The sequence below is a fragment of the Cuculus canorus genome, unplaced genomic scaffold (genome assembly GCF_017976375.1).
Source record: "Cuculus canorus isolate bCucCan1 unplaced genomic scaffold, bCucCan1.pri scaffold_82_arrow_ctg1, whole genome shotgun sequence".
In the NCBI taxonomy this organism is placed as follows: domain Eukaryota; kingdom Metazoa; phylum Chordata; class Aves; order Cuculiformes; family Cuculidae; genus Cuculus; species Cuculus canorus.
In genome coordinates this window covers 71,117-140,777 of record NW_026527853.1, presented here as the reverse complement: position 1 = coordinate 140,777, position 69,661 = coordinate 71,117, and the positions used below count along the sequence as shown (strand labels likewise).

At 49.9% G+C, this 69,661-nt stretch overlaps 2 protein-coding genes and 1 long non-coding RNA gene across 4 annotated transcripts; 1 reads left to right on the top strand and 2 right to left on the bottom strand.

The window, feature by feature from the left end:
* Positions 1 to 14,863: 14,863 nt before the first annotated feature.
* Positions 14,864 to 29,372, top strand: LOC128850805 (hydrocephalus-inducing protein homolog). The gene is made up of 13 exons (XM_054055821.1): positions 14,864 to 14,919; positions 15,216 to 15,414; positions 15,736 to 15,835; positions 16,472 to 16,568; positions 17,049 to 17,217; positions 17,502 to 17,722; positions 18,043 to 18,157; positions 18,748 to 18,952; positions 19,321 to 19,556; positions 28,524 to 28,625; positions 28,712 to 28,811; positions 28,900 to 28,985; positions 29,151 to 29,372. Exons 1-13 carry the CDS (start codon positions 14,864 to 14,866, stop codon positions 29,370 to 29,372), a joined length of 1,908 nt encoding a protein of 635 aa, XP_053911796.1.
* A 4,405-nt stretch (positions 29,373 to 33,777) lies between these two features.
* Positions 33,778 to 57,662, bottom strand: LOC128850804 (hydrocephalus-inducing protein homolog). The gene is made up of 13 exons (XM_054055819.1): positions 57,606 to 57,662; positions 56,637 to 56,774; positions 54,653 to 54,811; positions 51,500 to 51,816; positions 50,744 to 50,999; positions 49,820 to 49,963; positions 48,012 to 48,155; positions 46,734 to 47,047; positions 44,523 to 44,715; positions 43,699 to 43,803; positions 42,734 to 42,986; positions 35,258 to 35,649; positions 33,778 to 33,966 (listed from the first exon to the last, which is right to left on the bottom strand). Exons 1-13 carry the CDS (start codon positions 57,660 to 57,662, stop codon positions 33,778 to 33,780), a joined length of 2,661 nt encoding a protein of 886 aa, XP_053911794.1.
* Positions 57,663 to 57,690: 28 nt separating this feature from the next.
* Positions 57,691 to 60,567, bottom strand: LOC128850811 (uncharacterized). Of its 2 annotated transcripts, none has more exons than XR_008448083.1 (3): positions 60,254 to 60,567; positions 58,533 to 58,649; positions 57,691 to 57,816 (listed from the first exon to the last, which is right to left on the bottom strand). It is a non-coding gene; the product is annotated as an uncharacterized LOC128850811 (long non-coding RNA). The 2 variants fall into 2 exon arrangements; XR_008448084.1 differs by lacking the exon at positions 60,254 to 60,567 and adding an exon at positions 59,630 to 59,673.
* Positions 60,568 to 69,661: the final 9,094 nt, after the last annotated feature.

Genomic DNA, 69,661 nt, shown 5'->3' with positions numbered 1-69,661 from the left:
GTGTTACTGTGCAACTTAAATTTCTCCTACTGCTTGGCATTTGCTTACCCTGAGTGTGTTTCAGAGAATGGTTTGTCATCGTGGTGACATTTTTGTCTTTAATAAACATGGGTGTGTTAAATGCAAATATCTGTATTAATGTGACATTATTGCTGAAATTTACACACATCAAGTCAGGAAATTCAGAACGATGATTCCTACAACTATCGTAACTTGTCCCCTTTCTTACGTGAGGTGTACTGTCTCCTGTTACCCTATGGAAGCAGTTGTGTCTACACTGAATGTTTTTTCTCTGATTGGACCACTGAGTTTCTCACATACAGCTTTGGATTTTTGCTAAGGTTGTAATTGTGCTAAAATTTCCTAAGCAGTAGGTTAATGTCAGTGAGAGAAATGTGGTGAGAAACCAATACCCTGCAGTCTGAAATCTCTCTCTTTCCTCACAGATGATTTTAACCTGGGTGGGGAAAGTGTCAGGTACTGAAATTGCGCAGAAATCCTGGCTAAGGGAGGGCCGATAATCAGACCTTCAGGGCAGATCAAGCAGAATGAAGCAATTTTAGGTGTTTTTTTTCACGCCCAGGGCATGTTTTGACTTGATATAGTTCACCTTTACATAATTATAAAGTATCTCTGCTATAGCTGTTCTGGAGCTTCACAGTGTTAGGTTGTTGCAGCACATTCCAGTAATGGCTTTTCAGGTGGCACAAGGACTATTTTTTTTAGGTGAGATCAATTAACACAACATGCAAATGCTCTAGAGTGAACTTAGTAGAATCTAAATGAACAGTTATGACACTTCATCTAAATACTGAGGCTATGGGAATTTTCCTGGAGGTAATTTTGAGTGGTTATTAGTTGATTGAAGTAGTTTTCTGTGTCCTGAATCGGCCTTATAAGTGTCGGAGTCAGAGTTTATCATGCGGATGGATATCGGTGTACATTGAGTGTTTTTCACATAAGTTGGAATGAACAGTTTTGTAATCCCCTTTTTACAAGCTGTAACAAAATCCCTTAGAGTAGCTCTGCAAACACGTCCATCTAATGTAGTTGCATTAAGCAGCTAAAAGTTAAATACCCTTTTCAGCTTCTTTTATAAGATAGACCGTCATGTGTTTCAAATCTGTTGTGTGTGATACAAACTCATTTAAATATAAATAAGCATTCGCTGATAATGAAATTTTAAATCTGTCAAAAGTGTAACGTGACTGAGTTGGATATTCATCCTATTTACTATAAAGGGAAGAACTGGTTGTCACAAATACTAAGTTATTTTGAATTTAGCTGTACTGAAATCAGAAGTATGTTTCGCGTTTAAACCTATAATCCCAGCACTAATGAGCTCCTGTGCCCTGCTTCCCGTATGTAGTGCTTGGATTTGTAGCAGAAGACAGGGCTGGCTGTTACTTTCTGCCAGCGTTGCCTTTTCTTGAAGGAGCTCTTCCACTAGATCATCGGGATGGTTTGCTCTGAAAGGTAAGGCTTCAACCCTTCACTAAATTTGACTGCCATTTCTGAAAAGATAGATACCTATTTTGTTCCAAATGAAATGGATTTACTATTTTAAAACAAAACTAGAAAGATATTAGTTTCATATGAGTACAGGAAGGTGCTTTCAGTTCAGAAAGAAATAAAAAATAATTTTTTGTCCTCACTGTACTTTTGTAAAGTTTGTGACATTTTGATGAAGTAATTAATTTAAGTAAAAGAAGAATCTCATTTGCAAATTATGTACGAAAATGGTTTTTAAATTTCAGGACTGTGCATAGAGTAGGAATTCTAATTCCCAGGTGTTTCTCTTAAGATTTCTTTTATGAACAGTTGCCATTAATTTAGAGTCTGCAAAAGGAACTGTGTAGCAATCACATTTCCATCTCATTAATTTACCTACATGCTTAACTGCCAGTTCTTATTTAGTTAGATTAATTGAGACTTTCATACACTTTGGTGTAGTTCAGCTAACACGTAATTTGGATCATTCACAAGTTTTAATCTTGGAAATCTGGTAATTGGAAGGGCACGTCAGGAGATAGTTCTATTAGTGTATAACCACAAGGATCTACCACTTGCAAAGAAAATGAAGAGGCTTCTGGATCTCTGGCACGTCACTAGGACAAGACCTAGTATAGGAGGGGGTCTTGTCTCTGAATCCCTACATGAGGCAGGAGAGCCAGCAGGGCTTCCCGAGGCCGGCCTTCTGGCGTGTTGACTTGGACTCGTGTGCATATCCCATGCCATGGTGTAGAGAGGGAGATTTCTGGAAAACCATCGCTGGCTACTCCCTCCTCCTGGTATTTCCCATTTTCTGGCTCTTTTCAAATGAAGAAGTGTGATCACCAATCCTATTCATAGTGGCCTTCTTCAGGGTAGCCTCAATATTTTTTAAATATTTTTTTTAATAGATCAGAACTAACACATTTCCATGCCCTCATTTTTCCAACTTATTAGTTTTGACTTTCTTCAAATTCCTGTTTGGCATTATTTCTCCAGGCCTCTGTATGTTTCAGGTAACTGTATTGAAACTCCTTAGATATGCACTTAAGATTCTGCATCTCATGTAAGCATGAAAAATTATACCATTTAGTTCTTCCACTGTTCTTGTTGAGTAATACAGAATTCTTTATTTTTATGTCATGTTAGAGGTTGCATAATTCTGTCTTTTTATTTTTCCTGTCTCTCTTCACGGGATGTTTTGTCATTTGTACCGTCTGTCGCTCTTAGGATTTTCTTACCCTGAAGTTTCTGTGGGAGTGAGTAGCAGGAAGGCGATTCAGGTTTTTGTGTTGGTGTTGACCATATATTTGTTGCACATTCAATGAATTTTAATTTCCCATTTTCATATTTTCAGTTTTATATGTTTACACGTGAATGATCTTCGCTGGTTTTGATAGAGGGAGAGGAAAATCTGTAACTCTAGTCCTGAACGTTTCAGAAGTAGCACTCCTGGTTTTAGATTTAGAGCTCTGTGTGTGTCCAAGCTCTTACCAATAAGCAGTTGATCGGAAGTTGGTGGGGAGAGGAGGACTCCTAAGAGGCTATAAACCCTTTTATCAGGCATTTATAATTTTTGATAGATTTCAGTACATTGGTTAGTAAAAAATGACAAACCAGATTCATGGCATTCGTTCTGTATTTCTGTGGTGAATTGTCCTCCAGCTTGTATTGTAGATCTGAATCTTCTACTGCCTAAAACTTTTAATAGCTGTATCTTGTTCAGTGAATAGTGGGGAAAACTGAGACTTCTGAATGCATTGATTTATAGATATCCAAACTGAATTTCCAAAGCTGAATTTATTTTAAAGGAGAGTTAAACATTCCGTTCTTTCTGGAATTAAGATATTGCAGTAATAGCTACCTTAGAAGATCTTTTTTTCTATGTAATGGGCAATTACATAAATTAGACAAGGGAAGGAAATGTGGGGAACAGAGATGTATTTACTGGTTAAAATGCATAGCGGTTAAAATGCATAGTGGTTAAAACTTAAATTTTCATGTATTCACAAACTCACATCTGTGTTTTCCTCTCCTTTCTTTTCTATCCCCTGCACATTCCCTGCATTATGAGTTCGAATACAGTGCTGTTGTGTGGGTTTGTTTGGGTTTTTTTTTCTTTTTCAATGAATCATGTTTATATATGAAGAAAGCAAGTATTCCTTTGCATTCTTGATTGGCAAATGGTGATGGAGACATACAGAGAGAGAGACATATTTTAGAGGAGACTGATCCAAGGAGGTGACGTTGAAGCAGCTGTGCTTTACAGCTGTGCCGGTTCTGCTTCGTGCCAGCTTTGGGGTTACTCACTGCTGAAGGATGTCATTCTGAATCTTTGAGATCGTGATTATTTGAAACAGGATTAGGAAGAGGAAGAGAAGGGTCAAACTGAGAACAACATCAATTTCTGTAGCTCAGTTCTTAAAATAAGATAAATGAAGCATGAAATCTTATTGTGTGCAGGAGTAATATTTATTTCTGTTCTGGCAGCATTGCTTTCCCCTCAGAGCAGTAATTTGCAGTGGCTGTTGCATGCCCACACTTGCCAGTTTCGTGTGGAGAAGGGAACTGGATACAGCCTTCTTCTCAGGCATAAAGGGGGCGATCTCAACATTGCCTTGAAAATTCAACAAGTTGAATAAGTGATTGTATTGGTTAGGCACGCAAGAGCGAAGCTGCTTTAATAAACCGGCTCTTTTTTCTCTTCTTCATCCTGACTCCCTGGTATGTTTTAGGATAAAGAGAGTAAATGCCATTCAGTTGATGTGGAACTGTCACAGTTGTGAGGTAATACCGCTGGCTCTTAAGTATGTTTTCTAAGCGAGGAAGTATTGTACATGGAGATGAGCTTTACCTACCTGTATCACTCAAGTGGTGTGTGAGTGAAGAAGAATGTAGTTCATTTAGCAATGATTTAACAATCAATCAATCAATAAATAAATGGAGAAGGAAATTACTTTGATTTTGTATTGGTTCATTCTCTTTAGTGTTACCAGCCTAATTTCAGTTTTTCTTTTCTCTGAGTGTGCAGTTTTTTGCTGTAAAACAATCTATTGGGAAGTTACTCAATGCAGTTGTACCTCTAGGAAACTGAGGTGCTGAAGACTTTATTTTAAAATAGAACTTTTAAAAATCTTTCAGCAAGATGTTAAAAGATTTGATGTGATTCATTTTTATGTACTAGACTCACATTTAGATGTTTCCGTTCTGAAGCTGTAGAAGCTTATCACAAAAAATCTGTCTTGGTGTTGTCCACACAAGACAATCTTCCCATCTGCCCTCCTGATTTGCCAGTACGTATGAAGTCTGAAAATGTTTCCATACAGAATACTTGCTGCTGTTGATATTTTGTAAGATGGTAAATTTGAGTTGTTGGCCAGAGAAAGAGTGAATGCCTAACAGGTTATTCTTGCAAGTTGTTGTGACAATCTTACTGTACTCTCCTCGCCCCAAGCCCTGAGGAAACCTGGAGAAAGAATTACAAAGATTAATCCTTCATTTGTTTTTCTATGGACATAATATTAGATCAGTGTACCATGAGCATAGTATTGGACTACTCTCTTGCAAACATTCGGTGACATTTGTCTACCAAACTGAGGGATTTGCTTATTCTTTTTTTTTTTCTTTTTAAAAAGAAGATCCCCAGAAACCCTCAGTCCAACCGAACTCCGAATACCTTGTTTTTCCTTATCTCTCTATGTACACTACTTAGACTCGCAGATCTCAGGGAATTCATAAATAATTCATCCTTTGTTCTTTACTCGTTGTTTCAGCTGAACTTGTGTAAAACAGGATGATACGACAGATACTAATTAATTTGGTTTTTATCATAAACCTGCAAAGACAGAGTAACTGCTTCTTCCTAGCTCCTCCTCTAATCTAGTAATGGACAGTCCCAGTCATATTGGATTCAGTACTCTGGTGAGGAGAAGATGATTTATTCATGTGCTGCAATATGTTCCTCTGTCAGATTTTCTCTGCGCTCCCTCTTCTGCTGTGCAACATGTGCCAGTCCAGGTCAACTTCAGTTCATAGAATTTACAGCGTAGGTGCTGCACGGCTGATGAGTTAAAGCATCTATTATATGAAGTCCAGCATGGATGTGTGTTGTAAGCCAGACTTTTGCTAATTAATTCCTGTGAAAGTGCACTGCATTGATTTTTTCATAGTTTTCCTCCTCAGATTCAGAATGTGAAATAATATTTTGAAATCTCAGGCTTTCTATGGGCTGGAAATTCCATTGCAAGTCCGGCCTCAGGTAAGCCAAAACCCAAACCGACTTCAGTTTCCAATTCTTTATCTGTCATGTAAACTATGCATAGAACTTTGAAATTTCTGGGCAAGGATACAGATAGTTCCGATACGTGGATATGGCCCCAAAAATCTACAAGGATGCAAAAAATAATAAAAAATGTTATATTTCAAAACAATAAACCAGTAATTCAGCTGTCTATTTAAATTCAACCTTAATCACCAGTTCTCACTTTCACGTGCTTTTGTAGGGTACAGACATGGTCCAGGGTTATGGCACAGGGCACTGTAAAGCACAGTGGAGAAAAAGGAACTCTCCGTGGCTGATGTGCAGCAGCCCACAATACCCGTCACTCTCGTGTTTTGCATTGACTTTTTTGTTGTTGTTCTCTCTTTTCTGTGTTTTCATCTCATCCTGCTGCTGGAGTTGTCGTGCTGAGATTTTATGCTTTTCAATACCTTCATCGCTGCTAACGGTCTGTGTATAATTTCTGTACCCAGCTGTGGTGAAAGCACGTGCTGTTAAGATATAGAGGAAAAGTGAGGCTTCCTTGCTGGGGCAAACCCTTGAAAAAATAGAAACATTATAGAAAAAGAAATACCATTTTGCAGTCATTAACAACATTTTAGGTAGGTAGGTTTTCTTTATTTGACCTTCACTGTCAAATTTATCCTCCTTTAGGAGTCTGTTTCAGCATCACAATCCTAAGAAAGGAGGCGTAAGTGACCCTGAGCGGGAAGAGAAATAGAAAATGCTCTTAAACTGTGATGTGAGGAATTCCTACAAATATATTCTCTGTCCCCAGAGAAAGGCAAGATACTCTTTCTCAGCAGATGCCAAAACCTGTGTTTCTTACTTGACTATGGTTTAGCCTTTCATCTCAGAATGGTACACTTTCAGAGAGCACCATTCTTTTCGCGTGCTATTACACGTTCAGTTTGTGATCTGTTGTAAATTCTTTATTTTGAAACATCAGCCTAAGCAGTTTTCCCCCTTCTTGTATTTGTGTGGGTGATGATTTCCATTCCTCTCTTGTGGGATCTTCTTAACAGGGCTTTTCTTCTTGTTAATTGAATTTTGAATTTAATGTTTACCTCTGATGTGCCTTCCATCCTTTTTTGCTTGATGTAATCTACCAGTTTAATCAGTTCATACTGCATTCTGTTCTCCAGTTGTTAATGGAACTAATGAATATTATTGGACAGAGAACACATCACAGCAAAGCTTGCTAACTCTTCTTTCTTATTTGGAGAAATCATTGACAGTTACAATTTCGTCACTGTTTTCTCATAACTTTAGCATTAATCTCATAGATGTTTCATGTACAGTACTTTTTTTTCCCAGAATTTACCTGGGAAAAATAAAGGAAAATAGTGTCAAATGACTTCGAGTCAAGAGTTAGTGTCTGCATTTCAGAGCTCAGCCTTTGCCAATTTTTTCATAGTTTTTCAGTGAGCGAACGAGCATTTTGTTGTGCTCTTACTAACGGAGTTCTCAAATCAAGGCACAGATTCTGGATTGTTGTAATGTTATGAACATTACTAATGATATTTTCACTGTATAAATATTCTATCCACACAGACTGAGGCTGATTAAAGCTTATTTGTGCCTCCTCCTGGCAGAGCACATCACGACGGGGAATTCCCCACGGGTCTGGCTATTTTCTTTCAAACCTGCCTCACTTGTTGGTGTGTGGTTATGCTGAAGATTCTCCAGGGCAAAGTGTTGGCTCAGCTCAGCTCGGCAATCCTTTCTGAGACTTGAGGGTTTGAAGCAAGTGATGTAAGCATTGTAAACAGTCTGGTACCAGTATGTAAACTGATCTGAGCACATCCGCACTGCATACCTGTAAGTGTTCGTTGTGCCTGGACCGGCTTTCTGAGCTGGAAATGATTCCTTGCCTCAGACTAGGACCTGTTCCACAAAGCCCTGTCCAGTCATAGGCTCCGTAGTCTGCTGACTATGTGCTATGGGACCAAACTGCTGTTTCCAAAGTCCTCGTTAGAATGTCCCACTGTAGAAACTCAGGCTGCAAAGAATGCTAGGTTATTCCTTTCTTTCCAGTTTTTAATTTTTAGATGGGAATTAGGTCAATTATTAAAACAATGAGCAGTGTTTCTTTAACTGGAGATATTTGTTCAGTATCTGGCACCGTAACTCTTCCCTTCTTTTCTGGCTGTTTCTCTTTTTCTTCGTTTCTTTTCTGTTCTTCTCTTTTTATGAGATTCTGCAAAAGACGGTATACTTTTATGCTTAGTATTTAAATTTTTCCTTGCCAAGCAAGTTCACAGGAAGCAGTACAGTTTCCTGTAAGATAAAGGTGAGATATTGAGTCAAAACCCTATGATTGCTGCATTTTGTTAGGTAAATTGCAGAAATCGCATGAATACAGGAACATACCATTGGGTACGGCTCTGGAGAAGCGTGGACCACAGCAGCAAGCATTTGAGTGTTCTCTACTCCAAATATTACCTGACTTTATGAATACTCTGCTGAAATAGGTGTGCCATACTGCTTCCTATACTTACAGGTTGAATGTTGTCCACGTTGTCGAAGGAACACCTTAAACACCTTGCTTTGTTCTGAAAAGTCCATGTATGAATGCAGTAGGTATGCAGATTACTGAAAACTCCCTTTTAATGGTCAAAAAGAAACAGAAGGTATTAAAATCTGGCTTGTTAGAAGTTTTGTCCAAAATCATGTATCAATATGTAGTTCCTTCAAATAAAACAACAGACATTGAAATCACCATGTTTCCTAAATATCCACTTTCTTCTGTTAAATATTATTTTTGTGATCTGTAACAAACGCCACTAATAACAAAGCCTTTTTTTCTGACATGCCTTTAATTTCCTTGTTGACAAGCGGCATGCACGAGATCGTGTATGTGAACAATAACGATATTGTTTCAAGTTGTGGACATCACTTTTCTTCTCATATCTTAAACCATTTATTCTGCAGACATTAAAAAAAGATCGAGATACTGCACGATTTAATTATGATATATTTTTACGTGTGGAAGGCTACTGCCAGGCACTTGCCTGTATTTTAAAACAAGCAATTGCATTTTTCCTGCTTAACTTCCGCTTGTAGTTTTTTGAAAGACTGTCCACTTTCTTACTGTATGTGTTAGTTCTTGGCTTTCCTTTCTACGTATTAATGGATGTGAAAATTCCTCAGTACATGCTGTCATTGGAACTAGGACAGGATTGCATGCTGCCTGTTGAAAACCTTCTCCACAAATGTAAACGAAGGAAACTAGGAAATTGTGGTAAATCAAAATCACTCTACAATTAAGAACAGGGCTGAAGAAGCAGCTTCTTTTTCTGATGTAGAGCTAACTGCCCGTGAGAGACATGAAGTTATTTACATGCTAATGTTTTTTTTCTTTTTATCCTGACCAAGTTGTAGCGAGCATAAAAATTGCCAGAGGTTGACATTCAGAAGAGTTTTTAAATTACTGACTGGAAAATCAAAGAGAAATTGCTTTAAAGTACAGTGGATATTTAATTAAACGTTACATGCAATCAGTTTCCCCAAAAAGGTATGGAGTGTAACACACTTCAGAAAGCTGCCTCTGGCCTGGACAGGCGCACACTCTCCTGGGTGGAAAACTGGTTGGGTGGTTGGGCCCAAGCAGTGGTGGTAAATGGAGTTCACTCCAGCTGGAGGCCGGTCACAGGTGGTGTCCCCCAGGGCTCAGTGCTGGGTCCAGTCCTCTTCAATATCATTATCAATGACCTGGATGAAGGCATTGAGTGCACCCTTAGCAAGTTTGCAGATGACACTAAGCTGGGTGGAAGCGTGGAGCTGCTGGAGGGTAGGGAGGCTCTGCAAAGGGATCTGAACAGGCTGGACCGCTGGGCTGAAATTTATATGCTATATAAAGGTCTCATCAAGATGCTTAGTTGGTATAACATTTTGCACTCCTTGAATAGTAAATTGTGTTTGCAGTGCACAGACCACTTCTTCATCTGTGCCATTCCTGCTCACCTTTAATCACAGAAGCCTATGTTTACATTGGTTTCGCTTGAAGTTCTGCACATGGGATTATCTTCTCATTTCTATAGTTGTTACAATCTGGTATGAGCTGCATCTATGTTAAATGTCCTTGAATTATAACTGTGGGAGCTTAAGGTAAGAGACTAATATAATGTGTTTATTATTTGTCTTTGAACTATTCTGAACCAGACAAGTTATGAAATGATTAGACTTGGGCTTGAAAGCATTCACAGGAAGTGGAGAGGGCAAAGCTGGAGGTTTCTAAATATCCAAGTAATAAGCTCAAGAGCAAGGTCTATGCATTTAAGCTCAGCTGACTAAAATATAGGGAGTATATTTTTTCTTCTTAATTGCAACATATCAAAATATATAAATATGGGAAACAGAGACCTCGCCCCACCTTTTTTTTTTCCAACTTTAAAAGTGCTTGCATATTTAGGTGCTGAAACAGCAAAGAATTTGTAGTGATTAGTCGAGTGCAATATTTGAATGTAGGAGTGTATGTAATGGAATGCCACAATAGATTGTTGTCTACGTAGAGTTTAACTGTCCTATTTATTGAATATTTTATATTAAAAAAATAAAAATGATTTTAAAATATTTCTGCTATAATACCTACCTTTATTTCTGTGGTGGATTGACCTTGGCTGGTTGCCAGACTTTGACCCAGCCACTCTGTCATTCCACACCAGGACAGAGAGAGGGAAATAAGATGGAAAATCTCATGGGTTGACATAAGGAAAGGGAGAACACTCACTGGTCACTGTCACAGGCAAAACAGGTTGAAATTCAGCAAAATTTATTGCCAATTGAAATGAAGTTAGGATGGTAAGAAACAAAGACGAAACAGAAACCACTTTGTCCCTCCGCCTCCCACTTCTTCCCAGGCTTTAACTTCACTCCTGACTCTTCTCCACTATTGTCCCATCCCTGAACAGTGCAGGGGGATGGGGACTGGGAGTCGTGGTAAGTCTCTATCACTTCATCTATGCTGCACCCTCCTCCTCACGCTGTTCCTCCGCTCCAGCATGTGGTCCTTCCCATGGGATACAGTCCTTCATGAACTGCTGTAGTGGGGTCCACTAAAAAAGTGCTCCAGCATGTGTCCTCCATGGGTGTCACAGGTCTGGCCAGAAAGCCTGCTCTTGCGTAGGCTTCTTTCCACAGACTACAGCTCCTGCTGGGAGCCTGCTCCTGCGTGGGCTCTTCATGAGCTGCAGCTTCCCTCTGGGCATGTCCACTTGCTGTGCCATGGGGTCCTCCATGGGCTGCAGAGTGGATATCTGCTGCACTGTGGTCCTCTTGGGACTGCAGGGAGACAAACTGTGTCACCACATTCTCCACCATGAGTTACAGGGGAATCTTTGCTCTGGTGCCTGGAGTACCTTCTCCCCTTCTTTTCTCTCACATTTCTTCAGCTGCTGCATGGTGTTTTTACCCTTTCACAAATATGTTATCACGGAGGTGCCACCCCTGTGGCTGGTAGATTCAGCTTTGCGTGCAGGTGGGTCACTTTTTGAGCCTCCTGAAACTGGCTATTCCAAACAATGGACAGCCCTCGGCTTTATTTCAGAGAGGCCATCCTGCTGCCCCCACTGCCAGTGCCTGGGTACCTGGATACAACAGTTTCCCACCAAAGTCTAGCTTCATCTAGACTTTGCTGGAAAGGACCCACCGGATCATCGAGTCCAACCATTCCTAACACTCCCTAAACCATGCCCCCAAGCACTTCATCCACCCATATCCTTAAACACCTCCAGGGAAGGTGACTCGACCACCTCCTTCTTGTGGTGATTGGACCAGAACTGAACACAGTATTCCAGGTGCAGTCTCACCAGTGCCGAGTACAGAGGGAGAATAACCTCCCTGGACCTGCTGGTCACACCGTTTCTGATACAAGCCAAGATGCCATTGGCCTTCTTGGCCACCTGGGCACACTGCTGGCTCATGTTCAGTCGGCTGTCGACCATTACCCCCAGGTCCTTCTCTTCCGTGCAGCTCTCCAGCCACTCTTCCCCCAGTCTGTAGCACTGCATCAGCAGTAGCATCTGCAAACTTCTAGAAGACGACATCCCCAGCCCTTCCCCCATCCAGTAGTCGAGTCACTTTGTCATAGAAGGCGATCACGTTAGTTTGGCAAGATCTGCCTTTCGTAAACCCATGTTGACTGGGCCTGATCACCTGGTTCTCTTGCATGTGCTTCATGATAGCACTCAAGATTACCCGTTCCATGACTTTCCCCGGCACTGAGGTCAGACTGAGGCCTGTAGTTCCCCGGATCCTCCCTGCAACCCTTCTTGTAGATGGGCACAACATTAGCCAGCCTCCAGTCTAGTGCAACTTCCCCAGTCAGCCAGGACCGCTGGAAGATGGTGGAAAGGGCTTTGGAAAGGACATCCGCCAGCTCCTTCAATACTCTTGGGTGGATCCCATCCAGCCCCATAGACTTGTGGGTGTCTAGCTGGGCAAGCAAGTCTCTAACCGCCTCCTCTTGGATCATGGGAGCCTCATTCTGCTCCTCTAACTCTTGGGTTTGTACACAGAGGGAACAACTTTCCTTGCTATTAAAGACTGAGGCAAAGAAGGCATTAAGTACCTCAGCCTTGTCCTTATCCCCTGTCACTGTTGTTCCTTCTGCATCCAGTAGGGACTGAATATTCTCCCTAGTCCTCCTTTTCTTGTTAAAGTATTTGTAGAAAAATTTTTTATTATCTTTCACAGACTTAGCCAATTTGATTTCTAGTTGGGCCTTAGCCATCCTGATTTTTCCATGCACAATCTCACTTCCTCCCTGTAGTCCACCCAAGAGGCCTGCCCCTTCCTCCAAAGCTCATAGACCTTCTTCTTCTTTTTGATGCATCTCAAGATCTCCCTGCTCAACCAAGCTGGCCTTTCTCCCCCCCGCCGGCTCCTTTTCCGGAACACAGGGGTGTCTTGCTCTTGAGCTGCTAGGATTTCATTTCTTAAGAGCGCCCAGCCCTCGTGGGCTCCCTTGCCCTGAAGGACTGTCTCCCGTGGGACTTTGCCAACCAACCTTCTGAACAGACCAAAGTCTGCTCTCTGGAATTTAACGTGACTGTTTTGCTAATCCCCTTCTTTATCCCACCTAGAACTGAAACCCTATCATCTCATGATCGCTTAGTCCCAGGTGTCCTCCAACTGTTGCATCCCCCACAAGACCTTCTCTATTCACAAACAGCAGGTCAAGGAGGGCACCCTCCCTTGTTGGTTCACTAACCAGTCGTGTGAGGAAGTTGTCTTCCACGCACTCCAGGAACCTCATAGACTGCTTCCTTTCTGCTGTATTGTACTCCCAGCAGATATCCGGAAGATTGAAGTCTCCCACGAGGACAAGAGGTAGAGAGCTAGAGACTATCCCCAGCTGTTTATAGAAGACCTCATCAGCTGCTTTTTCTTGGCTGAGTGGTCTGTAGCAGACTCCCATCACAATGTCTGCTTTCTTATGGGGTCCTCTGATTTTAACCCATAAGCACTCAGTCCCTTCCTCACCGTAATCCACCTCAAGGGTATCAAAGCACTCTTTAACACAGAGGGCTACCCCACCTCCTTTTCTACCCCTCCTGTCCTGCCTGAAGAGTTTATACCCCCCCATAGCTGTACTCCAGTTATGTGAGTCATCCCACCATGTTTCTGTGATGGCAATGACATCGTAGTCACGTGGCCCTACAACAGCTTCCAGCTCCTCCTTCTTATTGCCCATGCTGCGTGCATTGGTGTAAATGCACTTCAGCCGGGCTGATGAATCTTCAGCCCTCACGAAGGGAATAGAGTTCATTCCCAATGGACTGGTCCTCGGAATACCTAACTCCACAGTGCCAGTTTCATTCTTGCAGTCCCCAGCTGTACTCGCCCCCACTTGCTCTGTGGTGGTGTACAGGCGGTCCTCTCCAGCACACCATATCTCAGTCGCTGGAGTCCCACTTCCAGGCTCATTCCCAACTAGCCTGGTCTCCTCCCCTCCCCCTTCACATCTAGTTTAAAGCTTTATTTAAGAGCCTAACTAGATTTTTAGAGAGTACTTTAGTCCCCCTTGGAGACAAGCGTGTCCCATCCCTGGTAAGAAAGCCTGGGGGTGCGTGGGTCACTCCATGATCAAAGAATCCAAAGCCTCTCTCCTCACAGCAGGCTCGGAGCCAGGCATTAAACAGCTGTTTGTGTTTGACCTCCTGTTCCTTATTCCTTAGTGTTGGGATGGAACTAAACACCACCTGTGCTCCGGAGCCCTCCATCATTCTCCCCAGAGCCCTGAAGTCTCTCTTGATGGCTTTCAGCTTTCTGCGCTGTAGGTCATCATTGCCTATTTGAAATACCAGCAGGGGGTAATAATCCCTTTCCTCCACCGAGGAAGGAAGTTTTCTAGTGACATCCTTCAGTGACGGCCCCGGTAAGCAGCAGACCTCCCTGTGGAGCGGGTCCGCTCTGCAGATGGGTCCCTCCGCTCCTTTTAGAAGGGAATCCCCCAGGACAATCGCTCTCCTCTTTTTCTTAACAGAGGATGTTTTTAAGGTCCTCTGAGGATGCCGGAGCCTAGGGAATGTTTCACATTCCCCGACTGTCCTTACCCTCAGCTTCCTCCCTCAGCTCTGCCGCCATGTGAAGGAGTTCCCCCGCGAGCACAGCTCCCACAAGTGTAGCGGTACCAGAGGCGTGAGCTGCTGTGGGAGGGGGCACTGCCTACAGCCCAGGCTCTGCGGAGCTGCACGGCCCCACTGCGGCTCTGTCTGGGGGGCAACAGCCATCCTGTTCGCTGCGGCACCCGGAGCAGTTTTAACCTTCTGCCCGGTAGCCACCATGGCCCACGGCCCCGCCTGAGCAGCCACCAGCCTCTCCCTGAGCCCTTCCTGCTCGCCCTGCCCGCTCCAACTGCCCCTTTGTACTAAGGTGCCGCGCTCCCCGGGGACCGTTTAAATCCCCCGCGGGACCCGCCGGGACCGCCCCCTCCTGTCAGGCCCCGCGCGGGACCGTCCGCTGCCCCCTGTCAGGAGCCGAGCGCCGCCCGCCCCGCTCCCGCTTGGGCTTTCCAAGGCTTTTCCCGTCTCAGGGCAGTGCCCCACCGCCTCAGATGGCCACCGCACCGCAGCGCTCACCGTCCTGCCGATGGATGTCGCCGAAAAAGCGACATCCTTCCAGCAGTTCTCAGGCTCTTGCTCACGGTTCTTTGCTGGCTCCGAGATCCCATGACAGCCACAGCTTTGTAGCCCGAGCACTGCTGTGCCATGGGCATCCTGATGCATTTGTGACTTGTGTGCTGCTTCACTGAGCCGTCCCGTTGCTCCTCCTTATCCGCCTTCTGTCAGATACGCTTTTAGCCCAGGCCCTCACCTCTGAGACTTGTGACAGAGAGGAGACATTCAGCTGGGGTTTCAGAGGCGTGGGAAGGACTGCTCCAAGTTGCAGGGCTGGCGTGATTGTCGAGCAGGTGTTATTGTGTGTCTTCCAGTCTCTGCAGGACGGACAGCAAGACCGTGGTCCTGCACAAGCCTACCCCGCTGCCCGTGGCCTGGTGGATATGTGGGCTGGAAGGCCTTGGGGAGGGCTTCTCAGTGTCGCAGGATGCAGGCATCATTGGTCCCTGCTCAGAGTTTGGCATGCGTTTGTGTTTCGAGGCCACAAAGGTTGACGACATTAAGAAGACATTCCAAGTAGAGGTGAGAAGGACTTGGGGGTGGGCAACCCTGTGCCTTTAGGGATGGAGACTGTGCTTGAAAGGCACCCGGCAAAGAGGGCAAAAGGATGAGCCTTCAGGAGAGGCCTTTGTACCTGCATTGCCTCCCCAGGCCCTTAGCAACAAGGGACTCTCACTGCAGGATACCATCAGCCTGTGAGAGAAACAGGTTAGGAATCCACAAATGCTTGCCAAGGAGGGGAGGCCATGGTGCAAGCAGCCGGCAGAGACAAGGACTCATGTGTTGTCTACCAAAAGGGTTTAGGAGAACGGTCTAAGCACTGTTTGTTTCCTGCTGCCTCAGGTTTCAGATGCAGTAAAACTCCTGGGCATTGTTCAAGTTGAAAGTATCCAAGTCTTTGTGGAGGCCTATGACATTGGTCTGGACATCAACATTTCTACAGGTCAGTGGATGCCCCCAGAACAAAGGAATCCAGGTGCCTTGCACTGCCTTGGCAGAGGGACAGCCAAAGCACATGGGATGGGATGGGATGGGATGGGATGGGATGGGACGGGATGGGATGGGATGGGATGGGATGGGACGGGATGGGATGGGATGGGATGGGACGGGACGGAACGGGATAGCACGCAGGCATGGCACAGGTACATAGCGCACGTATTCTGCAGGCTGCCAGGACTGAAGTGCTGTCAGGGCACAAAGGCAGCCCTGAGTCTTGGACCTTCGAACTTGGTAGTATGTAACTCCATGTGGAGGCTGATATGGGGGCTTTGAAATGGCAGTGATGTGAACAAGCAGCCGGGGACACCTGAAGGCTTGTCACAGCTTGTAAAGGTGATGGGTCTGTGCTTGGAAGCCAGGAGATGGAAGCTGAGCTCCTTAGCTGCAAAACCCTTCAGATATTCTCTGAGAAAGAGACAGGGCAGCAAAGCAGAATGAGAAAACTTCCACAAAAGGAAACTTGCTGAGAAGGATTTTGTGCCACCAGAAAACTCCAAAGATGTCTCTTGTCACCTGGTGTAGTCTACAGCAGCTCACAAATATTCACCATTTCTTACCTTGCTGCGTGGGTTTTCTGCAGGTAGAGGTTACGTGGATTTTGGAGCCCTTAAAGTCCTGGGTGAGGCAAAGCAAGTGCTGACTCTGAAGAACAGAGGGAAGTACGAGATTGTGTACAGGTGGGTCCAGCTGCCTGGTCTGTGAATGCATGGTGCCACCATCTGCCCAGGCCTGCGTTCTCCTTCTGTCCGTGCTGGCACCCTCACAGTTCGGGTACATACAGCATCTGGGCTTTCCAGTCCCAAGTGTCATCATAGGGAATCCAGGCCCACCCCAGCACTTCTTCACAGCTGAGCGGGAACCAGAAAGAGACACCCTAAAATTTAAGCCCCTCACCGCTGAGATTAATTTTCTTCATTCAAGGGTCAGCTCATTTCTCTTTATGAGGCTCTTTAAAGGAGGGAATGAAAAAATGCGCTGTTAGCAGTAGCTTGCAACATTTGTGAGTGACTGCTCTCAGTGTCAAGATCTGGGATTCCCCGAGCACAGCTGCACTCTTACTCTTTCATGTTTTTTATGGTCCCTGAAAAGTCCTGTTTGTGCTGGTGGCACTGGTACTTTTAAGTGCATATGTCTTTGTTTCTTCCCTTTCTCCCCAGTTTCAAGCTGGAAGCCGCAGATACCAACATACCTGACTTGGCATCCCACTTCACTGTCCACCCGCAGAAGGGCATGCTGGCCTCCTCTGGAGATTCCATGCATGTCCATCTGCTCTTCCACCCTAAGAGGGAAATGAGCATTGAGGACAAAGCCATCCTGCAGTGCCAGGTGAGCTGCCTGGGCCAGGCGCTGTTGGCATACCATGTCCTGGAAGCGTAAGCAGGACATGTCTCTTCTGGAAGGAAGACTGTAGCTGGAGAATCCTCTCTCATATGTGTACAAGGAAGTTGTTCAGAAACAATTTGCGATGCTTCCAAAGTAGAGCTGAAAACTGGCTCTGGAGGAGGCTTTAAACAGGGAGGGTGAGCTGATGGGGGCCCGGGATGGGGTCAGGGGACAGAGACAGAGGTTGGCCTCTTTGCAGTATTTACCAGCCCCTCTCCTGGCTACAGGTGATTGATCCCAGCATCTCTGAAGGAGATGAGATCGCCGCTGTCATCCCGATCAGAGTGTCAGGAAAAGCTGTGTGCAGCAAGTACAGCATTTCCCCTGCTTCACTCATCAACTTTGGTGTCGTGCTGAAGGGCACCAGGAAAACCCGCACCTTCACGCTGGAGAACAAAGGCGTCCTGGCCTTTAAATTCCACATCTGCCGAATGCCACCAAAGCCAAGGTGAGAGAATACCTGCACCACCCTTCCTGCTGAGGAGGCACTGTAGCATGGCTGGGGGTGAGAGGCAGCCAGGAGACCGAGGTTACTGTCTGCCTGTGTCACTGGCTTGTGAGCAGAACAGCTCGGTATCCCCATGTGTAGGACAAACTGGTGAAACCACCAACCTATCCGTAAGCTACAGCAATGGGTGCTGCAGACAGCCCTCTGGGAGCCATCAGGAGCAGGAGGGCTTTCCTTCGTGGGGAGGAAGGCTGGCTTTGCCCTCAGAGAAAGGCAGGGGGAACTCAGCATGATGGAGGTTTCCTACTTTCTCCTCTCAGTGCACATCAACTGCAATCTGTCCAGTCCTGCATGAGTGAAGACACAAGGACAAATGCTGTCTTGGCCAAGAAAAGCAAGTGCTTGCTGCAACAGGATGCAGGCCCTGTCATTGCAGTGGGTGGCTCCTGCTCCCCAACATGTGCCGCTGCAGGTGGTGTGAAAGGACACTGCTGTGCGCAGGTGGGGGGCTCATCACCACGGTATGGGACAAGGTCTGCATGATGGAGGTGCTCTGGCTCGGACCTGGAGTTGTGGGAGGGGAGGGGAGCAGGTCCTGTGTTTGGTAGCTGCTAGCCAAAATAGGTCTGTGAATGCCACGGATGAGAATGTCCCTCTTTGAACTCCCCAGTCCATAGGTATCAGATGACCTTGCTTTTTCTTATTTCCAATCCCCTCTCTCCTCTCCCATCATTTTTGACAGCTCTTTCCGCTCTCCTGTTTTACCCATAGAGTCTGAAGGATCCTAGCTACCTCCTTTGCCCTTTCCACCCAAAGTCCTTCCTCTATGCCTCTCAGAACGGGCCCGGAGCTCCTCCTGCCTTGTTCTTTCCATCCTGGGGCTGCCTTTGGGCTACGGAGTCATCCCTCCCTGCCCTGGAACTGGGCTTGGGCCCAGATGGAGGCCCGGGAGCGGCATGCTCCTTGCTGTGGATGCTGAGGGTAAAGCTGTTGGACATCAGTCTCTCCTGGGGTTCTTTCTGCAGACTCGCTTCACTCTCGGCATGTTCACTGTGTACCCTGGCTTTGGCTCCATCCCTCCTGGGGGCCTGCAGACAGTCACAGTTGAGTGCCGTGCAGCGACACTGGGGAAATGCGAGGAGCACCTGTCCATCGATATCCAAGGCAGAGCCCCCACGGACAATCCCCTTGGCATTCCCTATACCCTGTTTGCTGAGTCCTGCTTCCCAGGTAAGCCTCATCCACAGGTTCCGGTAGCCAGACCTGCTGCTGAACTGACCTGAACTTACTGCTTGGATAGAGAGGCACCCTGACCCTAAATTCCTATCTTGAAATGCTCAGAGGTTCCCGTTATTTCCAAGTCCGCTAGTGGGGAAAGGCTCGGGGACGATGCTTGGAAGGACAAAAGCAATGCCTACCCTTTACGACAGACAGTGACTGAGCTCTATCCTCACAGCTAATTCCCTTACCTAAGGCTGGGTTTGCAGTGGCTTAGGCAGAAAGGGCTTATCGAGCCTTCTGAGAGGCCAGCAGGGCTCAGATAAAAAGGGGGCAGAAGGGCTTCTCTGTGCTCAGTCCTGCCTCTGGTTTACTCGCAGCATTTGTCGTTGATGACATCGAGTCAATCTTTGAGGAGCATAGAATATGCGGCAACAAGAAACTGTACCAGAGCCTGCAGACACTGCAAGACAAGGGTGTGTTCATCACAGATGAGAACAGGTTTGTCTTCACCATTGTTGTGGTTGGGCACCAGGCTGAGGCTCGCTTCAGGATCTGTAATATGAACAAAGTCCCCTGTAATGTGGTCCTCTCCGTCAAACCCATCAGCACTCAGGTAAGAACAAGAGGCCAGGCCAAAGCGACTGTTGGGTGACCATGTCCAACTCCAAGAATGTCAAGGGGTGAAGGACACCAGTTGCCAGCATGCCATGGAGTGAACACCACCAGTTCCCAGCGTGCCGTGGGTGGAGGACTCCCAACTCCTGTATGCAAGCCTGGTTTCCCTAGGAAATAAACCTGAAGAATGGCCTTTCTGCATTGCAATGACTTTGGTGGGAATCGGAAATTCCAAGTGTTATCCCCTCTAGAAAGAGACTGTCTGAAAAGCCATGTGGATAACCTTCACAAAACAAGGTTCCTTAGAGGAGCCTGAAAAGTTAGAAACTTAATTCTGCTTTAGCTCAAATCTGAACATTCACCCCTTATTCTAGAGCTCAGGTCATTGCTACTGATACCTTCAAATATACACTCACACATATCGATTGCTGCTCCAAGCTGCAGTTGGCCTTCATTGCCACCTGAGCTACTGCTGGCTCATGTTCAGTCACCTGTCAACCAACCGCCTGGGTCCTTCTCCACCAGGCAGCTTTCCAGCCACTCTTCCCCACGCCTGTAGCGCTGCACGGGGTTGTTGTGTCCCAAGTGCAGGACACGGCACTCAGCCTTGTTGAACCTCATCCCACTGGCCTCACCCCATGGATCCAGCCTGTCCAGGTCCCCCTGGAGCGCCTCCCTGCCCTCCAGCAGATCAACACTTCCTCCCAGTTTAGTATCATCCATGAACTTGCTGAGGGTGCATTCATCCACCTCATGGATGGTGGCTGTGCAGGGAAAGAGCCCTCACCGAGGGAGGGTGGGCAGGGGTGCGGGGGGGGTGGGGGGGCAGCCCTGCAGTTTGAGGCATTTCAGATGTTGACGGTGTCGGTTGCGGTCGGGGCTGGTGTCTGTCAGGGCTGTGGACGGCAGCTGTTGGAGGGCTGTGGGGGGAGACGAGAGGGCTGAGCTCGTGCTGCCGGAGCACCTGGACAGCCGGTATGACTCCAGCACTGTCCTGGACTGGTGGGTGCTGCGGGCACTGCTTGGCACCAGCAAAGCCTGGCAGGGGCTGTTGCCGCTCGTGCGGCGTGGCGGCCAATCTCAGGGACGACACAACGGCCAACCCCAGGCCGCTCGGGCCATCAGCTCACGGACACCAATGTGGTGGATGGCAAATGGCATTTATTAGCTCGTAACAGAGTGTTATATAGTCTTGGGTTTACAACATCATTTCCGTCTGCTTACATTCTAACCTAAACACTATTGGTCATCTTGGGCTAAACTTGGCTAAATACTATTGGTCATTCGGAGAGGGGTCTTATCTTTCCGTTACAGCGTGATATCTTCCGACTGCCAGGCCCTAGCTACCCACATTTCCCCCCTCCCTATGCTTAAAAAATAGGCTAAAAAATATAAAAAGTTCAAAGTATAAAAAGTTTAAAAAGAAAATATATCAAAATCTCAAGTAAAAGATAAGGCTCAGTGAACTAGTGCAGATTGACAATGGAGTGTAACCTGGGGTAACTAAGAATCATCAGGGGTAGCACTGAATGGAAACATTTTTAAAGCAACTGTCTACGTTCCACCAGCATAATGTTAACTTTCTCTAGCCGGCTCTTGACAAACGATACAAGTCTGTTCAATATACAGGGTCCGAAGACTAATACCACCAGGATCATTGCGATTGGCCCTATCAAGGTAGATATCAGGGTGGTTAACCACGGTGAATGGTTAAACCATGATTCGTACCATCCTTGTTGGGCTTCTCTTTCCTTTTTCCTTTTCTCCAGACATTCTCTAAGCTTGGCCATGGTATCTCTAACAACTCCAGTGTGATCTGCATATACACAGCATTCTTCTCCTAACGCAGCACAGACTCCGCCTTGGTGGAGGAACATAAGATCTAATCCTCTACGATTTTGCAAAACTACTTCAGATAATGATCTCAAAGATTTTTCTAAGGCACTGATCGATTGTTCGATTCGAGCTAAGTCTTCGTCTACTGCTGCTCGAAGGGAATTAAACTTCTGGTTCTGCTCGACTAAAGAGGCTATCCCTGTCCCTGCCCCTACTGCTCCTAAGGCCATTAAGGTACCTATGGTTAAGGCAGTAAATGGTTCTCGCTTTTTTATCCAATGAGAGGTTAGCGGGGTTTGGTGATCATATACGAATTCTTCAGGATGATATATGACTCTTGGGACAATCATCACCTGTATACAGTATTCATCGCTGTCTCTGAACACCTTGAGAGATATACATGGAGTAATTCCAGTTTTTGAACATATCCATTTGGTATTTTTGACGGGAGTTAGCCAATCAGCTTTTGGTAGGTTTTCTAGTGAAGCCTCGTTTACGCATAAATGCTTTTTCTCACGGGGTACTTTGCCGACACATCTACCTTGCCCTGACACAAATTGCATTGTTATTCCTGGGTTTTCCCCTTTTTCGGTGTTCCACAGACACTGTGCAGGATTAGGCCCATTCATTGGTCATGGCTCTGAGGGTATTCCTATTGCTTCATAAAAGGGGGGTTTTACATCATAGCAAAGCCAGCAATGTGTTGTTATATTCGGAATCGTGGAGTTCAATATCTGGTACGTCGCGTTCAAAAGTTTCCATAGGGGGGGCATTTTGATTTCGACAGTGCTTAGAGTCTTGATGTCATTGGGGGCCTTGTTGCTGGTATTGTTTTTGGTATTGTCGGGGACTGCATTCTTAGCACTTTTTGTGATGTCATGTGCTAAAGGCTTGGGTGTCTGTGGGTTAAGAACTGGATTGGGCCCAATGGCTCGAGACGCTTGTATTGGGATTCTAAAAATTTTTATCAACTTTCCTGCTTTGGTGAAACTGTTATGAATGAATACTGACCACATTTTCCCCACAGCCCAGCCTACATGTTTTGGGTTTCGAATCTCTAAATTTAAATGGCTACAGGTACCCTTTCGAATCACCATCCCATCGGACCCATATGTTGGATGGATACACTCATTTGGCACATATTTCACCTGCAGGAACTCATCCTCTTTTCCCGGTTTCCATCTGTTGCTTGTTACAATGGTCTCACATCCCCAGTATCCACAAAACAAGTATTGTGGATAGTTACGACAGTAACTTTTTCCCGGGTTTGAATTGGGACACCAATATGTTCCCCACGGAACCGGAGCTCTCTGGCAAGAACCAATGTTGGAAAAGATATCACAAAGTTTGACTGTGAAAGTCGGAGCACCTGCGGTTACGTTTTCTCTTATCACTCGACTCTCTGTTCGGTCCAGTAGAGTCCACTTGAATGGCTGATAGTGATGGTAATCCAATTCTGCTCGGCTTATGGTGACAAGCCCTAAAAATAAAATCACACAAAGGCATCGTGGCCCCCTCCCGTGGGGACTATTTTGCTGTTAGGACCAGTCTCCATCCCTCTTCCCATTCTCCCAGCTCGTTTCTGATTACGACTAATGGGTCTTCTTCTAACATTCTAGTGGCCCAGTGTTTTTGGACAGGGCTATTCACCTCCTCCCCCCTGGGGAATTGGTTCAATGCTAGTAGGGCAGTTGATAACAGGTGTGCTTGGTCTCCTGGGGGAATGGCATTAGTAAAACCTTCTGGTTTTGCTAGTACCTCTAATTTAGATTTCAGGGTTTGATTCGCTCGTTCAACTATGGCCTGTCCTGTACTATTATATGGGATGCCATGTGTTAGGGTGATGCCCCATTTCAATGCAAATGCGTGGACTGATTTAGAGATGAAATTTGGGCCATTGTCTGTTTTAATCTGATTAGGGACGCCAAGCCACGCCATGGCTGTCAGCCAATGTTGGATACTCAATTTGGAGTCGGTCTTAAGGTGTTGTGTGGCTACGATCACTCCACTATATGTATCTACAGTTACCGCTAGCCATGCTCGAGGTTTCAACAACTGACAGAGCGTAAAATCTGTTTGCCACACCTCAGAAGCTTTAAGACCTCTGGGGTTGACTCCACTGGACCACAGTGGTGCTTTCTGGCAGTGGGGGCACGTGGCTACTATGTGTTTCGCGTCAGTAACTGAAATCCCGCATCTCTTTGCTAGCGCTTTGGCTCCGATGTGAAGAGACTCATGTAGCTGACGGGCATCTCTTAGTGTCCACAACCCTTTTGCAGCAGCGTCTGCTTTTGTCGTTACCGGTTTGAAAAAACCCTTTAATTGGGTCGTGGCTATTGATGTGGATGATCGATATGGTGCCTTTTCGGGAAAAAAGCGCTTCTTCTAACATTAGGGCCGTTTTGGATGTTGATACGCTGGGCCCCGACATGGCCAGGCAAAGCTTGGCTGCAAACATTGAATCAGTCACTATGTTAAGGTGTTCCATCAGGAACAATCCACATGCTAGTACTATGGCCGCCGCTTCTAGCTGCTGGACTGAAAGCGCACAATCGGTCATTTTAACGCAGTGCCATTCTCCTCTCGATTGCCATACTGCTGCCACGGTTGAGGTCGTTGAAGATGCATCTGTGAAGACCGTTGGTCCTGGTTGTGGCCGGTCCATGACCTTCCGTGGAAGGTCAACGTCGACAATCGCCAGCATTTGAGTCCAAGGGGGTTTTGTTGCATACTGAACTTCTCCACCGAATCCAGCAAGGGCTATTGCCAGATGCTTTGACATCGCTACTGATTGCGTTGGAAGCTGTTTGCGGAAGGGTAGGTATATCTTAGCGGGTTCGATGCCTAGGTGTCTCAGGGCAAGCTTTCTACCTTTCATGATGAGGTTACCAAGGCACTCCACTCCTGGAGAGAATGCACGTGACGGTTTCCCCAGGACTATCCACTGTATTGGTTGAGCTTTTTCAGGGGAACCCTGGGCTAGTGCCCCTACTCCCCCCCCTTCCGTGAAATGTACATATAGATCGAGTGGTGTATCCGGGTTCCATCTGGCAAGCGTGTTTGATGATATCTGTTGCTCGATAAAGTCGAGAGAGTTCATTGCTTCTGCCATCAGAGTTTTTTGTTCCCATGGGTTCTTTCCTTTTAGAAGATAGTACAAAGGGGTCATGGTCTCGGGAGGGATCAGGACAATATTGCGGAGCCATTGCAAGGATCCCACTAACTGTTGCATATCATGGAGCGTTTTGATGTTCCGCCGGATTTTTATTTGGGGGGGGTGAGGTAGGAACTTGTGATCCCTACTCCCAAAAAGCTTACACATGGTCCTCTTTGAATTTTTGCGCTTGCAATTTCGAACCCATCTGCTTTTAGAGTCTCTGAAACCGTAGATATTAATTGGTCCACCTGATTTCCTGACGGCGCGGCGATCAAAATATCATCCATGTACTGAATGATAGTCGCAGTCGGATTACAGCGCCGAACCGGTGCCAATGCCCGATCTACTGTGATTTGGCAGATGGTAGGTGAGTTGATCATTCCTTGAGGCAGCACTTTCCATTGGAAGCGTAAGTTGGGGCGCTGGCTGTTTGGGAATACGATAGAAAAAGCAAACCGCTCTTTGTCTTCCTCATGCAGGGGTATCGAAAAGAAACAGTCTTTAATATCAAGGACGGCACAAGGTTGTCCCTCTGGTATCATAGAATTCATAGGCAACAACGTTTGGACAGGACCCATTGGTTGGATTCTTTTGTTTACTTCACGCAGATCATGGAGGAGATGAAATCCCTCACCAGTTCGTTTGGGTATTACAAAAACTGGGGTGTTCCATGGGCTAGTGGAAGGCTCTATATGACCTCGTTGCAGTTCGTGATCAACTAGCTCGAGAAGAGCATCCATTCGAGGCTTCGACAGGGGCCACTGCTCGACCCACACTGGGTCGGATGATTTCCAAGTCAGCCTAATCGGTAGAGGTGGGTATACAGCAGTGGCCCTCACGGTAAATTTGTTATTCTGGCTTTCAATAGGGCTAAAGCATCTCTCCCTAACAGGGGTGGGATTCCTGACATGACATATGGAAAAAGAGTAATGGTTTTCTCTGGTCCCTTTTCTGTGTGAAGCGTTATTGCCACCAATTGCATACTCTTTCGGGCTTGGGTTAATCCCCCGACTCCACCCACCATGGAGGCGTCCTCTAATTTCCAATTCGGGGGCCAATCCTTCTCAGGGATAACTGTAACATCTGCTCCGGTATCGATCAAAAAGGGGACACTAATAGTGGTGCTGTCTAAAGTATTATAAAGAGAACAGGTCCCTCACACCAGAGGCAGATTGTTACACCTTACAGCAAGGGCCACCCTGGGGTCTCGCCCCCATGGGGTGGTCCCTGCTGTCCCCGAGGTAGGGACAAATTTGGTGGGACTACCGATTGAGTTATAAAGGTGGTCGCTTCTTGAGAGAGCAGCGGATTCGAGGACACCCGTCCCCGTCCAGGGTTGGCATAGTTGGGCCGCCCCATGCTCCAGGTGGGAGAGGGCTGTGTGCGGCCCGGGTACCCTCTCCCCCTCCCATTTCCCTGGGTCTTGAGTCTACATTCTTTAGCAATATGCCCTATCTTTTTACAAATCCAACACGGTCCTTTGGGTCGGTTTTGACGCGGGGGGAATGCTATTGACAGATTACCCGAGTGAGGACAGTTTGCTATAACGTGGCCCGCCTGGCCGCACTTAAAACATGCCATTACATTTGCTATTGCCGCGCAAACAGCAGCCTGAATTGGGGCTAAATGTTCTTCTTTCGTGACATGCTTAATCATGTCCGCAATGCTTGATCCCCCTGGCAGTGATCGTAAGATTTCTTTAGTTACACTGCTGGCGCAGGCATTCTGCCACAACCGGGCCTTTTGCTTCCGCAGGCAGGCTCGAGGAATCGACCGCTGCTTGGAGGCGGTCTACAAATTGCGTGAAGGTCTCACTTTCATTTTGCTTTATAGTGGACCATGGCGATGGTTTGGTAATAACTCTAGAGGCCATACGAATAGCTTCTCTGGCTGCCCGAGTAGTTGTCATAACTTCATGGGCCCGCAGGCCCTGGGCTTGTGCCTGGGGGGTGATCATTGTTGGGTCTGTACCCATCAACCGCTGCAAGCTAGAGCCGTGTAACGGGTGATCTGCCCCGGTTACTTGGGCCAGTTGCCTCGTGCAATTGTCCTCCCATTCTTGTTTGAAAACAATCATCCCTGCCCCATCAAAGATCAATCTACAAGTTTGTTTTATGTCGAACGGGAGCATGTCGTCTCCCCCGAAAACACCGTCTATAAGGGTGGAGACCATGGCCGAATTATGTCCTTTGTCCGCAATTGCTTTAACAATCGTTTGTATATCTTTAGGGTTTATAGGGGAATGGACTCTTTGTCCCCCGTCCGTCACCCGGACCGGGAACGCTAGCGCGGCTGATGGGGCCCAATCAGCACACGCAATCTTTATTTTTCTCCAATCCGTGAGAGGAACCTTTCCTTCTCACGGTCACTGTTTATTTTGGATGATGGTATTTTGGCTTCTGATATTATCTACCTTCGCTTCCTCCTCCTCCGAGTTTGAATCCGTTACAAGCCACTCATCCCAGCTGGTATCCGATCTGGAGCCAGAACTCGACTGACTCGTTACTTCCGGATCGCAATATCTTTTTGTTGGGCTCCTCCACCCCCCTTCTCCTTCTTCTTGTTCTCCTCCCCTTCACACTTACATGCACCAGGTGGTCCCAACACCTCCTCCCCGTTCCCGCCGGAGGTATTCTCGCCCCGCCCTTCTCTTTGTTGTTCCGTGCCATCTTGGGGCACATAGGGCAGTGGTTTCACCCAAACTTTTTCAGACTCTGCTTTCTCAGCAGCGCCCCTGGCCTCCTCGGCGCCAACCCACCCCGGAAGGATTTTGCTCTTTCCTGTCCCTCTGTAAGTGGGTCGGGGCTCAGGGATTGAGGGAGCGTGTCGCCCTCCTGCAAATCTTTTGACGCTGCACAATCCCCAATGTCTGGGGGGTGCAGAGTGCGTGGCTGCCCCGACTCCCAATTGCGGGGTGGCCAGCAAGCAATCTTTTGCTGCCTTCCAGGTCTCCTGCTCTTGTATAGCCTTACGCAGGGCCTGTACCACTTTTCCCCACAACTTAAGGTTCTTCCCGCGACCCGAGGACATCGTCTCCTCGGCTAATGCCTTAGTGCATTTATCCCACACTTCTGGGTGGAGAATATCCACCGGGTGGTCAATGACCCCAATTTGTAAAAGCCTCACAACAGCGAGAGTAAAATCTTTAGGCTTACAATCAATACCCCACTGCCTATGTAACTGCGATACGACCTTCACAAGGGCTCCCATCTTCCTTGTGGATCCGGGAGCGTCCTCCCCGCTGGGCTGGTCCAGCCGCTCCGGCCGTCGTTCACCCATCAAGGCGATATCTCGATTCCCGACACCACATCCAGGGATTCGACTCCCCGGTCCCGGCTCCCGGATTTCGGCACCACTTGTTGCCACTCGTGCGGCGTGGCGGCCAATCTCAGGGACGACACAACGGCCAACCCCAGGCTGCTCGGGCCATCAGCTCACGGACACCAATGTGGTGGATGGCAAATGGCTTTTATTAGCTCGTAACAAAGTGTTATATAGTCTTGGGTTTACAACATCATTTCCGTCTGCTTACATTCTAACCTAAACACTATTGGTCATCTTGGGCTAAACTTGGCTAAATACTATTGGTCATTCAGAGAGGGGTCTTATCTTTCCGTTACAGCGCGATATCTTCCGACCGCCAGGCCCTAGCTACCCACAAGGGGACTGGGAGGAGTCCCTTTGGGAGGGACAGGAGCTGGGAAACCATCTCGGTCCCTGAGCATCCCTGGGCACAGCCACCCCTCAGCAGCCAAGTGCCTTTGAGAGGCTCATGCCAGGCTTCCATGCTGGCAAAGGTTGCTCCAAGCAGGTGTGTGGGGCTCCCCCGGGATGGTTCGGGGCCAGTCATGGTGCTGGAGTGTAACCCGGCTGCCTTTCAGCTGGGCGGGGCCCATGGACAATTCAATGCTGCCCACCATTGAGACCATGGTCACGGAGTGGTCCCACCAGATCTGAGACATCCTGAGCAAGGACTCGGAGCAGTCGCTGCTGGAGGGGCTGCACCCTCTGCCCAGGACCGAGATCGAGTTCTGGCACACCAGGACGGTCGCCCTGCAGTGCGTCAATGACCAGGTACCACCTCACCCATGGGCGGCCAGTGGCCGTGTGTCCCTGGAGCTGAGCTCCCGGTGCTGAGCCTGCCACCTCTCCCCTGACAGCTGCTCTCTCCCCGAGCGATGGAGATGGCTGAAGTTCTGGAGAAGGCCAACAGCTGCTACTGGCCAATGCTCCAGAGCTTGCTCAGGGATGTCAGTGCCGGTAAATCCCCAGGCAACGCGGTGGGCAGCTGCCTCTCACTCCTCCAGTGAGGCTTCCCTGCTCCAACACCATTTCTTCCCTGACCCAGGCCTGGAGGAAGCCACGGACGTCGGCCTCCACCTGCAACAGCTTCGGATCTTGTTGGAAAAGTTGGAGCAGGCAAATTACTTGCAGGTAAGTTTGAGGTGGCAGAATAGCCAGGCACTGTGTGGCTTCCTTGTCTGGTAGAGGCAGTGGCTGAGCCCCAAAGGCTGTGTGTGGCACTGGCTCCACCCTGGCTCTGCTCAACCCTCGTTAGCGCAACCACGGCACTGCACTAACCAGGCTCTGCCCCTGCAGCTGCAGCCCTGCCTGGACAGGGTGCTGTGCGCCGTCTGCCTCCTCCCTGCTCACTGCCAGTACTACAGCTCGCCTGCCCGGGTCATCATGCTCCTGCGGAATATCTGCAACCTCCTCATCGAGATGGTAGAGCCCCAGGGCTGGCGGCAGCTCCAGTGGGAAGGGACAGGGCAGACCGAGCCACCACCATTTCCTCCCGCTGCCCTGCTGCGGGACCTGTAGCAGAAGGGGTGGCACGGGTCAGGCGTGGGAGTCCAGCTGGGGTGACTTAGAGAAACCCCAGTCAAAGGACCAGCAAAGCCCCCCCCGTAGGGCTGGAGAGGGTTTGGAACAGGCGTGGACTGCAGGCACTTGCCAGAGAGCCTGTGGGCTGGAGGGTGGATGGGGACAGGAGGAGCCTCCATGCTCCGCTCTGATGACGGTTCCTGCCTGCCTCTGTCTGTCCTAGACCTGTACCTTTGTGAGCCGTGAGGGTGTGATGAAGGGGCTGCAAGGAGAAACCCAAGAGATCTTGGGAAGAATCAGGCTGAGCATTCCCACTGTGGAGAAGTTCTTCCAGTTCTACAGCACTTACTGTTCTGACCCGATTCCCTTCAATAATTTTCTTTTCCCGATAGCAATGGAACAAAGACTTTGCAGCATTCCAGAAGAAGATGGAGGACGTGGACAGGAGGCTGGCCACCATCTTCCGCCAAGGCTTTGAAGACTGCAGCCGCCTGGCATCTGCTGTGAAGGTAGGCGTGCCCCCAGCTCAATGGGTCCTGTTCTTGTGCACGGCGCACCCAGGCCCACTGCCTGCAGCCCAGCACGCCGTATCCGTGCTTGGGAGTGACCCTGGGGTTGTCGCCGGGCTGGCCCGGTGATGCTGTGGAGAACAGAAGCCAACACCTCTTTCTCCCGCAGTCAGTGCACATGTTCTCCTCCCTGCTGGAACGACCTTTGATAAAGGCCGAAGTATCTCCCTGTTACTCAGCCCTGCTGAGAATGTTCCACGCTGAGCTGAAGAACGTGAGGGTGCTGTTTGAAGTCCAGACCACTTCCCTACCGTCACCTGGGGCAGGGCAAGTTAGCAACAAAAACTTGCCACCGGTGGCCGGGCAGCTGGCATGGGCTCTGGAGCTGCAGCACCAGCTGGAGAGACCATACAGGGACTTGTTTGCCATCAGCCACCCGTATGTGCAGGTCACCCCATCCTGGGCAGGGTCTGGCCCGTCACGGGTCCTCCTGTGCCCTGCTGCTTCAGCTGCTTCTTTATCACAACCTTGGCAGTGCGATGGCCAGTGCTGAAGCTAAAGAAGTGTCCGGGCAGTACGAAGAAATGATGGGACTGCTGCAAGGTTACAGTGAGAAGGTCTACGAGGAGTGGATGCACGGAGTTGGCCAGGACTGTCACTTCGGTCTGGAGCAGCCCTTGATTCTGAGAGACTCCGTCTCATCCCTTCTCAGCATGAACTTCAGCGAAACAGTAGGTGCTGGCATGGGCCACTGGCCTGGGGCAGAGGAACACCCGCCATCCCTCAACCGATCCCAAATCTGACTTTCTCAAAGGCTGTGTGGCACGTTTCGGGGTTTCCTAATGAGCCTTGTCTCTGACCATTGTGTCTGGCAGCTGGTGGCTGTTCTGCAGGAGGTGAAATACATGAAATTCCTGCAGAAGAAGGATATCCCGCGCAGTGCTGAGAGTCTCTTTGCTCAAAAGGAGTCCTTCCAAAAGTTTGTGAACAACGTGGAACACATCGTTGGCTGGTACAATGAGGCAGGTTTCAAAGGGGAGACAACTTGGCTGCTCTTCCGTGCTGTCGGCACTGGTCAGGTTGAAACTGTCTGGGGAGCTCTTATGAAAGAGGTCCTGGAAGACCAGAGGGGTTGGGGTACACCGGCCACATCCCCCCCAACCTGGTCCCTGCCCATCCCGTGGCTAAGACAAGCTCGGGCTCCCACCATCACTCTGGCTTCCTCTGCCCTTCAAGCTCCATGTTGGTGGGGATCCCATTCCTCTGTAAATCCAGTGACCTAGCGAGCACGTCTCAGCGCTCGGAGCAGAGTCCTCTGCCTGCAGCACTCACCTGCGGACACGCTGTCCCCTAGGTGAAGCTGTGTCTGCTGCCAGTGGAGCTCTCGCTGCTGGGGGGGCAGCTGGAGGCTGTGGAGAGCACCGTCTTTTGCTACCGCGAAGGTACAAACCCACCCTTGGCCGCTCGAGCCCAGAGATCCTCTTGGTGCATTTTGGGGGATCCCCAGCCCTGGCCCACCTCCCGTGTGATGCCTGCCCTCAGGTCCCCACAACTATCATCTCCAAAGTGCGGACCCCCACCTTGCAGGCATGGGGGCGGGTGAGGCGGGGGGTGGGCAGCACGCTGCCTGGGGTGAACAGCCCTGAAGGGCCCCCCGCCCCGCTTGCTCCACCTGTGCTCGCTGCCTTGGAGCTGTCTGCATAATCTGTCAAGCTTGGGCGTGACTCTTCTGCCAGGCATCAGGGATTACATCCAGAAGATGAGAGAGTGCTTGTGTGACTTGGCACACCAGGGTCCAGAAAGCAAAGTTAAATGTAGAAGCCATTGCCCAGCTGATGGAGGTAGCTTTTGCAGCTGTTTTAAAAGCACCTTCCTGGAAAACCTCCTGAGGGGATTTCCCCTTCTCGAGCAGAGCGGAGCAGCCCTGTCATCATCTTCCTGCAGGACTGCTCAGCCACTCCCATCTTTGGAAGGAAAGACCAAAAGGAGGCAGCGCTTCTGGACCTGTCTGGGAAGGCAGAGACCTTAACCAAACACTGTGCTGCCCTCAAGGACACAGGTGTAAAGATCCAGAAGATGGTGGAGGTGAGACATGTCCTGACTCGGTTCAGTCAGACTTGGTTTAACAAGGAGGCTGGTGCCCGTGTGCTGCCGTGCTTTGAACCCAGCAGAGACCCCTTTGTGTTCTCAACCCTGGGTGCTATCCTGCACTCTCAGCTGAGACAAGGCTCCAGAGAAAGACCACTGAGCACCAGACTACAGAAATGCACTGCCCTCTCGGGTGAGGGCTTTGCTGCTGCTTCTGGTGTTACACAGCTGGGAGGAGTGAAGGATGCAAGATCCAGGCGACAGCCAAGGAGGACAAACACACAGGGACCGTGAGAGAGGGCTCTCGGGCAGCTTTAGGAGCTGGCATGTTTGCTGGGGATTTATGGACAGACACTCCTTGTTTTTTTCCTGCTTGCAGGAGAATGCACGTCTGTTTAAGGCTGACGTGTCCTCGCAGCTCTGGCTGGACTATGTGGGATACATCGATGGAATTGTGCTGGATGGCCTCTTCAAACTTTTGCGCAAATCTGCAGCTGCTGCTCACCAACATGGCTCCTGCTGTAGGTCCAGGTTTTTCCCCCAGCGCAGTGCCCCTGCTTTGCCCACGCTCAGGATGTGGTGTTAACTTTCTCAGGCGTTTGGTGGCCGAACGTGCCCATCTCGGCGCTCCCTGTGTGCCCCTCAGTGCACCCAAGCAGCGAGCGCTGGAGAGGCTGGCGTCCCACCTTGTTCTGCTGCGGTGGGACTGTGGGGCTGGGAGGGGCGTGGGACGTGAAACACCACGCAAGGCACTGACCTCTTTCAGGGTGACACAGCCCCGGCCCCGTTGTTTGAGGTGCAAATGGAGCTGCGTGATGGTAGAGTGCGGTACCATCCCTCATTGGAGGCAAGAGATGACAACAGCTTCCGGGAGCTGGTGGAGAGCCTGCTCAGCGATCTCTATGCCTGTGCGGTGTGCGTGCCTCGGCTGCTGAAGGGGGAGCTGACCTACAAGGTCAGTCCACAGTGGGCAGCAGCTTCCGGCTCAGCTGGAGGTGGGCGAGGGTGCCCGTCCCCCGAGCCGATCCCCGAGAGCTCTGCCCATCCCTTCAGCGCACCTTGGAGGAGCAGGCGGAGCTCAGCAGGATGAGGGAGAAGGTGGTGTCACTGGTGGTCAGCACCATGGCGGAAGCTAAGGAGTACAGCACCGGCTTTGAGGAGCAAGCCCAGCAGTGGCTGGAGGATCCTGAGGACTTCCTGCAGCGACTCCTCAACTTTGGCAGTGGCGCCAGCCCTGAGGAGCTGGAGCCACAGCCAGAGGAGCCCCTGGAAGCCCATGCGTTCAGCTCTTTCAGCTGGAGGTATGGTGTGGATGCCTGGGGAGGTACCAGGTGCTTGGGGTGGCCATGGTGATGTGGGGTGTGCAGGGAGGCACCAGTCACAGGCTGTGACCAGCTCTTGTCCCCAGATTGATGCATGCGAGGCCACGTACAAGGAGGTATCAGACTTAGCCAACACCCAGGTGTTTAAGGGGTGGCTGCGGAGCGACTGCCGCCCCTTCAAGCAGGCACTGCTGGCTGCCATCAAGTCCCGGGGGCTGGTGCTCTGGCAGCACCTCGTCAGCCACATCACCACCAGGTAGGTACCTGGTGAGGCCAGATGTGGGAACAGGACATTCCAGGTGACCGGCGCCTGGCAGGACCATGGCAAAGGCACCGCTGTGTGCCAGGGCAGGGCTGGGGCCCAAAGGACAGAGCCGTGGAGGTGTGGGTGAAGGTGCCAGACACTCCTGTGGGGGCAATGCCCGGGTGGGCTGTGCTCTGCAGAGCCAGCCTTGAGCAAGCACAGGGGAGCTGTGAGCACCATCAGGGATGCCTGGTGAGTGCCGCCACCTTCCTCCCAGTCTCCAGGAGCTGGAGGGTTTCCTCCGAGACCTGAACACTGGCTTGAATAAACCTCTGGAGGAGGGAGACTACGATGGCTTGGTGGAAATGATGGGGCACGTGAGGAGGGCCAAGGAGAGGCAGGCAGCGACTGATAGCATGTTTGAGCCCCTGAAGGAGATGGTTGCCCTTCTCAGCACTTACAGAGACAAGATGCCAGCGGAGATCCACCTGCAGCTCAAGGTAAACCATTTGGACTAGGGGGGGCTGGGCACTGGCTCCCTGGGGCCACGCTGCCAACACCATGTGGTGCTCCCTACAGCTCCTCCCCGAGTACTGGGACAGCAGCAAGAAGCTCTGCATGCGTGTTGAGAAGACTGTGGCCTCTCTGCAAGCCGACATCATCCGCAGAAAGTGTGGCAGTGGGGGCACGGACTCCCAACAGTGATACAAATGAAATCAAGTTGACTGAGTGAAAGTACAGCTTATGTACCCTTGTCTGCCCCATATACAGCTACCCCAATAAAATTCCACTGCTCAAGTTTCCATGACTACAGAGATAAAGAACAATGACTAGTGCTAGAGATGTAGCCCTTATCTTCTTGTCTTTGCTACAACCTCCCTACATTCCCTGTTAATGATTCCAAGGTCTTTAAGCTAGCTAGCAAACTTTGGAACAATGGCCGCTTGCTTGAGAAGAAGGCTCAGTTGGGTGCTTGGTCGGGCAAATGTGTCCATTGCAAAGGGCAGCGTGTGGCTGCACTGCTTTGCACAGCATCCCCTCCAAGGCTGGTCTCAGCCCAGCCGCAGCTCTGGTAGACGCTCATGAGTTTGGCTGATGTTTTTCTTGTCAGTGGGACCAGGAGAGCCCTCACCCTGTGCGGGGCTTCCAGCTCTCAGGGGTTGGGAAGTGCTGGGAGCAGCATAGTGAGCGCACCCAGCAGTTCCCAACCCCTGAGAGCTGCACGGGAGCAAAGCCCCTGGCACTGGGGAGGAGGAGGAATCGCAGGGGGGGCTCCTAGCTCAGCTTCTGGGGGCTCTGGGCTGGCAGTGCTCTGAGCAGGAATGTTTATGGGAACTCTGAGCAAAACCCACTCTGATATTTGGCAGCCGTGAGGCACAAGGAATGGGGAATTACACTGAGATTTAAACCCACAAGGAGCAAGCGATCCAGCTGGGGATTGTGAGAAACCTGGGCTTGTGACCTTCACTCAGCTCTGTGTCCTAGTGGTGCTGGGTCCCCTCCAGCAGAGCGGGACGCGCGGCTGGAAGCGCCCGCGAGGCCAGGGCCAGCACCTGGGGCGAGGTTTCTTTTAAGAAGTGGATTTGGTTTCTTCCTGAACCCTCCTAAAGCTGTGGCTCTAGCAGGCCGCAGCGGGTGTGCAGGCGGCAGCAGGGAGCGCAGGGAGCCCTTCCCACTCACTCCAAGTCTGTACCCACCACCCCCCTGTGGGCAACTCACCTCCTCCATCATGGTAATGAGCTGCTCCACCGGCGAGGGGCTGATGTCTCCCACCATCACCCCACTCTGAAAGTTCTCTGGGGTGATCTTCTCCCTCTTCTTCTTCACAAAGTAGACGGCCTTGCTCTCGAGGGTGGGTGGGAAATGGGTGGTTGCCTGGAGCTGCCCGGTGGGATCCCGCCCCAGCACCAACTCCTGCACGTCCGGCTGCTGGAAGAACTCATCCAGCGTGGCTGCAGCCTCCTCATTGCCCTCGAACTTCCTCCACTCCTCTGGCTGGGTCCGCAGCAGGCTTTCCGCATAGCTCTTCAGGATGTCGTGCGGCTTGTCTGGTGGGGCTGACATCCCGCTGGCACCGGGCTCGGCTGCTGTGCAGACTCCGCACCCCGACCCTGCGGGAGAAAAATGGACAAGACGCAGACCAACGTGATCAAAATGTCGACAGTTTCTCGAACCCAGAGAACTACTCTTCTACTCCTTTGTTACGAACACGTGGGCCACGCTTCTCTCTCATTGGCTGAACACGCGCATAGTAACAAATCGCGATTGGTTCCTCAGCTTTGTTCCCGCGCTGCACCCCGTCAGCGTCCCGCCAAAATCCAGCCCCACCTCCGGGGGCCGTCCTTCCTCTTGCCAACGTCCCCATTCCGGGCATCAAATGGGACCTACAGTCACCTCATATTGCGGCCTATGCTCATGCTAACAGCCTTATGCTAACCGCAGCCGACACCGTCAACAGCCGAAACGCCTCAAACTGCAGGGCTGCCCCCCGCCCCCCCCCCGCCGCACCCCTGCCCCCCCCCCCCGCACCCTCCCCTCGGCGAGGGCTCTTTCCCCGCACAGCCACAGCCCCGGCTGCACTCACAATGCGGTGCCCAGGGCGGGCCCACCCTCGGCTCCGTTGCCCCCAAGACTGCCCCTTCCCCGGCCCCGTCACCCCCCGATCCCCGGCTCCGTCACTGCCCACCGTTTTGCCCACTGCCCCCCCCATCCTCTGTCCCGTCACCCCCAGCCTGCTCCTGCACCCCAGGCCTGCCCCAATCCTGCCCTACCGCTCCGCCGGCCTGTGGCAGCCCTCGGCCCTCACGCAGCCACCAGCCCCCGTCCGCAGCGCCGACCGACAGCAGCCCCCGCCCACACGCCTCACAGCCGCAGGGCCGCTCCCACGCCCCCTCTCCGTGCCCGCCCTCTGCTCTCTCGCGGAGGGCTCTTCCCCCTCGTCTGCCCCGCCCCAGCCGCACTCCCGGGGCGGTGCCAAGGGCTGCCCCATCCCAGGCGCACGGCAGGCAGGGCGCGGGCGGGGCTGCCCCCGGCTCCGCCGGGCTGCGCACCCTGGCCCAGGGCTCCACGCGAGAGTGCAGGCGGCCGAACCAGCCTACCCCGCCCCGGTGGAAGGGCCGCTGCCAGCACCGGCTCTGTGCTTCCCAGCTTGCCTTTGGCCCCAGCTCGCCTTTGGATCCCGTTCCCATCGATGCCGGTACCAGCTGGGCACCATCCCAGCCCCGGCCCCCTCGCAGGCGGGGCACAGCCCTGCCCGATGCTCGTGCCCAGCAGCTGCCGGAGGAGAGCTGGGACATGAGCAGGGGGTACCGCAGGGGTGTCCCACCGCCCCCATTGGCTGTCCCAGGCCCCTCACACCAGTGCCGTGCGAGCTGCTGTGCAACCGGCGGCTCTGGCACTGCACGGTCCGGCTTGCAGAGCCTCGTGTGTGGGCAGCCACCCCCTGCCCGGTCGGGCTTGGTGCCAGCCCTTTAATCCCTTTAATCTCTTCTTCCATATCTTTTTAAATTAACTCACCATGTCAAGGTGGGCAGACATCACCGCCCAAACGTAATTCTTGTCAACCACTGCAATCGTATCTCTCTCAACCAAAAGAGTAAGCTGATGAATATTTAAAAGATCTCATTTTATGGTTTTATCATTTATCTGCTTTTATCATTTTATCCTTGGATTGGGAAAGCAACCCCAAAAGCTGCAAGTGAAGAGCTGCAAGCGGTCAGTCTAAAGAGTTAAATTGTAAGAAAGCCAGATGGGAAGATAGGCATGTCTGTTAGGACTATTCATGTAGTAAAACTGTCACCAGGATGAGGCTCTGTAGGTTCGCAATGGCACTACCGGGAGGGTCAGGATCCCATCTCTCATGGATTTACACTAAGCTTTAGTGTCATTTCAAAACTCTACCCCTCCTGATTTGTTCGTACATATTGCGGTAGCATATGGCATGCGTTCATGAATCACAACTAGGAAAAAACACTACTATGGTCAGAAAAATTACCACCAATTCATTCAGACTTGGAGTCCATACCACAAACTTTTTTGAAAACTGAGCTATTGCTCTCAAAGTAAAGTTTCCAACCTTCCTGTTAAAAAAGAATAACTTAAGATGCAAATGAAGTGTGAATTGGCATACTCATTATGACTAAAAACACAGTGAAAAGCACTCTTCTAAGATGTAAGGTGCTTGGCTTCTTTTCAGCATGAAAACTGTAAAACCTGGGGCTTTAACAATTTCACTGCCGAAGACATGAGGGCAAAGGAATTGGGTAAGTGGAAGGAAAGGGGAAAAGGATCTCACTGAAAAGGAAGGAAGAAGGAAAGAAAAAAATGAAAAGATGAAGAGGAATTCAATTCTACTTCTGGATTCCTTTGCATAGCTATAGACAATCTCCATTCCGGTCCAATGGACTTGAATGCAGAAGAAGCTCACTCAGTTCCAGACACGTCATATGCACTAGTGACATCGTCACTTCCCAGACTGAGCCCGGATAGAGCTCACTGCCTTTTAAAACCCTGGCTTCTCTCACAGGATGTTGCCATGCAGATATTGAGACAAAAGGCACCTTGCTCCAAGCAAAAAACCACAAAACTCTGCCACTGGGCTAATGGCACACTTTAACCAAAACCAGGTACAGACCCTAAAAAGTAATCATTCCAAAATATGCTATCACATTCCTAAACAGTGGGAATAACAAATCTGATTTCTGGAAATATCCCTTACTTCAAATATTTTCTTACCTCTGTTTTTGGTAATGACAGATACGCTAAGCTGTGTTTGTTAACATTGGAAGGTGATACATTGAACTATTACTCTGTTTTACTATTTACTTGCATTTCTTCCTTTCTTTTGGATGCCCTGAGTAATTCAATTATCAGCTGAATACCTATTTTGTCACCTTAATGCATCTTTCTGTTTAAACCATCTGAATGGTTTAAACCACGGGAAAAGGTTGCTTGCTGGAAAGAAAGGCCAACGACTTGGAAAAAACTCTTCAAGATAGCTCAGTCACTTGAACTGCATACTAGCAAGCAGGCATTCACATTATTCACGGTACTGAGGGTGATTGTGGGTATTGGTAACAGAGCCAGGTTACTGACTGAAGGCATAAAGTATCTTTTCCTTATCTGAATAAAACACAATTTTCAGCACTCACATTAATTAGATATTGATAGGATATAACTCAAAGTGAGATTCTTTATGACACTAAGCTAGTAAATCATAACGGTAAGCAAAGCCAAATTAATTCTCTAGTCTAAGCTGCTTTGTTTTTACTGGCCTAGCCTTTCTTTTCCATGCCCTGCAGTAGTATGGGTCATGTGCTGTTCACACTGCACTCACATCGATACCTTTCCTATATTCCACTCAAATGTGGATCCTAACATGGATGGATTGTTTTGCGTTCAGTGGCAGGCTATTGTTATTTTTCTGTTCTGTCTCCTTTCTTAGACAGGTATTGAAAATCAGTTCTCATGATCTTGGGACAGTGTTGGTCTACTCTACAGTGCATTTGTGACCGATGGTGGATATGGCTCCTGAGTAAGAGTCAAACATAAAATGTAGCCATTTCAATTCTTTCAGTAGGATTGTAAGAACCTTTTTTAAAGCTAGAGTTTACAGAAATATTGATGAATGAAATACGGAGGAAGGATGGTAAAGTAAAAACAAGTTGATTCTTGCCATTCTAGTCCAGTGTTCATTTACTGGGTTACGTAGGAGTTACTGCCATTTTTTTTAACAGATTATTGCATGACAGCTGCCTGGAAAACAGTTAATAGAGTTTAGGACTATGCAGCTTCCGTTCCGATTGTTGGAAGATCTTGACTTCTGCCTATGAATACAGTCCTATTAGACAGGGATTAGGATTACCTGTCTTCATTTTGAGATAGGCTTTCCCTTTTCACCTATTAGCAATAACTTTAACTCGACATAAACCCTGACGTAGCCTATGAAGACAAATTTATTTCCCTTCCAGGATTCAAATGAAGTTTTCTCATGGGACAGAGCTGCTAAAAGTAGTTTTAATATATTTTTTGTGTACTATATAAAATATCTACTCCATTTTACAACAAGATTATGTAAAACTCAAAAAAAAAAATCCCTAAAATGTTTGTTAAAAAACTTTAACCTTTCTCTCCCAACTCCCTTTTCCACCATTACATGGTATATAGGTTGTAGTCAAAACTTTTCTGGAGAGGAGATTATTATAGGTGCATGTTCACTTCAACTTTCCACTAACACAAAAATCAACCATTACACCAATTCCTTAAATCTGTTCAATGTTATTCCCCGAAGTGTTAAAACATCTGGAGAAATGTGGAGAAAGCACCCAGCAACAGCATTCTTTCAGATTACAAATGGACTCAGCTCACTCTGATATGCCAAAGGCTTTTGGGTACTATGGAACAGTAGTCATACCTAAGGACTCTACTTGTCTCCTTATCAGCAGGTAATTAGTTGAGATAAACACTTGAATGCAGCGAGATAAACACAGTGCAGACTTAAAGTTTGTTCTGCAGTCCGGTGTAGAGATGCCCCAGGTAGATCTAAAAAGACAAGCCCATTTTCCAGCATCCTTCCAGCTGCTACGGTCTGTCATTGCTCCTGGCACCTAAAGAGTGTATTTGAAGACACTTCAGATATCCTACACAACCAGCCAACATGGAATATATAGAGCCTATTTTTAAGTATACTCAAGTGCTGCTTTCACTCTTAAGCCTAAGAATAGCAGTAATAAGCTGTCCTCTTCCCCTTCTACCTTCCTTTTGCAGCCTCTGTGAGGCTTTTTATTTCTGACAGGAATTTCAAGAAAACATTTAGAGTGCTAGGAAGTTTTATGCGGATACTGGCAGCGTTTTCACTTCCTGTAGTCTTATAGCTCCATCTGCTTCTGTTATATTTCCATCTCTGGAGAGAGCAGTTCTGGCAGACACAAACAATCTCTATTTAATGATTTGTTTAGAAAATGATTTTGAACTAGTTATTCAGACAAAAATGTTTCAGACAAAAATGATGTCTATCAGTGACAGCTCCCCTTCATCATCCTAGAGGACTGCAAGAGCATTTCTTAGAGGGTGTGTAATCTTCTCTAACTCTGCAAAGCACAAAAGAAATAATCAATCTCCCAGACCCTGAAGGAAATCATAAGGGAATTTAGGACATTACTTCTGTTCAGAGAATTAATCTGGCTTGGGTGCTGCCAGCAGAGCATTCGAGGGTCCAACTGACAGGGAGAAATAGTAATGAATTACAATTTTTAAAGTATATAATAAGTCAGCCTGTTCTCTCCAGTTACCACAACTCCTTGGGCCCGGCCATCCAGCAGAGGATGTGCCTGTCCAAATTGTTAAGAAAGTATCTTTTTTTTTTTGCCTGTGTTATGGCTTTAGTATCAATGTTTAATTTGGGGCTAATTTGTTCTTTGATTCATGAAGACACATGTATTACACGTGTCTTCATGAATTCTGTAATTTGGAATTGAAACCAGAATTGGACAGTGCTAATCTTATTAGTGAGATCAAAAATTATGCTTGAATTCTTGTGAATCACCATTTTCTTTCCCTTAAATATTATACAAATTATGTGCCTTTGGGCCCAGTCCTGTTTTTATGTAAACCTGCGACCGATTCACTGAAGTACATAGATTTATACAACCACGTATGGGCTGCTTTACTCATGCAACTGTAGGAATAGCTTCAACCATAAAGTACAGATCTGGATTATAACTGGAAGTTACAAATATTTAAGCCTATAGATTTCAATTTCTGTGGGCTTAGTATAAATGAAACACCTCAGCCAGGTGTGCAGACATACCCAGGTTACGATGCTGACTGTGACGTTAAAAGAGAGTGTAAACCACTCATTTTGGTAGGATCAGGTTTCTACTTGACCTCTGTGTTAAAAATGAGCTGTTTAGTGGCATTTAGTGGCTACAGTCTTTGCAGCTGTCTAGTGTATGTATATGCATGCAAATACAGGAGCACAGTAACCAATGACTTTCTAAAAGGTTGAGAAACTGTTCACAGATTCCACATAACACAAAAAGTTGAACTCCCGTTCAGTGCATGCATTAATTCTTTGCTGCCCTATCAGTTAAGAAATTTGAAATTAAAAAAACACATAGAACATTATCCTTATGAAAATTAATGTTGTTTTCTTATGCGTAATTAGTCTTGGAATAATATGAACTGTTAGGGCTCCACTAGTAGGTTCATAGTGTATTGGGTGATGGACCGGCTGAAAGGGCTCAGGACACCTAGGAATGGCTCAAAGATGTGTTACGGGAAGTTCAGACGTGACATGAGGAAATGGCTTTTTCCTGAGAGCGTGGTCAGATGCTGAAATGGGCTTAGAGAGGTGGTTGATGCCCCATGCCTGTCAGTGTTTACAAGGCATTTAGGCAATGCCCTTAATAACATGTTTGAACTTTTGCTCAGCCCTGAACTCGTCAAGTAGTTGGAACAGATGATTGTTGTAGGTCCCTAGCAATTGAAATATTCTGCTCCATGCTATGCTACGTTACCTATGGTAAGGAGATGGGGGCACTTGGCTCTCCTGGCTTAACCTGGGGAACCCACAGCCACAAGTGCCTCCTCGCCCTCCACAGGAACAGAGCTTTACCGCAGCACGCAGAGGAGCAACACCGACCACACGAAGAGCAGGGATAAAAATCCAAGAGGATACAAGTCCTCTGCACTTTAAGGCACGCTCTAACAGCCCAAACAAAGCAGGCAGCATCAAGGAATGGCAGAAAAGGCACCCCCACACAAGATTTGGAGAGCTCGCAGTGACAGCAAAAGGAGAGAGCACAACACGAACAGAGCCAGCAGCCACCGGTGAGGATCTTAACTGAAAATTAGTAAAACGTGGATTAGTCAGGGATGTTCTCTCCAGCTGCAGTGACTGGGAAGCCCAAATTACCCTCCTCCCTGGATTATTTTGGTGATTAATCAAGAGCATTGAGAAAGAGCATCTCCTTGGACCTCAGACTTTAGGAGCAGATCAGTGTTTTGGGGGACACATTCCTCGGGAGATGACCAACTTGAGGTGAGGAATTCCCAACTTTGGGAGTGGGAGGTTGGCCACTAAAAACCAGCCTGGATGCAGGATGTGTCACTCAAAGGTTGTACTTCCAAGCCGTACAGCCAACAAAGTAGCTGGGGAGGGGAGAGAGCCTTAGACCTAAGTGGGCAGCAACTCACCGGTGATGGTTTCAGGACTCCTGCCAAGACAAGCGTGTGGTACCTGTAGGCCGTAGTCAATCTCTGCGTTGTCCAGGACGGAGTTGATAAGGGAAGCCTCCCCACTCAGTGCAACCTCGTAGGTGGGGCCTCCCTCCACCCTGCACAGAGCCATGACGCGGGCGACGATGTTCGCATGGGCAAAGAAAGTGAACATGACCCGCTGGCTCTCACCCGGCAGCAGTACACCATGCAGAGGCAGGATGTTGAAAACCTGGAGACAAGGGAGGAGACACCGAGATGTCAAGCATCAAAATCGAGGCAGAAGAGCAGCCATGGCTTGGAGCAACGGACGGACGTGGCTAGAGGGGCATCTTCCTCAAGTGCAGGCAGAATCATCCTCATTTCGTCCCGCATCCACTACACTTTCCGGCAAAGGAACCATGTGATAAATCTTCTCCCATACTCACCAATTAATGCATTAATTAACACACTACCTTACAGTAACTTGGGAGGCCTCCTGGCAGCAATAAATCCTCTCTGCTGCAGAACCTGCCTTTAATAACACCCTTTGCTGCCTCTAGAGAAACACGAGACCTGGAGGTGAGAGCCCTCGGAGCCACAGGGTGGACTCCAGCCCAGCTCATCTGACTCCTGATGCTTTTCACTCGCTCTCTGATTTGCAGGCTGCTCTCTCTCAAGATGCTACAGCAAAGTCTACTGCAGACATTTCCTATCAACCGCTTGATTAGTGACAAGATGAATAACGCCCTCCGTATCTGCTACGCGGGTAACGTCCTTGGTCAGCCCTGTGACACGGCCCACACGGCCCCTCCAATGACCAGTTGCTTCAGCACTGCTGTGTGACATGCTTGGAGGGGCACGAAGCTGCACTTTGAGCAGCGCTGAGGGCCACCAGTGGGAGTGAGGGCTACGTAACTGCTGGCCACACCGGAAACGCAGAGGCGAGACTGATTCCCACCTACCTCCTCTATTCCCACGCTGACGGGCTCTGCCTGCGTGAACTGCCTCCGTTGCAGGCTCCCAGTCTCCTCAGTACCTTCCACCTTTGGAGCAGTGGATGGTAGTGGCTGGAAAACAAGGATCGTGGGCTGTGGCAAGCAGCTGCCTGGTCTGGGCAAGACTGCTCTGCCGCAGGTGACATCGCCTCATCAAGCCAGGAACAGATAAGGTGGCACCTGGGTGCAAATCCAGTAGGGGTCTGTCCACACCTTCAGCTGAGTGTGGGTCCAAGCCCACCCACAGAGGAGCCACAGATGCCATCTGCACTTCCTACACACAAGCTTCCCAGGCAATCTGGATGTACCCAGCACTCAGTCCCGGCAGAGATCTCAAGGACATTCTGCACCCTCGTACCAGCCTGGCTTCACTCACTCCTGCCCAAAGAGCACGCTAGGAACCCGATGCCAGGACAGGTTCGGTTCTCCGTGACAAGAAGAGAAACACAGCTGTAAGGGAAATGTATTCAAACCAGGCAAGTAAGGTCTGTGAAAGCGCTTGAGATGACCATTCCATTTCAGACGGTGGTTAGGTTTCACCTCGTGCACCCATCAGTGCAGGACAGCTGAGGACCTCTGCTTGGACATTCCTCTCAAAAGGCACATTCCACGAAGGCAGCTGAGATGTTTTTTCTGTCTCGCAGCAGCTGAGTGCGCATGTTTAACCTCAGAGGTGCCACCTTTCAAAAGGAAGCTTGTCCCTAGGCTTTGTGTTTCTCCCCTGCAGAAGCCCTGCGTCCAGTCGCTGGCCCTGCTGCCAAGCACACTTGTGGCTGCAGAAGAAAATCTACCTTTGCTTCCAGGGAATCGTTGGCAACTGCTGGCTTTTGGAGAGGATCTCCTGCTGCTCCCAGGCCTTTGGCTGGCTCCTCTGCAGCCTCTTCCCTGGAGCTGCTCTCTGCAGATGCTGAGCCTTCCGACCGGGTTATGTTCTCCTGTGGTGGTTGCGCTGTGATGAAACACCGACTTGCAGGAGGGCTGAACCTGGAAAACAAATTAACTTTGATCACAGACCTGCAGCGGGACGGAGAGAAGCTCGCACCAGCTGCCCCGCAGCAGGATGTGGCTCCTGGGTGGGCACTGCAGCTCAGCAGTGGGTCTGAGCCAGCAGCTCCAAAACCAGGATGGAGCACGTCAACGCCTGGGGCTCCTGCCCAAGGACAATGCCGCTATAGTGGTGGTGCAGGAATCTGGCAACTGATTGCAATCAGAAACAGAAGAGGACAGAGGGGTGGACACCTTGCGGAGAGGTAAAAAGCACAGCAGGAAAGGGAAAGAGACACAACTTGTGCAAGATGGTGAGACTGAGACATCAGAGGCAGATCCAGACAGATGAGCTACTACAGACCCACCGGAAAGTATCCTCCTGAAAGCACCCACATCCGTGGACCTTGCCTTCCCCACCTGGAGGGCCTTTGGGAAGGAATTCTGCAGCTGTGCTGGATGTTTATCCTGAATGTTTCCCCTGACACTTCCCCACAGCTGCAGGTCAGCACAAGCAAGTGGCAGTGATGGTTGCTTTCTCTAAGCGCCATCAGGCAGGAGCCACCATGGAGGCCGAGCGGCTGTGCCCTGGCCAGAGAGAGCCCAGCACCACTCAAGGGCACCTGCAGAGCCCAGCGGGGGACACCCTCGCACACGCCAGGCCACCAGCAGCACTGAAAGACGCGTCAGGCAGCTCCAGGCAGAGACAGCCCATCAGCCCCTGGTAAGTGCCAAAGCAGCGGCGACCCGTACTCTGGGGAAGGAAGCTTTGGTCACTTTTAACCAATACACCGCAGATCACGATAAGATCCAGCTCCCTGCTGTGCTGCAGCTGTTCCCTGGCTGCTAAACAACAGCTCCAACAGCACTTCATGCTAAAAGGGCAGCAGCTCTGCTGCAACGAGGTTATAACTTACGTGGCACTTACTGATGGCGTGATAACCTCCCCAGAGGTCTCAAAACCCAAACCGTCTGAAGACCAATTTGGCAAATGATTCAGCAGAGCAGCTCAGCAGCTCGTTTTGCCAACAGAGCCGAGTTTACACTTTGACCAACGTCTGCCAGTAAAAAGCATGGAGCTTAACATTTACAAACAGCCCCAGGGGACTCCGACTTCGTTCCGTGCTTTTAACTGCAGCAGTGCTCACAGTAAGTCTATTGGTGTTTCTAAAGCCACATGGAAGACACACTCAAACCACACCTACTGTCACCATCCCCACTTACAAGGGTTCCCCCAGAGTCAAACAAGGCAGACTTGTTGCAGCAACCTGGATGCCTCATTCCCAGCTGGCAATTTGGTGCCTGTAATGATATGATCCCAAATGCATATTTCTCTTCAGCTTTGTAGCTTTTTCTTTAAGGCTGGTTTTCATTTCTGGATTTAGAGGCTCTGCTCTGCCCCCCAGGAGGTCCCACCTGACTTGTCCTTCCTGCAGCCACATGCAGGAACAAGGCTTTGCCCGGGCGACCTTTCCTGCACAGGGATGGATGAACAGTGGCGCAGTTTCACAGGTGCAAACTCCCTCCACCAAGGGGCTGTTTACCTCAGGCTACAAAGGTCTGAGAAAGCAGCTTTCCCCACCAGCTTCCCTTCCCAGGGGAACCGGTACTGAGGCTACAGCAAAACAGCAGCAAGACACTGGGACAGCAGCACATCATACCAGTGGCAGTGCCCGAGTAGGTTTTTAGGATGAGATGACAACAAACGGCTTGGCAGGGAAGGAGAAGAGGTCTCTATACATCTGCTTGTCCAGGTGCCTAAACGTGGCTTTAGAACACCAGAGGTAAAGTGGGATTCTAGCTTCTGGGCTATGTGCAAAGCCTCCTTCCCAGCATCAAACTGGTGGAGATCACCTGCTCCCTAAGCATCTACACTGACCACAGCTGGGAGGCAATCTTTCCACAAGCAAAAGCTGAAAGCAATTTGTCAGATCCCAGGAAAGCAGCCTTGGCCTTTGCAAAGAACAAGCAGGACATCAGGAAGAGGAACTTCAAGGAAGGAGCAAAGGTGCACATACCTCATCTGGCTCGCCGGGCCGTCTGTCAGGAACAACCAGCGGTACCGCACAGGAAGTGGGCTGCAGTTGCTCATCTCAGTATAACGCACTGCTTCAGTGTCATTCAAGATGCAGCCAAAGTCCAGGGCTGTGGTCTGGATACGGAGACTCGGAAAGTAGACTTCTCTCCGAACAGAGACCTGCTCCTCATGAGGGTGCTCAAGAAACTGTATCTTCAGAACCTTCTCTACCTCCCTGCTAGTCAAACCCTCCTCACAAGCAGGATTAAATCTGATGGAGAGGTGACATTCCTCCCCTGCCTCCAGCTTCACAGGCTGCAAGGAGATGAAGAGTATTAACCACTGTGTGATGAAGCCCCAACGTGTAATAGCATAAAACGTGTAAATGCTCAAAGCGGGCCCTCCATGTGGGCTTCTCAGTTCATCCTTCATTTCCTTTACAGTGTGTGCCTGCCTGCAAGCACACTCATCCCTGAGACCACCTTAGGCTAATATCTCTGTGCTCTTCATCAGTACAAGAGGGAAAGAAATCTTGTTCTACTGAATTCTGGGCCTACAAGAGCTGTGGGCTAAACGCATAGCCAAATCAGCACCCTGGAAACACAGGGCCTTTCGCCCTGACTCCACAGGAACTCCTTTACCCTCACGCTCAACACGAGCCCAGCGGCACTGCATCCTCGCTCTTGCTGGGGCCAGTGACGGGCACAGCACAGAAGTGACGGCTGTTCCTACAACAACACGCGTTTAGTAGAGACTGTCCCCAACACCTTCCACTAACAACAGGGCAGGTGCCAGGCTCCTCAGCCTTCCCGAAGGAAGACCTGCCCTCAAAGACACCAAGCAGCTCTTGCGGTTACCTCAAGACGGCTGCTGGAGCACTAGGACAGCTTCCAAGAGACACCTTTACCACATGGCTTGCCCAGACCCAGCAGCCTGCTCCCTTCTCTTCATGTCTTAGAGCCAAGATGTGTTTCCCCAGTTCAGATGATCTTATGTTTCCTTCAGCAGCTTCAAATCTAGTGTCCAAGACCAGGTTGTATGAGGCTCTACACCACCTGATCCACAGGAAAGTGTCCCTGCCATGGCAGAGGGGTGGAAATGGACGGGATGTAAGGTCCCTTCTGACCCAAACCATTCTATGATTCTGTGATTTAGTCCAGGCCACTCTACTGTGGACTCTGAAGAGTAAAAGTCTCTCCTGGAGGGCCTCCCAACACAAATGCACCACCACGCTCCTCCTCTTCAGTCCCCACCAGCAGGAAGCTCTATGGCTGCTCACCTGAACATCCGCAGGGAGGGGCTGCCGGTCCGCGTGGCAGATTAAGAAAGGTTCCTCTAAGGCCAAGACAACGCTGAGTGGCAGGGGGCAGATGTTTTTTAGAGAAAGAGGCTTGTACTGAAGAGTCACGACATCACTGGGTTGCTACAGAAACAGAAGAGGAGAGAAAACAACCTGAACTTCCCTTTCTGATGCATTTTCAATTTCTCGTCTCTATTTACTGTTTCTATTAGTTTGTACCCTTCTAGAAGTCTTTTTTCTTGATATATCAGATGCTTTTCATGGTTAGAAACCACAGCATCCCTTGGGGGAACAGGGAAACAGTCTCATGCACAGATGAGAGAACAGGACCCTGAGTGGAGGCAGCTGCTTGAACAATACCAAAGCCAGAAAGTGAACCCAGATCATCTGTCTGCGGTTTTTATCCTCTCTTGGGTAGAACGGCACAAGATGTTTTTCACTCCCATACAGCAGTTTCTTGAAGCCTTATTGGCTTTTGTAGCCTCATCTAAAAGCAGTGAAGCTGGTCAGAGGAGACAAGCAAGCAGCGTGTAGTCCAAGGTGGAGAGCCTGTAGCAGCTGAAGGTCAGTTTTGAACTTCTCCATGCCTGCACAGCCAGCGAGAAACCTCGGCAGGCAGCTGCAACGTGACTCCTGCTGCCCCTGCCGCAATGACAGCGGGTCAGTGGCTTCAAAGCTAAGCAAAGCAGAAGCTGTTTCTTCTTGTTTATGCACTGCTCTGGGCTTCCTGGATGGCTTCTCTAAATTAGAGAGCGCTTGCAAAACTAGTTCTGCATAGATTGGTATCAAACAGCTGCAGTGTTGTAGCACTCGATAAATCAGAGTGCACAACACCAAGCAGACCACAGGCAGACATCAGGGATAGCTGAAAACCTTCTAACTAAACCTCAACTGCCCGCTCATGGGATTTTGTGCTCCTCTGGACGCTGAGGAACTGAAGGAGATACCTGAAAACACAGAAACTAAAAAATGAAGTAGCCTCTCTTTCTTTTTTAGACGCCTCGAGGGAGAGGGAAAGATGATGTAGGAGTCAAGATCCAGAGACTAAAGGGCTTCTGCGTTGGCGTTACCAATGCTGCTGAAGGACACCTGCAGGTCCTTTGAAGAGAGTAAGGCTGAGGAAATGCAAAGAGCTTGCACCCACATTAACGCAGAGAAGACAAAGAGAGACAAGAGATGGCAGGTTTTCCTCATCAGCCTGAGGAGCTGACAGGAATCCAGAGCTGATTGGTTTTTCTCAGCTGCCCTACAGGATTAGTGGACAGACATCACTGTGCCTTGGAGCATCCTTGCAAATGTCCCTCTATGAGTGTGTCTCTCTAGAGGTGGCCATGATCCCCTTTGACAGATCAGCTGTCACTGAAATAAAACTCAGACCGAGTTAAACAGCAGACTCATCTCTAAAAATATCCTCAGTGACTTTACAAAGCACCTCAGGAGGGGTTTAGCATCGCTCAGCTGCAGCGATCTGCTCTCCCACCCACAGTCGCTGTCTGTGCAAAGCCCACACTGTTCTTGTGGGTCCCACACATCTCACCCCCTGCCCTTGGCTCAGCACCTCAATTCTGTCTCCACACCAAGAAGGGCAGAACAGACCTGGCGAGACTGTTCCCAGCCCCATCTCTGTGCTCGTGGCAAAAGCTTGGCCCCACTCAAATCAATCAGCAAAGCCCCGGAGACCGGCAGAAGCTGTTCAACTTCCTCCTTTGAACACAATCACACACCCCACACAGGCTTTCAGTCATCGGCCACACTACTAATTGCCAGGATGCAATCCAGAGCCTTACCTTCTCCACGTGGAAAATGAGTTCCCTGGAGGACACTTGCAGAACAGGAGCAATGAACTCACACGTGACGTCCACTTGCATTATCCGCACCTTTCCTGCCTCGCTCCCCACGACGGCATGACACAGCAGCCGCTCCTTCACCACCTGTGTGCGAGAGCTGCACGTCACCCAGCAGGTGTGATCAGGGCATCCACAAAACACACTGCATTTGCTCGACACCTGACTCTAGGCATAAAGGATTCTGATAGCCTGGATGAAATTGTGTCGTGAGACCTTGGCCATCAACCATCAGCAGGTGTTACTGCCGTGAAGTTACAGCCACTGCTCTCCTCAATAGCCCCGCTTCCTTTTGTACTGCATCCTATTTATTTTGCACTCAAATGCCCACACCGCTACAGCCTAACATCCACAAATTCACTCACGAGCCAGGTGCTGCCAACAGCCCTAATAATTACTGCCCCAAATGATTAATGTTTTGATGTACCCCATTGCTAACAAAATGCTTACAGAAAGCGGTGGCAGAAGGACCAACGCCAGCAAACCCTCCCTTGGAAGCTTAGTGGAAAGGGTACGTGGGAAACTCCCAAACAGCCAACCTGCCTTCCAGTAAAGTGGGATCACTCCTTCCAAGAGCGAATTGTGCCCTCCTGGAGATGGTTTTAAAAGAAATCTCCCTAGGAAAGAGATGTCTTGCACTTCAGAAGGAAACCCTCTGCTGAAGTTGGATGCTCTTCTACTCAAGACTTTTCCCCTGATTTCTCATGGTTTCACTTCCCCGAATTCTTCCCTTCATTTCTCACTCTTCCCTCTGGTACACTGCCACAACCCAGCCCCTCGTCAGGGCCTACAGCCTTCAAAGTCATCTGTGCTCCACGTGCAGTGCAGGGAGCTGGGCTTCTGACCAGCCCTTGTGGAGGACCTCACCTGTGGAGTGCTGGAGAAGCCTTCCAGCACCATCTCCATACTCTTGCCTGGCATCAGCTCCACCCTCAGCGGTCGAAGCTTAAACACGGGGCAGGCAGATTTGGGGTTCTGGGAGGAATCCTTGCCCTCGGTGGTTGTGAGGGCAGGGAGATGATGACGCTGGCGAAATGTAGAAAACCCTTCAGTTGTCCAATACAGCAAATGGGTGCGTCTTCCTTTGTTCGTTACCTTGAAGCGGTAACAGAATGGAATTGTGCTAGAAGAGAAGCAGAGATGGAAAGTGTCATGGGAGCTGCTATTTCCCAGCGGTCACCCAGCTTCAGTGCCCTAACCCCATTATCTGACCGTGCACTTGGCAAGAAAGCCACCTCCAAAAAGGCTGACCTGGCAACCCAGCACCAACCCTCAGCAAGGGCCAGACCTTGGCTGCCCCTCAGCTTATCCCCGTCCAGCAAGTGGTCTGTGTGTGGACGGCAAGGAAAAGCTTCGTGAAGAACATCATCTCTGTCGCTGTGGACAGAGCATTAAAATTAAAGGTAACTGAGAGACGATTTAGCAAATGGTTTCCATTTTGGTGCCTTTTGAGGATCTCTAACTACTTTCACACGGCCATAAAATGTTTCTAAAAGAATTCCTGCAGTGTCAATGAAATGGAGCCAGGACCTTGAGTGTGGAAGGAGAACGAGCCTGAAGGACTACAGTGAAAATCCTCCTTGCTGAGCCCACGGGAGGAGTAGGAACTGAGACATACTCTACCTGAAGTGTGGCCCCAAGTTGAGCTCCGGAGCAATGGCTTTGTCGGTAACAATTGTGGTGCCAAAGCCAATGGCCTGGATGGGTATGACGTAGCTATGGCCATGCTCTATGAACACCTTCACCTCGTCATTAAACATCCCGGTGTCATCCAAGTTTGCAACGACAGCCACAGATAGCTCGGTGTTGGGGGGGATCGCTCCTTTACGTGGTTCAATCCTCCAGCGTGAGCATTTGCCAGCCTGTAAGACAAGCCAGACACTAGCTGAGGAGGGAAAACACGGACCCTGGTCTCTTGTGGGGTGCAGGAAAACGAACGACTAAAGATATGAGGGTAAAAAGCAGCAGGTTAATTTCCCTAGATCTGAGCTACACGCTCGGGAAGCAGCAATTATGTGGGAGTTTATACAGCCTGTATTTCACCCTCCTTTAGCAGAGTCACTTCTTTAACTCAGTTTTGCCCAACCCGAGGCATGCTCATCCTCAGGAGAAGGCTATTCCCCCTCCAGCCTCCCTTTTGGAACGCGTGCCAACAGAAGCTACTTTACCTCTCCTGGCTTCCTCCCTATGGTTGGCTGAGTTTCCATACAAGCTCGAGGCCAGAGGAAGCCAGGACAGCTCAAATCCCATTGCAGCAGCCACAGAACTGGGGGATGCTGCTGAGAGACTGAAGAACAGCTCTGCAAAACCAGCTGATCAAGAGCCCAACACCAGTCTTCTTTCCCCAGTGCCCCCTACTTTGGAATATCCAGCTATAAATGTTTACAGCAGGGCAGTCAAGCGCCAAGCAGAAAGAAAACTACAAACTGTGTGCCTGGTGGGCACGGCCCAGGCTTCCCAAGCACCCTCTTCCTCAGGGACCTCCCTCTGTGGATGGGGCCATGAGGGTGCTGGACACCCAGCCCATCCAAGACCACATTCACAGGGAGCAAGCTTGCAGCAGACAGACAGAAATGCAGGTGATGCTCCCTGGCCAGCACGAAATGCACTGGGCTGGAGACGCACAGCTTCCAAGTGCCCATCACGTTTTGGTGGCACATGCAGCACAGTTCAGTGCTGTGTTTGGGATGATGGGCACTACTCCCCCAGAACACTGCCATACTGGAAGAGAAAAGGGTTTTTAATAGAAAGCAACAATGTGCTTGGAGGCCTGACATGATCCAAGCGAGTGCTTGATCCAGGTGACGTTAGCTTGGCTTTCCATCTGTCAAGCTGGCAGCTCCAACAGGACACCAGCCAGCCCAGGGAGAAGAGCATCACAAAACAAAGCTGCACTTCCAAGTCATGGGAAACATTACAATAACCCCCCAAAACGAGCTCTGCTAATGGTGAGGATGAGAGGAGCTGGAGGGCAGGAAAGAAAGAACTGGCTGAGCGTTCAAAGTCCCACCAGTGTGTGGGGGTGTCCCAGCTACAATAGTTCCTTAGGCTGATTGCACCCTGCATGGAAACCAGGTCAGGTCTGCGTGCCGGCATCCCAGCATGGAGCATCCCAAAGGCATCAAAAGTATTGCAGATGCCGGCAAAGCTAATAAACTCAGCTCCATTTAATTTATCCCCTAGAGCTGGAAAAGAGTGTCTTAAAAAAGCCACAATGAGAATGGGGTGGAGGAAAGCAGTCACACAGAGTAACCAGTGAGGCCTCACTGACCGCACAGGCTCCCACCAGCCCTCTGCTGCTGTTCCTGCATCCCATCCACAGCTGATCACGAGCCTCAGCAGCACCCACTGCACTGCCACCAGCGGAGGGCCACCCAGCCAGCATGTTCACGGCAAGCTGGTGGGGTCAGGTTTGCAGTGACCTTCCTGTGATCGTGCTGACACAGGGTGGCTCACTTGTAAAGGAGACCTGACAGCTCTGCTCCAGAGGTCAATCTGCAAGTCTGCCACTTGACAAGGCCCATTTATCACAGCCTGGCAACAAGCCGGGCAGTACACTGTACCCAAGAAACTACTACTGAGGAGTCATGATGGGCTGTCTCAAGGAAGCAAGACCGAATTTCCGAGGGTGGCCCAGCAGAGGCCCACAATGGCCTGCCAGCCCAACAGCCCACTCCAGGGGAGCATCGTGTCCTCGTTCCCTCTGTTAGCATTTGGTGTGGGTCCAGGGGCAGCACAGCCCATCACCCAACAGGAGACCTGCCAGGTCCAAAAGCCTCTGCCAGGCCACATTCACTCAGGCTTCCAGGTCAGCTTCTGCCTACACCAATACAAACTGTGTCTAAGGAACACAAAATTTCTTGGAGCTGTGCGAAAGCTGTCCCCCAACTCTGAAGACCAAAATCTAACTTCTGACAATATCCCTGCTCCTTGCTTACCCTGGAATGCTCTGGAAAATAGTGCAATAGCTCTACGCACTGAGGAGATAAAGACAGTGACTGTTTTGGCCCCGTAGGAGCTTGCACTATTGGACATCAGAGTCCCCGCATGCTAGACAAGGGTTGGGATCAATCGCTTCACCGAGAAGCTCAGTGCTGAGATCGTTAGCTTCTCCCAGGACAGACTACCATTGGGAATAAGATCTACCACAGTTTGATTACAATGGACACCAGCAGCATCTGAGAGATGGATGGATGCCGACCTAAGGCATGGCTGACGAGCCACCACACTTCATTCTCTTGAAGCTACTCAAGGCTGGTTAATTAAAGTGATTGGGTCATTCTGGCCTTGCGCCAGTGAAAGGGGAAGCAGAACTCAGCATTAAAAATGCAGCTGTACTTTGCCAAGCCATACCTCTCCGGAGAGAGCACCCACACCCTGATCTCTATCATTAACAGGACTGAGACACCAAGCAAAAGCAGACATCACATGGAAACCAGAGGGGAACCCATGTCCTCTCAGGAGCAACGGGCTACAGGGCTCTCTTGATCTCCTGGAGCTCCAAAAGCATGATTGTCAGAGCTAAGCACTTCCCACAAAATAAAGGGGGAACTTGTCAATATGATGCAGGCTCATTTCTGCTCAAACATCCATGCAAACTCCCTATTTATTGAGGACTGCTCCAGGTAAAACTGCCCCCAGAGCCAGGCTCCTCTTGTTGCACTGTGGTGGAACAGCTTGCTTTCTCTCTGACAGAAAACGTTGTAGATAAAAATCAATTCACAGGCTGCTACGGACCAGTCGGTTTTGTCAGAAAATAGCCCCACAGATACCTACCATCTCTACCCGGAAGGATGCAGGGGCGAGAGTCTGGTTGGACAGGTGGAGAGTTCGGGAAGCATCTTGTAGGACTTGGATACGGCCAAAATTTATCTTGCTCGGATGCACGTAGACAACTGGTCCTTCACCAATGCTCACCAAATGGATTTCCTGCTCCTGGAAGCAGGTAGGAAAGATCAAAAACAACAGGGAAAGTTTAAAAAGGTCAGACAGCTCTGAGTGCTCCTAGACTGAGCAATAATTACAGCTCTTTGAAGTCTGCAGTGTTGTCAGACTGAAACAGAAAGCCTGGAGCAAGCGAGGGACCTGGAGTGATCGTCTGAAAACCACAGGCTCCCATTACCAGCAGACGGAGAAGCCCAGTTTCTCACGCTTGCTTTTCCACAGCTCCTCCACGCGTTAGCTCCCCTTTCTCTCCCCTGGGCCTGCTCTCTTGTGCCCCAAACCACCCTCCCCGACTCCTGCTGCTGCGCAGCTACACTTGGACAGGAACTTCTTTAACATCCCCAAAGCCAACCCTCTGGAAACCGGCACAAGCCAGGAGCAAAGCAGGATCTTCACAGTAGAGATCCTGCAAGCCACTTGTCACCGGGTATGCTTATGTGTCCTCCTGGTACAATATGAATAAGAGACATTAACAATTGCATCATTCAAGCAGCATTTTTGTTTTCCCTTTTGACAGTCTGAGATCCAAAAGTTTTGTTCTTGCAGAACTGGCACAGTCTATAGAGGAGGAATGCAGACCCCTTTGCTAAACCACCTTCTCACAACATTAAAAAGACTGAGAATTTATCCAGCCTGGCTGGATTTCATCGGTTCCAAACACTCCAGCAGGATCTGAATAGAGAAAACTCCCAACACTGACAAAATCCTGATTCACTGAGGACACAGAGTATGAATTAACCACAAAAGAAAACAGCCTGCACAATGCCAAACCTCCAAGGATGTCTGACTCCAGGAAATGACATTGACAGCTGTCAGAATCACCAGGCAACTCAGCCAGGAGCAGCAGCATCCATAATTCCTCAGCACCTGGCAGGACACCATGCAAAAGCCAGCCAAAATTCTTGCAAAACTAGTTCTGCATATATTGGTATCAAACAGCTGCAGTGTTGTAGCACTCGATAAATCAGAGTGCACAACACCAAGCAGACCACAGGCAGACATCAGGGATAGCTGAAAAGCTTCTAATTAAACCTGAACTGCCTACTCATGGGATTTTGTGCTCCTCTGGATGGCGAGGAACTGAAGGAGATACCTGAAAACACAGAAACTAAAAAACAAAGTAGCCTCTCTTTTTTTTTTTTCAGACGCCTCGAGGGAGAGGGAAGGATGATGCTGGAGTCAGGATCCAGAGACTGAAGGGAACGGCTACGAGGAGCGGCTGAGAGACCTGGGGTTGTTTAGCCTGGAGAAGAGGAGGCTGAGGGTAGACTTTATGGCTCTCTACAACTGCCTGAAAGGAGGTTGGAGAGAGGAGGGTGCTGGCCTTTTCTTCCAGGGGACAAAGGACAGGACAAGGGGGAATGGCCTCAAGCTCCACCAGGGGTGGGTCAGACTGGATATCAGGAAGAAATTTTTCACAGAAATGGTCCCTGGGCTCTGGAACAGGCTGCCCAGGGAGGTGGTGGAGTCCCCATCCCTGGAGGTATTTAAAAGACAGGTAGAGGAGGGGCTCAGGGACATGGTTTAGTGGCAGATAGGAATGGTTGGACTGGATGATCCAAGAGGTCTTTTCCAAACTGGTGATTCTATGATTCTATGGTTCAGGCCACTTAGAGAGTCTGTTAGGACTGCGCTAACTTGGTCCCCTCTGCCCCCAGCAGCGATTGCTTACAGCCTTCCCTCTCCCAATATTTCTTGGTTTGAGTTTTTTTCATTTTCTTTTTCTGTTTATTTTCCCCTCTTTTGTTCCTGCAGCCTATCCTGGGCAGCCGGACACGGGGCCGTGGTTAACCACTTGTGCCTCCTCCACACTCACCGTGCTGGGGAGGACCAGGGGCTCACGGGGCTGTGGGCAGCCTGCAGTGGCCACGCTGGGGTTTAACACAGCGTAGGTGAATCCCACCTTCCCACTGTTCCGCAGGGTGATCTCTGCTTCCGCAACCTTGTTAAACAGCTGAAGAGAGCACAGAGGAGCGGGGAGTTACAGACACAGGCCTGATGCTGGGAAATTCCTTCTGCTCTCACTGGGATGAGATCGAATGCACACAACACAGAAGAGAAGCAGGGGCAGAGGAGATGGGGGTGCTCAGGTCTCCCAGGTTAACCTCGGGAACCCACAGCTGTAGGTGCCTCATCGCCCTACACAGGAACAGATCTTTATGGCAGCACGCAGAGGGGCAAAACCAACCCCTGAAGATCAAGGATAACGAAACCCAAGAGGATACAAGTTCTCTGCACTTTAAAGTGTGCTCTAGCAGCTGAAACAAAGGAGATGGCATTAAGGCATCACAGAAAAGGCAGCCACATACAATATCTGCCAAGCTTGCAGTGACAGCAAGAGGAGAGGCAGCACTACACGTATGGGGCCAGCAGCCAGAAACATTGGTGGGGTTTTTAACAGAAAATTAGTAAAGTGGGAATTAGGGATGTTCTTTCCAGCTACAGCAACCACGAAGCCCAAGTCAACTTCCTCCCTGGATTATATCATTGATCAATTAAAGCATTGGAAAAAAGCATCTCTTTGAACCTCAGGCTTTAGGAGCACATCTTGGGAACGCATTCCTCTGGAGATGGGCGCTGGGATCCTGCCTGCCCAAAGAGTCAGTGTTAGTTACCTTGAAGAGGGGGGTGGGGATGGACACTAAAAACCAGCTTGGATACAGGACGTATCACTCAAACGTTGTACTTCCAAGCCATATAGCCAACAGAGTAGCTGGGAGGGGAGAGAGCCGTAGACCCGCTGGTGATGGTTTCAAAGACCTCTGCCAAGACAAGTGTGTGGTACCTGCAGCCCACAGTCAATCTCTGTGATGTCCAAGGAGGCAGTTGATAAGCGAAGCATCCCCGCTCAGCGCAATCTCGTAGGTTGGGCCTCCCTCCACCCTGCACAGTGCCATGACGTGGGCGACAATATCTGCACGGCCAAAGAGGGGGAACATGACCCGCTGGCTCTCACTCGGCTGCAGCACACTGTACAGTGGCAGGATGTCAAAAACCTGAAGACAGGAGAGGAGAGGAGAGATCAAGATGTCAAGCATCAAACTCGACGCAGAACGGCAGCCATGACCTGGAGCGAAGGACAGATGTCGCTGGAGGGGTCTCTTCCTTAAATACAGGCAAAACCATCCTCATGTCATCTTCCACTTGTTACACCTTCCTGTGGAGAAACTACATGAAAAATGTTCTCTCATGTTTACCAATTCATGCATTAATTACACACTACATTAAAGTAATTTCAGAGATCTCCTGGCAGCAATAAATTCTCTCTGCTGCAGAACTTGCCCTTAAAAACACCCTTGACTGCCTCTAGAGAAACACAAGACCTGGAGGTGAGAGCCACTTGGAGCGGAGTTGTGGACTCCAGCCCACCTCATCCGACTCCTGACGCTTCTCACTCTCTCTCTGACTTGCAGGGTGATCCCCTCTCAAGATGCTACAGCAAAATCTACTGCAGAAATTTCCTATCAACCACCTGATTAGAGATGAGATGAATAATGTCCTCCATATCTGCTACGCAGTTAACGTCCTTGGTCAGCCCCGCGATACGATCCACACGGCCCCTCCAATGACCAGTTGCTTCAGCAGTGCTGTGTGACATGCTTGGAGGGGCACGAAGCCGCTCTGGGAGCAGCGCCCAGGGCCACCAGCGGGACGGGGCTGTACAGCTGATGGTCATACTGGAAATGCAGAAGTGAGGCTGATTTCCACTTACCTCCTCTATTCCCACACTGAAGGGCTCTGACTCCACAAACTACCTCCATTCCTTGATCCTCATCAGGCTCTGAGTCTCTGCAGTACCTTCTGCCTTCACAGCAGTGGATGGTTGTGCCTGGAAAATAAGGATTGCGTACTGCAGCAAGCAGCTGGCCGGTCTGGGCGAGACTGCTCTGCTGCAGGTTCCACCACCTCATGGAGCCAGGAGCAGCTGAGATGGGACCTGGCTGCAAATCAAGCAGGGGGCTGTCCACGCCATCAGCTGAGTGTGGGACCAAGCCCACCCACAGATGAGACACGGGTGCCATCCGCACGTCCTACACACAAGCTTCCCAAGCAATTTGGGTGCACAAAAGTGATTTGAAGTCCTTCTCACCCTGCCTCCCACTCTGGGTCACGTTTTCGCATGTTCTGTTTCACTCTCCAACCATTCTGTTGGAGTCTCCTCCTTTTTCTCTCGACTGTCAAATACCTCACCGGCACTCTGTCCCTCAGCTCCTCTTATTGGAATACAAATCCTGTGCCCCCTTCCTTCCACCGCCCCGAGGGAACCTCCCTCCAAGGGAACACTCCCGCCTCCTCTCCTCTCCTCGCCTGCCCCCAGCCCGGGCTCTGCGGGAGCCTCATCGCTTCGGTCCCCACCCGACCCTCCTCCTGATTAAACGGCTCTTTGACATTCAGAGCCTGACAGAGCAAATCTTCCACAGATCCAAATTCTGGCCAAGACGAGGAGTCCGATCTAATTTCCTCCCTCGTCCATTCTATCCTACAATCCCGGATCATTTTAGTTTTGTCCTCTCCCGTAGTGGCCGAATTATGGTTCCGTGACCTCAACACCCCGCAGGGGCTGTCCGGGGGAATCCCTGCCGGCAGCCTATGGCTCCCTTCGTCTTCGGGGCCCATCTTGTCCCATCCCCGCCCCATCTTGCCCGGGAGGCTCTTACGGCCACTGCACACTCTCTTCGCCCCTCCAGCGCCGAGGGAAAACGCGCTGAAAAGTTCTCCGCACTCCTCCTCACACGCTCGCGTCCCTTCTCCTCCGGCATCCAGAGGGTGTCCCTCACCTCCAATCCCGACAAACCGGATAATACTCACCAGCCCGATTTCCTATCCGCGCCTTTGTGCACGAGAATTACCGGAGAATAGTCCGGAGCGTCCTTTCCCTTTTCTTAGGGAGTCTCCTTTAATTTCCCTCCCTTTGCCAAAGCTCCTCCCGGGGAGCGGAGCCCCCGCTGCCCAGCGCTGCGGGGCGCGAGGCAGCCGCGCCCGGGACATGGGGTGCGCCTCTCCCCGCCACGGCCGCAGCAGCTCGAGCGATGCCGGAGGAGCCCCGAAGGAGCCGTTAACAAAGAGGCCCATCCGCCCCCCTCCCGTCAGAACGACGAGGCCCATCCGTGTCTCTCCAGAAGGGTCAACCCAGGGGGCCGATGGGCGGCGAGCGGCGCCCCCCGGGAGCACTGCCCCTCCCTCCGCTGAACCCGCACCGCAGCCAAGCTGGCGGCACCCAGGAGAGACAGTTTGGATCTCCACCCCCCCGCGAGCCAAAAATGCCAAGAGCCTGTTTATTCCCCTAAGAGCTGATCTAATCTTCGCCTGGAGGTTGGAACTTTTAATCCACTTTTCTTTCCACCGTTTTTCTATACCTACATTGAACCCACCCCGCGGCTGAACTAAAGCAGGAACAATCCGCTAAATTTTAAACAATCATTAGGGTTTTACCTCTTTTTAGACACTCATTAAGGTTTCCTCTTTCCCCCTCACAGCCCATCGCGAGGGTCGTTAGGGGCAGCATTACGCGTCCTCATGGGCCATTGTTTACGGGCACAAAGACAACCATTCCTCCCCTTCCCTCCCACTGCCAAAGGCAGCTGAGAAGGTGTCCCCCCGGACCCCCGAGCACACGCTCCGCCCAGACCGGACTGGGGGGGTTCGTTTCTCCCTGCGGCGATCCGGAGGCCAACAAGGACGCTCCCAGGGAGAAAATCAAAAGCAGGATTTATTCTGGCTCCGGCGAACACGAACACAGCAGAACAGCGGGGGTACAGCCGGGACACGGGGGAGTAACTTCCCGAAGTTACAGAAACGAATCGCGGCCTTTCCGATCGCCACCCGATCCCCGGACGGCACCCAGGCCACGCGGATCCGACCCGACACGCGCACCGTAAGGGAACGGGAGGGAGAGGAGGGGAAGGGAAGGAGAGGGATCCCCACGCCGACGGCAGCGGCGGCTCTCGGGAACACCCGGCGTCGCAGCAGCGGCTTCTTCCAGCCCGCGCGGTCCGGCCCGGCGCCATCGAAGCGACGGCCGAGAGAGCGCGGGAGCGCGAGCCGCCCCTCGCGGCCCCTCGCAGGCCCGTCCGAGCCCCGCCGGCGGCTCCCGCCCCCCCCGTGTCTCTCGGGAGGGTGCGGCCCGGGCAGCCCGGCGGGCAGAGGAGGGAGGGGGGCGGGCGGCGCCCGGCGCTGCAGCGCCTCTCCCCGCGGCAGCCAGCGCCGGCCCCGAGCTCAGCCCGGCGGGGAGAGCGGGGCCCGCTCCGGCACTGCCTCCGGAGCGCCCCGAGGGGCGGGAGAGGAGCGGCCGCGCTCCGCGGGAGGTCTGCCTTGTGCCGCGGCAGCTGCGTGTTCCCCAGCGCCAGGTGAGAGCCGAGCCCCGCGCGGGGGGTGCGGGAACCCTGCACCGCGCAGCGGGAGCGGCGGAGCCGCGGGACGGGGGGGAACGGGTGGGGAGCGGGAGGATGGGGGATAGCGTCGGGAACGGCGGAGGCGCGGGAACGGGGCGAGAACGGATGGGGAGCGGGAGGATGAGGGATAGCGGCAGGAACGGCGGAGCCGCGGGACCGGGGGGGGAACGGATGGGTAGCGGGAGGATGGGGGATAGCGTCAGGAACGGGGGGGAACGGATGGGGAGCGGGAGGATGGGGGATAGCGTCAGGAACGGGGGGGGAACGGATGGGGAGCGGGAGGATGGGGGATAGCGTCAGGAACGGGGGGGAACGGATGGGGAGCGGGAGGATGGGGGATAGCGTCGGGAACGGGGGGGAACGGATGGGGAGCGGGAGGATGGGGATAGCGTCGGGAACGGGGGGAGAACGGATGGGGAGCGGGAGGATGGGGATAGCGTCGGGAACGGGGGGGGACCGGATGGGGAGCGGGAGGATGGGGGATAGCGTCGGGAACGGGGGGGGGAACGGATGGGGAGCGGGAGGATGGGGGATAGCGTCGGGAACGGGGGGGGAACGGATGGGGAGCGGGAGGATGGGGGATAGTGTCGGGAACGGGGGGGGGAACGGATGGGGAGCGGGAGGATGGGGATAGCGTCGGGAGCGGCGGAGGCGCGAGAACGGGGGTACGGCGGGCGGGAGGAGGATGTTTCGTCGTCAGACATTCATGTTTTGTTTAACCCCCGGCAGCTGTAGGTGCTTTAGAACAGTGTGAATAAACACAGTTTGTTCGGGGGATGACTTGTATGCTTCTTAGAGTTTGAGGCCAAAGAGTTTTGCAGGCGAGCTTTGGCTCTGCTGTAAATCCGTGGCGTTGGTCCTGTGCACACGTAATAATATGGTTCCTTTTATTGCCCATTTTAGCCCTGGGACTAAGTCTGCAATTAGATCCGGATGGACGGATAACCGGTTAAAGTTAGTACCAGTCCCTCCCTGCAGTGAGACGGTGTGAGAGTGCTGCTGGTAAAGTTATGAGCTGAGGGATGGTGAAATGCAGGCAGTGCTGAGGAAGGGAGCTGCGAGGCGTGAGGGCAGTGGGGGCTGAGGCGCCGCATGAATGTCTCTGTACTTGTTATAGAGGCCTTGCCTTTTCCCAGTTTATTTCCTGGAGAGGAGCGTTTATTGCTGGCGTTCTTATAAAGAAGGAAATATTTTTGCTTGAGAACAAATTGTAAAGTGATCTCAAATTGTCCCCTCTTTGTATGCCAAAGCTATTCCAGTACCATCGCCACAGACAGCTGTTCATTGTGCCTCAGTGTGTGCCCCGTGGAGTGTGGGGCAGAGTCCCACAGAGCCGAACGGGAGTAGTTCAGAGGAGGCAGTTCTGCTCACTCGAGCGGGCAAACTCCGGGCTGTGTGTGCCTTTCTGAAGAGCCGTAAGCCTGCTCGTTATTTCTCCTGGAGTCAAGCAGGTCTCTCGAGGGGAAGAAGAAAGGCAGCCAAAGCCTTTGGATTCCACCTCGGGTGGGGTTTGTGTGAAGAGAGGCAAATGGGGCACTGGGAGATGGAAAGGAATTACCTCTGAAGGTGGGGAAGAATCCCCCGTGTCGGGCTGCTTTTTCAGCTGCTGGAGGTGGTGGTCTGTGGTGGTCAGGGACAAATAGGGTGGGTTGGGATGGCAGCTCTGCCTTTGGCCTTGCAGCTGCTGCTGAATAGTGACACGAGAGAGCATGGAGAGAATTTCAAGAAGAGAAACAATCGATACATTCAGAATATTGGGGTTGTAAATCTTACCTTTGCTTTCTGAGGAACAGTTTGGTGGCCTCAGCGCGGGCATCTAGGCCACTGTAGGCTTCTTAAGGGAACCAACCAATCCATCCTGCCTAGGACTGACACATGAGGTGTGGGACGTACAGAAAAGCACTGTCTTTCTGGAGAGGCAGACAAGATAACCTAAACCATCTAAAACAGAACTGAGTGCCTATGTTTAGGCTTGAGAGTTGTTCCTGGAAAGTCTTAACAATTTTTTTGCATAAGCTCCAGGCAAACTCTTTTGTTTGTCTCCTCTGACAAAGCAGTTTGAATTTGCTGAGCTGTGGTGTGGTTGTGGTGAGACTTCATTAAGCTATTAAGTCATCTTCTTGTGCCTGGAAGATCTTTATTGCTTGATTTCATCTCTCAGCAAGTACTCAGGAAGTATTGGCCAGTATTTTGCTTCAGCTTGTGATTATTGACTAGTCTTCCGTACCTGTTCCAGTTGAACTGGAAGCATCAAGCACAGATGGCAGATATTTGATGAATCGTTCAACTTGCTTGGTTAGTCCTCTGCCAAATTTTCCTTGAATGTGATCCCACATGCTAAGTAGTTCAGTTTTCCTTCCTTGCCTTGTTTCTTGATTCTTCAGAAAGTTTTATATATATATTTTTTTTTGAAGCTATCTCGCATCCTTCCGGGAAGCAACGTAAGAGGAAGCAAACTCTTTTTACCTCTTCCTTGCTTTCCCTTTTTCTTGGTTTTTTGTTTTTTTTTTTTTCCTTTTCCATGTTTTTCTCTGTGCTTCAGATTTCCATGGCTTTTTTCCTCTCCTGTTTCAGATCCTCCGTAGTATTGTTACCAGTCTCATGTTGTAGAGGTTTTTCCTCCTGGCTGGATGACACGAAGTTACAGGAAACGGTATTGCCAGAAATCCCCTTTTTGCCTGTCTACAAAGCCCAAATCTTCCCACCTCTCTCAGGTTCCTAGGAGGGTCAGTCAAAATGTAGAAGTGAGGCTTTGATGTAGGTGGTCTGTGTAGTAAGGTGGTCTATTGAATATTACCTGGTCTGGCTCCCATTGTGCCTCTCACCATAAAGACCCACCCTGCTTCACAGGTCTAATATTGGTTAAGATAAAGGTTGCACTGTTGCAAATGCCCTCTACCATCTGAGCTTTTCTTCAGCGATTTCACCCTGTGTAATGAACGGAATGTTAAATAACAGATGTTATTTTCCATAATTATTCTTCATGAGCTTTTTAGAACGATCGTGAGAAGAACCACATCTGGGAATAGATTTTTGTTGGCTGAAGATGTTTGCATGCTCATGTTGATCTTTGCGTGTTCTTCTATATACTGAATCGTGCAATTGACTCTTGTTCTGTTGAATATCGTCCGCCTCAGTTTGTATGTGTTGGAGGAAACCTTTCACAGGTGAAAACTTTTATTGCCTACGTAGCTGAAGAACTGGGGCTTGGGAGCCCTGGTAGTGACTATCCTAACATCTGACCCTTACGCAGTGTACAAAGTGGGACCTGTTTTGTCAGTCAGTGTGAGTACCTCACTTAAACAGATAGGCAACACATTTCAATTATTCTATTCAAAGCAGAAAATGTGAAGGCACATTTCTCTTAAACACTTTTAAGTAGACCGAGTCAGGTTTTTAAGTTTGTATCAGCCTGCTCAAAATAGTGCAGTCAGCTAATTGAGAATTCCTTCTCAGGCCTTTATTATAAGAGAGCAAATCTCTGAGACCTTCATTCCTTTCTTGTCTCCTTTTTCCTCAGTGTACCACTGCAGCAATGTCCTTCTAAATTTTTTTGATCAGGCTTGCTGTTGCCTTGTCCCTGTTCCGTATCCTGAATAATGGGGGGAAAGGATCACTTGATGCATGGGGGGTGCTGGAAAAAAAGGGCTGTATTGCATGCAGAGCTCAGTACCTGCAGTAGCATTGTCGAATGTGCAAACATGGCCTGAGAGTAGCATTCCATGGGACTTGTGCTGCCATGTATGCATTCTAAAACTTCATACCTTTAATTTGTAGATGTGATTACAGGCTTCAATTGCAACTGCATCGCTGTAGTATCATTATGCATCTTTTGAGCTGTAATGATTGCATTATGGTGAACGTGAAGGTGGACTCACATTTGCTGAGCTTTGTAGCTAAACCACAATATCTGTGTTTTGAAAGAATTTAACTATTCACTAGCACCTCAGTTTGCTAAAAAAAGACATAGTGAGGGGGTTTTATGCATTAAAGGGCATTTCTGTGATGAAGTGGGTTCATCAGCTATTAGGAAAGGACACTACTTATGCTTGTAAGAATGTAAATATTGTATAACTAATGATTTTGAGGAATATTGTACTTTATCCATAGCCTATTAAAGCCAGTGAGAGTCTTTGTTTGCCTGTTTCCCTGCTTTTCAGTAGGCCTAGAGGTTAGGTTTTTTGTGGGAGTGAATTAGGTGACATTGGGGGGAAAAAATGATCAGTAAGGAGATGCTGCCTGGCTCCTTTTTGCGTTGTCTGTGTGAATGTCGAATATGAATTTCTGCTTTCATTTCAGCATGGTATGGGCATTCCTTCTATTTCAATCATGTTGCATGAGGTGATCAAACTGTTGTATCGTGCCAAGTGTTCCAACATAACCATTATTCACATTGGCACTTCTGGTGGAATAGGTATTTTCCTTTTTGATTTCTTTCTTTTCTTCAAACCAAAGCATCTTTGTAGGAGAGTAGAGCATCTCTCTGCAAGTAGGTGGTTGATGGTCAGAACAGTTTCTTGCAGGAAACTGCAGGATTATTTTGCTTCCGTAACTTTGAAAGAAAAGGTACTATCTGCCTCTGGATAAACCAAATGCTGTCGTGTTGGAGATGTGACAACACGAGGAGAAGGAGATTTCTGCCCTGTATGAAAAGTATGAGATAAGATAAAACATATGGTCCAAAAGGAAAAACTTTGTTCCTTCAGAATTGATTTGTAATGAAGCAGCTAGGCATGCAGAAACAATCTCTTGGTGAATTCAGAGGCAAAATTGCCACCTTTAGGAGAAGCAGGATTGGGTCAAGATGTATGCTTTGTCTGTGGAAACAAAGGATTAACTGCATTGTAAAGCCATGTCTGTGTCTTTTTCCTGCAGGTCTGGAGCCAGGCTCAGTGGTTATAACCCGGCAGTCTGGAGGTACCCCTTCAAACCTCAATTTGAACAGGTTGTTCTGGGAAAGACCGTAATTCGCAGTACAAACCTAGATGAACAGCTAGCTAAGGAACTGATGCAGTGCGGGAAAGAAATCGGTCGATTCAATACAGTCATTGGAAACACGAGGTGCACTTTGGATTGCAGTGGAGGTGAGGCCAGCCACAGGTTAACAGAAGTGTATTGGTCAGCAGCAAGAGATGAATATTGGATAGTATTTTAACATGAAAGTTCCAGTTCACTGAAAGGAATATGTTCCCTACTTTGAGTTGTCTTGTCAGCTGTAATGAGCCCATTTTTCATATGCATAAAGTCAAGCATTTTGCTCAGCAGTTTCTTGTGTTGAACTTCTGATTTTGTGGAGGTTTCTCCCCCACAGCTCTAAAAGATCCTCTGGAATATGTATAGTCTACGATACGCTTCTCATGTACTTGTCAGTTGTGTATGTTTATCCCAGTTTCTGTGATGCACTGAGGCATCCTAGAGAGTTAGAGGAGTGAGAATGATTTGTGGATGTTTTGGGGTTGTTTTGGGTTTTTTTTGGAACTGGTTAAGTATCTAAAGTATCTCTTTTCTAAGAGAAGCATTAGAACTTGTTTCCCTTGCACCTTTGGCGCAATGCAGCGATCAGCCAACTGAAGAAAATATTTTGTTGAGTTCCATCAATGCTGCTGTGTAGGAAGGGCAGACTTTTGAGGCTTACTTTGGATAGACACGCAGATGCATTTTGGATCACCCAAGTCTGTTCACAAACATCTTTCAGATCTCGTGGGAACACCTGGTACTACTTGCTATAGCTTCTGCTGGGTAGGGTAGAAAGGGTGCAGTGCTAAGGGGAGCAGTGGTCTTCGTACTAGTGCTCCAGCTTGGTCAGGAGCAGACACTGTCAGTTTGTGTATCTCCTCAGCACATCAGAGCAGCCCGTAGCTCAGAGGTGCCTGTGAGGTGAGTCTGGTTGAGGTGTTCAGCGAGGCTCTGCCCTGGAGCTAGGGTCTCGGTTTCTTTCCTCTTCCCATGGTCTCCTCTCCCCAGTTCCCTCTCTGCCAGGGCCCGTCTCGGCCCCCAGTCCTGTGCAGGACGGGACTGCCCAAGGAGCATGGTGGGAGGCCAGGCCTGCAGCTCTCCCTGCCCTGCTGCCCAACGAGCTGCTTTGGGAGGGCTCTCCAAAGCTCACTGGGGGCTTTTCCCTGGGCAAAGTCCTGGGTTCAGGGCTTTCGTTGCACCTGCTGCCCCTCAGCCCCTCTACCCGTCTCGCCTCCCTCAGCCAGGTCTGGAGCACCTTTGAAAGAGACAGCCCTGCTTACCAGGCAGAGATCCCTATCCCCATCCCGGGACAGCTGCTGGGATGTCTCATCTTTTACTGCTTTTGCAAGAGCTGGGAGATCAGATGGGGGGCTTTGGATGCTCTTCATTACCTCTTCAGATTCTTCCAGCAGCAAAACTGTCAGAGGAGCTGGGGTGGGCTGCCTCCCTCCACACACACAGACCTTTCCTCGTGTGCCTGCTTCTCTCGCTGAGTATTGCAAGGGAGTTCTCTGGTGCTTCTGGAAGTCATGCATGAAAGTCTGCCAGATACCAGACCTCCTTGGCCCCACACCCCCCCAAGTCCTTCTCCTCAAGGCTGCTCTCCATCACATCGTCCCCCATCGTGTACTGAAAACAGGGATTGCCCCGACCTGGGTTTAGGACCTTGCCCTTGGCCTTGTTGAATGTCATGAGGTTCTCGTAGCCCCACTTCTCCAGCCTGTCCAGGTCCCTCTGGATGACATCCCGTCCTTCCGGTGTGGCAACTGCACCACTCAGCTTGGTGTCATCACTAAGGGAAAGAGCAAAGCTGATGCACCTGGAGCAGCGCTGGCTGTTGTCCTTCAACATTTGGACTTTATCCTCAGCTGAGTGACTGCTCCCAGGGAGTGGTGTTTGACAGCCTGGAGACCCTCTTTGCAGGCAACATGGCGTCTGCTCTCCTCTGCCTGCTTAAAGCTGTCAGAAAACAACCTCATATCTATTTTGTGAACCTGTCCCAGGATTATGCTTCTTGGAAAGCCGGGAAGGCAGCGGTGAAAGATGAGAAAGGTGAGGCTCTTCGTCACCTTGCCTCTCAACTATTCTTTCTCAAGCCCTCAAGCTTTCCCATGTGTATTTCTGTTTCCAGCAGAGCTTGCAGGAAATGTTTTTATTAATTCTTCAACCTTCCACATCAGTGTAGGCAGCACTCAGCTCGTGACTGCTTGCAGCTGTAAGGCTGACCTTACTCTCTAGCGTTAGAGCTCGGGCAAGCAATTGTGGCTCATTAATTAGCCACCAGGCAGCTGTCCACAGCATTGGTGCAGGTGAGCCAGGCAAGGACAGGAGCTCGCTGACTGGGGGAAGTTTGGGGGATGATTTGAATTTGGAGCAGGGCTGTGAGCTCCCCTCTGTCTCCTGGTAGGATGATGGGCTGGGCTTAATAACTCAGCTTAGTAACAACATACAACAAGTTCAACGTGAGAGGAAAAAGAGGTCTGTAAGCCTTCCAGGGGTAAATCACCAAGACAGTATCCGTGAAGGGTTTCCCTGCTCCGGAGACCTTGGTTGAACTCAGAGAGGTTACAGAGCAAAGGCCGCAAGTGTCTAGGACAAGTGGCACAAGGACAGCTGGGTCCACCTCCATGGTTCCCAGCAGAGAAAGGATGAGAACCTCTTCCCTCTGTTTTAGTGGCAAGCCCTCTGATGTAGACACTGGCTGCAGGGAGCTGGGCTCTGTGCTGGCGTTGCCACTGCGCTTCGGAGTGTTTCTAAGTTAGTGGATTGTCATCTGCAGCCCCTTCTTCACCAAACCAGATGGATTGTCAGTAGGCGTGATGTGCAGTGGTGCTGGCTTGTTGTGAGGGAGGTTCAGAGGCCCTTGTTTTTTGTCGAGAAAGGAAGACATGCACAACTCAATATGAGTTATAAGCAGGCTCCGTTTATTGCCTTCAGATAGCTCAGTTCTATACAGCGTGAGTTAATTATGCCTACTAGTCCTACTCTAATTGGCGAAGAAGCCTAAGGGTTAGGTTTTTGCATGAGTCCTGCTACTTGCGGTTTCAGCTTAAGCTACTTTCTCATACTTTCTTCAGCTAGTTCCCTAAGGTTATTTATGGAGCTAGTCAAGGCCGCACTGTCCTTGCCAGTTCGCGCTATCAACATGATTGTGCAGCTTCTCGGTACTCCTCCATTCGGCCTATTGTGCAGGCCTATGCCTTGCTTGAATGTAGCATTTTTAAAGAGCCATGTCCTTGTTCTTCGAGCCATTCTCCAACACCAGAGGAGCACAATATCCCATGAGCAGGCAGTTCAGGATTAATTAGAAGGTTTTCAGCTATCCCTGATGTCTGCCTGTGGTCTGCTTGGTGTTGTGCACTCTGATTTATCGAGTGCTACAACACTGCAGCTGTTTGATACCAATCTATGCAGAACTAGTTTTGCAAGTGCTCTCTAATTTAGAGAAGCCATCCAGGAAGCCCAGAGCAGTGCATAAACAAGAAGAAACAGC

What these genes read in the sequence shown, in the direction of transcription:
- LOC128850805 (XM_054055821.1), top strand. Translation starts at nt 14,864, where the DNA reads ATGGATGTCGCCGAAAAAGCGACATCCTTCCAGCAGTTCTCAGGCTCT. An exon ending in CGAATGCCACCAAAGCCAAG is followed by an intron (nt 17,723 to 18,042) that starts GTGAGAGAATAC and finishes TTCTCCTCTCAG; the next exon opens with TGCACATCAACTGCAATCTG. An exon ending in ATGCAGGCCCTGTCATTGCA is followed by an intron (nt 18,158 to 18,747) that starts GTGGGTGGCTCC and finishes TTCTTTCTGCAG; the next exon opens with ACTCGCTTCACTCTCGGCAT.
- LOC128850804 (XM_054055819.1), bottom strand. Translation starts at nt 57,662, where the DNA reads ATGCTTCGCTTATCAACTGCCTCCTTGGACATCACAGAGATTGACTGT. An exon ending in GCTTCTCCAGCACTCCACAG is followed by an intron (nt 49,964 to 50,743) that starts GTGAGGTCCTCC and finishes TCTCGCACACAG; the next exon opens with GTGGTGAAGGAGCGGCTGCT. An exon ending in GAGTCCTGAAACCATCACCG is followed by an intron (nt 35,650 to 42,733) that starts GTGAGTTGCTGC and finishes TTTCTCCCGCAG; the next exon opens with GGTCGGGGTGCGGAGTCTGC.